The following is a 72089-nucleotide window of genomic DNA, read 5'->3' on the forward strand; positions in this document are numbered from 1 at the left end:
GACCTTGAACTAAGGGTCCGCGTTTAGGTTTCGAATTTTGCGTTTTGGTTTCCAGAGAGCGTTTTTCGGGGGCATATGTCATCTTAAGGTAAAAGCTCTTTTCTACTCTATGTAAGCAATCCTTGTAGTTTCACAAAATATAACAACAACATAACTTTCCAAATTATTCAATCGTTTCGCGTTTCAACGCTTTATAATTTTCAGTTTTTCAAATCCTCAAAAGATGCATATAATGGATATTTTAGAGCATGGTAAATGTTCAGTATTACTGTTTCCTCACAAATATCATAACTAAAACGAAAATTGCTAATCTGAAACAACCTATTTTAATTTTGTCAATTTACGAAAACGTGAAAAGGTTCCTTTAACATACAACTAATAGATACATTATTTAACGTTGACTACTAACACCGAAATATCAACACGCGTAGTTCCTTGAAACAAACCTATTTATTATCAGTAACAAATAAATGAGTGCATGTATATTACCATACATGGCTGAAATATGTAAAGTACGCGTTTCCAATTTGCAGTGCATCACGGTAGGCGAACAATTTTAGACGATACCTAATTGGAAGTCAATTCCATTTGCGATTTGTCTAAATTTCTCTTTAGACTTCTACCATTAATTTGTTTCTTAGATAGACATGCACTCGTTCATTCTCGAGACATACAATAGACAACTTTTAAAAAAGTAAGAAACGCAATGCATCCACACTTATAAAGTTAGTTTTCGAGGTTTTAGTAAACAGATCCATTAGGTTCAGCCGATGCCTTAATTGAAGCACAACTGATAAAGAAAATAATGTCTTCCGTCGAATATAGATAAATCTTCTGTTGCGAGGCTTAGACAACCTAAAGTACGAAGCTTGTTGAGGCGTTTTGAATGCTGGAGGTTATCGTGCAGATAAATAAAACATGTTTTGTTTATGTACCGGTGTCACTCCTTAAATTTTCACAATGACTGTATTTTTATTTCTAAAACAAACAAAATACAATATTTTATTTGTAAACAATAATTGTGTTGCTGTAGTTAAAGAGATATCTTACCTCAGATTAAAGCTCCTGATAGTCGTGTAAATTGTCAATGGGTTCTTTTTTGTAACCATGTATGCATGCATACTGTGGATTAATTGTTTTAAACACGTTTATACCACGTCTAACAGGACTTTGGTCCCTATAGCGTTCTTAAAAGAATTACTGCACTATTTGGTTTTATGACTATTTCGAACGTAATGTCATAGACTCAAAATATAGTAAACACTTTAAATTGAAACACGCAAAATGCATCTGCTGAATAAGGACATATATTTATCGAATCATGTATGGATTGTCATTTATCCTACAAGAAAACAATAACGCATGCTTAAAGATTTGCGTACAATAGTATGCACAAACGTGCATCGTAACAATAGGGTTTAAAGTTATAAACCACTTAAAGCATTAAAAGTCCAGCTTGGTTTGCTGGTAAAGCGTTAGCTTAAGCTTCGAGAAGCTCCGAGTTCGCGCCACATGAAGAACAATCTTCAATCACAAACCTGACCTTAGGAAAGAGTAACATTTAAAAAGAAAATATCTTCGTTTTATTCAAAGTGTGAGTTCCGAGATAAGAATACAAAAAATAGTAAATAACAGTAAACAAAGTTAGAAGATAGTTCTTATGAACAAATGGTTTCCCATTCATTTGAAAAGTGTCAGTAGCAAATTGTTTGTAAGATTGCTTTCAAATTGTCCACGGCATTATGAAGATGTATTCATTCGGGTGAGCTAGTGTTCCCATCATTTCATTGGCCTTAAGGTCAAAACCTTGGTTACCCAACTACGCTGCAAAGCCGTGTTACGTCTTGGATGTTAACTTAAGACCAGAGTTTGACAAACGTTTGTCCAGTGTAGTCTGTGTACCCTCGAACCTCGAAAGCATATGCCCAGCAGCTTTCTTTTGTACAGGTTACATTGTATTAACAACTGTCATTTGCTTACAAGGTAAAACCATGAAAATGACATAGTCTTTATATCTATTTCGCAAGGGGTTGAGTATCCCGATTCCGATGGTTGTTCAGTTCAAATATATTTATTTCAAACACAAGTAGATTGTTAGAGATAGAATTTCCCAAAACATGTGTAAGTATCTAAACATTCGGATGGAATTGGAACGAAACCAATGCCTTTAATAGGTCTTCTCCCTCAGTATACATTGAGGTGAATATTGTCCGACGAACACAATTCGTTTGTTTTTAATATTGAACAATGATACATGAACGGCAAAAGTAGAAACTCCGTCCTTTGAGTTTCATTGATAACGTAAATGATTTTAATGTCAAAGGTTAAGCAGATTTAAAAGAATGAAGAATATTTGAGGAAATAAAAAAGTTTTTAAAAGACTTGTGAGAGGCGTAGAAAAAAGTGTTGGTAAGTGGCTTTTTACGTATCATATCATTTACTATTTTACTATTCGAGTGTTGTCTCCATATAGGATAGTTGTAATGCAGGGAACATACTATATTAATTTTATGTTTATAACTTGTACATGAATATTTACAAATTTACTTCATTCGAGAAAGAAACGAGCCATGTTTTTATAAGTCCACAGAGAAATAACGAGTATGTAATGATGCTGCGTCTGAATTTACGATCATAGAAGGCGCAACATTTTGTTCTTAATTGCGTGTGAAACAATTAAGAGCGCTTCTCCGGATGAAAATAAAGGATTGTAGTCGGTCGATCAAATAATAGTATGTTAATAAGCCTTGCAAAATTGATGAATACTTTTGCATTTAGGACGTCATCGGTTAAGATTATTTAATCCATATTCACTAGATAGCAGTAATGATTTTGAATACATTAAAGTTAGGGCCTGAATTGTGTGGAGACAAATTTCTTAGAAAGTGATTGCTAGTTGACCGAACTGATTCAAGCACACACGATTTTTGGTAATTTAATTTGGTTTTCGTTTTGGTATACTTATAGATTTCCATCTTATCTCATATATTTCGTCTTCTAATGAAATTTAACGTGCGCATTCAGAGGTTATTCATTCGGCTTCTAATTTGATGTGTTTGTTCAAGAATATGTCTTATAAATACAAATTTATTTTCTCGGTAGCTTTATAACATATTTTTGTAATATTTTTGCTATATTTTACGAAATATGTTCATAAATAATAGATTAAAAATAAAAATATGAAATGGTTGCGTTACATTAAACAAGTCTTACTATTAATATATTTTTTTATAAATAATCATGTCAAATATAATGAACGACTTGTGGTTTAATTAATATTGAAACAAATGTATCGCTTTTATTTTTTATTCATAGAAATATACCCAAAAGAAATTTGTTTAATGTTATAATATATTATAAACGTTTATTAAATATCAACAATATTAACTAAACTAAACGTGTATGTCAACATTTGTTAAAAAAGTTCAATGTTCACACTAAAGTACGATAATCGTTATCCATGTGTTCAATATTATCATCAATATATCCTTAATTATTGTTAATTTCAAGTATCTTCCAATTCCAATTTGTATCATTTTTCGTGTGAAATACTTAAAACTTTATAAATTAACGATGTCAGACACACACAAATGTGTGTCTATGTGTTCGATTGTAGACAAATATTATACATTTCTTGTTTACCGATTACTTTTAAGAATGGAATTCTAGGAATACTTCAATACGGACGATTTTTAACATATGCTAATATTCACATTCCTTAAGATGAAAATTAGCATAACTCATTTGATGTTCGGGTTTTGAATCAATACATCAGTCAAAGATTGTAAAGCTTTTCACGTCGTTGGAATTTCATTTTGGCGTAGTAGTTCCTTGAAATTGTACGGTTCATAGCCCAGTGTGTCAAACATTAATCAAAAACCAAATTGAAAGTATCTAATGAGTATTGGAATATGGATAGGGAAATTGGATTTATATTACCATATGCTTTAATAACAATCTCAGATTTATTCTTTTCTATAAAGCAAGGCTATGATATCATTCTAAAAACATTTTCGGATAATCTTACATTTTCGGAATATATGTATTGTATGTATACGTTTCACCTTTAATTTTCACCATTTTATATGCACATATGGTGAATACAATTCCCACACGTTTAGTATTAAATATAAGCAAATGAAAAAAGGACAATATTGGGTATACTGATAACGTTTAGTGATTGTGCAAATATGTATTAGAAAACAATTCACTTTAGTAATATGATTTTAGAATTCGACACTCTTTAAGTTCGAATAAAGTACATTTAAATTTATTAATTAAGTTGCGCAATTAAAAAAAAACGGTCAAGCAATTCAAAGGACTATATACTCATCAAACTTATGTGAGAATATAAAATAAACTTTTTCTAAATTGGTTTTCCGTCTTAACAAAAAAAAGCATGCACACACGCAAATCAAACTTATAAATTATAATATTATTAGGTCACCCAATGCAAACTTTATTGCACGATGCATACCTTGAACTTAATTGCCTTTGAGCTGTTTCTGAATTTATCGTGAGCTTTGGTTCATGATTGTTATTCATAGATAGATATGACTTTTACGTTTTCGAGACAAAAAAGACAAGTTATGATCAAAGGACACGTAAAGCAATTGACACACAATTAGACTTTAAGAAATGTTTTTAACATGTACGTGGTATTTTCCCTTTCCTCTTTCCAAATGTCCTCATTTGGAAGACAAAACAATGCGAACACTAAAGTTAGCACAATAAACAAATGGAAATATATTATAAGATAGTGCAAGTCCCGTCGTAAGTATGTCCCTGTGTAATCTGCTTTTAATTAATTGTTTTACATTAATATACACCTATGAGTCACTTTTTCCTAATACAGTGTTGTATAAGTATATGATCACGTTTAACTCACAAACTTTATTATTTTGAATTTCTATGCTTCTAACTATAAATATCGTGTTTCCTTCGCCGACAATATATGAAGGACCTTACTGACACTGCAAAAGAAATTGTAAGATGTCGCAATAATTCCGTTACATTGTACTGAAACGTTTTTGTTTCGTATAAATCTGAATTGCGTATTAATAAACTTTAAACGTATTAACAATACAGAAAATTGTTGCAACTACGGAATGTAGCCTCAAATGTTGACGTACGATCAACAAACATGGGCATTTTACGTCATTGCTATTTCACGACGGCGTTCACGCTCCTTAAAAATGTATTGTCCATTGCACAGTGTGTAAATCTCAATAGAGAACGTATTGCAATTTTAATGAGTTTCGGAATATAGATGTAATAGTTATTATATTAGTACATTTTAGACAGCAATCTATGGACCCCATGCATATGTGGGTTTCCATTATGAAAACTGTTGGGATATTGTTGATGATGCGTTCGAATTGTTTTAATTTGTCTTTATACTCATAATACCACCTTGTCATTTTAAAGAGGGTTTATATGACTAAAGTGTACATTTAGATGCATACGCATAAAACTTGTTGTCTTATCAAAATGATTGATTATTATTTATCATTATTAAATGATCATTTTTTCTTATTAAAGCATCACTTCTCGTAAAGTGTTTCAGAACTGCCTGTGAATTTACCGCACCACCATAACACACTGAAAACTGAAAACAAATTTCATAGAGAGGCTTATTTGTTTATTTAAAGCGTTTATTAACAAAAATTATAAAGAAGATGTTTACTAAGATATTTACTATTTCTATGACGTGTCATAAACTATTTTTTGAGAGAAAAAGAGTAATGCTAGCAATGGATGCACACACTGGTAAGTTCACAATTTTCACACTCACTTCTTGTTTATGTCTATATAAATAGACATAAATAACATATTGAAAACAAAAGCAAACACGCATGTTTTATAAATTAAGTTAAGGATATTATACTTCATGAACTGGCTGAATGGGCAGAACAATTTAATGTACATTTTCAAAACAGTTATTCAATGTGTATAAATTAAACCACTTTCAGGTACACGCCGATTATTCAAATGACTGTCCACCTAACCAGTTGTAAAAATGTTAATATTAGTGAAATGAACCTTTTTCATTGACAACTTGTTAATATAGATACACGTGTAACAATACAGCTGTCTATAGCTGTTTTAAAACAAACACGATTTGTGCTACAGTTGTGTGTGTGTAAATAGGAAAAGAATAGCACACTTGGTTTAAAATCCGTAGCAAATGCTGACACCAGTGATCACTGTTAGGAATATGTGTTATTGTGTAAGTAGTTTATACCGCTATATAATTATTTTAAAATGGATTTTTCTTAATTTCAAATCAAACACAGTGGTACGGATTGGTAATATATATATGTACAAATGCGTATTACATTTTAGAAGATATGCATAACCTATATACAGTTTACAAATGGATTGAGTCGCCGTGATGTATTGGTTATGGTGTCCGCCTAGCGATTGGGAGGTCATGGGTTCGATCCCCATTGTGGGAGTGATCTTTAGATTTTACCAATAGACACCAAGTACTGGTTCTAGTCTGAGGAAACGGACTAGTGAGTGTTTTAAATAAGTCTTAGGCTTTCTAGGTAATTGAGCTAAAATAAATAGGTTTAAACTAAATAAAAAACTAAATAGAATAAAGAATTACCGATACTATTAATAAGTTTTAGAGCGTTTCCTTCTTCACATATTTTTTATTTCCACTATATAAAATAATATTAAGTTAGCAACATAATTTTTCCATTTAGACTTTGAAAGGGTTCACGACTTGAGGCAAAGAACGAAATTGTGTGAGCTTTGTCATTAGCAAGTATGATTATTGAGTCAGTCACAGGTCGACGGTTAATTTCTCCCACTTGTATATTGCAAATCAAGTGTGTGTACAATATACAAAAAGGGAAACTTCAGCCGCACCAGCAGGAGAAAAACATTTGTATACAATGAGGTTATTTATTTTGAGCAAGAAACCACTTGCCAAACAATTAGGCTTAAAACAAATGCCGTATACATGATACAATAGTAATCAACACTCACACATTAATTATATTGAGGTCAATATCTTACAACGGTCAATACAAATCGTTGGGGATTCAAACCGGCTCTATAAAGCACAAAACCGTCTCACGTTACGACCTAACTAATTAATAAAACATTTAACTGCAAATGACAATTGACCACATAGCATCCCGATGTCATTTAAATAGCAATACATATATATACTTCACTTGCATTACCTTTTAGCCAATTAATGTTTGGGTACAGACTTAATGACTTAATGTACAGACTGAATGAATCCGGAAAATGCATTACCTAATTTTTTTATTTTAAAAGACCATTTGAGACGTGAATATAAAAACAAATCAGATCATCGTCGTTCATTTAAGGAAAAAACTGCAGTAAGGTTGTAAGATGCACTTTGCACCATTTGACGTAATATTTTTTACTCAAATAATTGAAAGTTATTTTTTGAGATCTACTTGTAACTTTCCATGATTAAATACCTTCGCTGCACACAAAAAAGAAACCTTTTTATAAAGGCACCCTATTTACTTTTGATTCCATATAATTTAACGATTAAATAATTATCTCTTTAAAATTCACTTTAACATATCCTCATGCTCGAGAACATCATCAATTAATTTTTAACATCCACTTTAAGGACGCATTGTATGTGGAAATCATACTGCCATATTTAGTTTATGATAAATAAATGTATTTCAAGATAGATCATGGATCCATGGTTTAACAAATTTAAAGTCAGTGCAAGATTACCAAAATTTAAATTTTTAATTCAGGAAAAACCGCAAGTTTACCGCATAGATTGTCTGCAGAAAAAGTTAATAATTATTTAAAACATTAAATTGAAATAAATTATACTCGATACATATTTATATTTTAATTCCACGTCACGAATTTCCAGAAGAAATGTCAGCCTATAGCCTTTGTACAGTAACTGTATGACAGGACTCAATACCTGACTCAAATTACTAACTTAATTGATTGAATGTACGTCGCCTTTTTTATTTTGTACGAAACGCGAAAATAATTAATCCCTTGACCGGTTTGGCCGTTGGAGGGAAAAGAGAGACGACGATACAGAAATCCTTCCCCAGTCAGGTCTGTTGTGTGCTGCTGAGAGTAATTCATACATGGCAAGGAATGTCCACTATTTTAAATTGTCCATCCAGCTATTCTTCTGACGGCCTCGACGTCGAAATACCCATAGCGTGCCCTGGTGAACAGTCTTGCACAGAGAGTCGTGTCTAGTTACGTTTTCAAACCAAGCCACCTTACATAGTTTAACGGTTTTCAGTAGGGACTCTTGTGAACCAAATGTTTTGCAGTCATGTTCCGGACGTACTCGTTGGTCTTGTGCTCCGTATAGGAGCTACGGAGCAGTCTCCGGAGACATTTATTTTTTGTGCAAATGCCTGTATCCAGCGTTCAGTGTCCGCGTGAAGCGTCCAGGTCTCATAGCCATAGAGTAGAATGTAGACTAAGAGGGACTTATAAAGTCTGTACTTTATGTTGAAACTGATGTAACTGCTTGTTCACAAACTGCTCAGTCTGGCTATCGCTGCGGTCGCCAAGACAATTCTTATTCGGACCTCAGAGGTACTGGTACCATCCGTGGACAGAGTTTCGCCCAAGTACTTGAAGCTGACCACGTATTTTAGCTTCTTTTCGTTCTTGGTGATGTCTTCACTAGTGTTGGTCGTGCTGTTCACCATGATCTTCAACTTCTTGGTGCTGATATCTATACTGTATGCTCTTTCATAGAGTCCTTTGGTGAGATCTTGAAGTTAACTTCTGGTGCTAACCATGAGGTAAATGTCATCAGCGAATCTCTTATTGGAGTTGGGTCTTCCACCGATGGACATAGGGATGTGATGGTAATGGAAAGTGCCCTTGTTATCTTCTCAGGATGAAGGTTGAACAGGACGAGAGAGAGCAGACATCCTTGACGGACGCCCACTGGTGTCCTAAAGAGATCCCCCTGCTGTCCGTTGATAAGTACTGAACTGCTGGCGTTTCTGTAGAGTTCTTGAATGACTTTGATCAGCCTTTCGTGAATGTTGAATCATCTTATACTATAAATATATACCATAGGCCATCATGCCACACGCGGTTGTAAGCTTTCTTCAAGTTAATGAAGTTATGGAAGAGCTCTCGTTGCCTTGGCGGGTATTTCTCAATTATCATTGTACAGTTAAAAATCTGTTTCACTGTGCTACGCCCAGATCTTAAACCAGTCTGCTCTTCGGCCAGCAGTGCATCGGCCTTAAATTGATTAAGGGTGATGCGTAGCATGACTTTGCTGGGATTACATATTAAACCGATGGTGCGGTAATTATCGCACAACTTGAGGTTGCCCTTTTTCGGTAGGGGTATTACCTGAGACTGAGTCCATTTCTTGGGCAACTTCTTTTCCTCCTAGATCTTTTGGCATAGTTCACACGGGCGGACTTTCGTCGTCCGCTTCTGGTCTGGGATTGTTCTCAAGGAGACTGGAGTCCGGTTAAAGTGGATAATTGTCGTACTCACTGCAGTATTCATCCCATCTGTTTAGGACTGCGGCACACTCGGTAAGGAGATTCCCGTCAGCGTCTGATATAACACTGACATTGGGTTGACTTGAGGATCTGGAGGGCGCTGTTACCCCTCTTGCTGCTACCTGCGGTCATTTTTTGTTGATGATGATACATGGTTCCTCAATCCATTCCTCATTGGCCTCTTTCATCTTCTTCCGTACCTCCCTGTTCGCTTTCTGGTAATTCGCGATAGAGTCCACGCTGGTGTACTTGTCATGCCTCAGCCCTCTTCTTTTGTCACATATATATTGAAAAAATGAAGTAAATATTTCTGAGAACTGTTTTATACTTCTATTCAAATTTGAGTGCATCTATTTAAATAGTCGGTAAATACTTAGTATACCACCACAAACGAAGTTTAGGGGGGTATATAGGAGTGGACTTGTCTGTCGGTCGGTAGGTCTGTCGGTCGGTCTGTCGGTCGGTCCATTTCTGCTCTCTAATTCAAGTAGTTTTGATCCGATCTTCACCAAACTGTATCAGAAGTTGTATCTAGATGATGTCTAGGCCAAGTTTGAACATGGGGATTGCCGGGTCAAAAACTAGGTCAGGGGCCACTTAGTGCGTTTTAAACATTCAGCATGTTGTCCGCTCTCTAATTCAAGTAGTTTTCATCCAATATTCACCGTACTTGGTCAGAAGTTGTATCTAGATGATCTCTAAGCCAAGTTTGAACATGGGCCATGCCGGGCAAAAAACTAGGTCACGGGGTCACTTAGTGCGTTATTTAACATTCAGCATGGTGTCCGCTCTCTAATTTAAGTAGTTTTTATCAGATCTTCACAAAACTTGGTCAGAAGTTTTATCTAGATGATCTTAAAGCCAAGCTCGAACATGGGCCATGCCGGGTCAAAAACTAGGTCACGGGGTCACTTAGTGCGTTTTAAACATTGAGCGTGGTGTCCACTGTTTTTTGTGAAGACACCATGCTAAGTATTCTGTGTCAATGCGGCATGTGTCGGTATTTGTCACGTCTGTGACAAAGCTCTAGTTACATATTGAAGCGACCAAAAATCGAATGCAGATATTGAATTACATTATAGCGTGGAGCGCTATATTGTAAATGTGTTTTCAGGAAACGCCAGCTTCTCCAGAAACGCAGTAGGGAAAGTGCAGGCGCTATAGATAACAATGGAAAATGCAGACGATAAAAACAAAGTCGGAAAAAAGCTTTTTACTTTTTAATATAAATATTTATCAAATTGTTTATATATTATTTATCAACTTGTTTTTCAAATCCGCGGCTGAAAATGTCTATAATATTTAAATGCTTAATAATAGCAGTTGTGTATGGTGTGTTCAGCGTAGAGTTAGTACTTTGTCGCTAGGCAGCAGTTCCCTCGGGAAATCAGGAAAACCTGGTTCTCACCTAACACTGAACTCTAACTTCTGGTTTGGGACATTTTACCAAACCACACCTTGGTACACAATTCTGTTGGCGGGTAAAACGAAGTGAGGGGACTTGCACGTTTCGCACGACCAGTTGCAAATTCTTTGCGAGCAAACGGGTGCTGCAAAGATTGCTGAAAGCCTAACGAAAGAAAATGACCAGGACAAAATCACAGAAAATAAAGCCGGAACGTTCGGGCCTTGAATAACAAACCGTGCACTCCTCCGCCAGTCTCCAGAGTGGATGCGCCAAGTTAGCTACTGGAGCTAATTCATCGATCAAGTTGGCGACAAAAGTAACAACCATAGGAACATGAAACGTAAGAACACTCAATGGGATGTGGCAAGGTCCATGAACTGACGTACGAGCTGATGCGCTACTGCTGGAACATCATCGAGATTATGTGGCTAGGATTCGAAGAGACATCAACAGACGAAGGGCATAAGATATGGTTCAGCGGTGAGGATTCTATACATCGCCACGGGGTTGCTTTCATCGTTAGGAAGGAGGTAGCCAACAACGTAATCAGTTGAACCCCAATACCAAAAAGACTCATTTTTCCATCCATTTATCAGCGGAACCTCACAACATTACAATCATCTAGGTCAACGCAGTAACAGCTGACTATAAAGACAAGGAGATTGAACCGTTCTATGAAGAATAAGAGTGCATCATAGTCAAGTTCCCCAAGAAAGACATACTCATTGTCAAAGGAGACTTGGACGCCAAGGTTGGACCAGACGCATTCCAGGGTTGGTAAGAGACAGAACGTACATTTGGCTTGTAAGAGACCAACGACAGAGGATTGAGACTTCTTGGGTTTGCAAGAAGCCATCATCTCGACCTGGCAAACACGATACACCCACACAAACCAGGGCAGTGACTTGGCACGCTCTATTCGGGCAAGTACAAAACCAGATTATTTTCATACCTGCTTACCACAACCAAGCTGAAGGTAAAGAGCCGGCGCATTACAAAGAACCCTCACGTTCGATGTGACTTGGAAAATTGAAAGATCAGTAACAGCAGAGGTATTTCAACCACAAATAGGTGGCAAATTTGCAGCCCTGAAAATTTTTAACTATGACATCGACACCATTTGCAACAACATCAAGAAAGTGCTTCTATAATAGGCCGAAGAAGTGCTTGCGAGGGAGAGAATGAAGAATAAGCCATGGGTTACGACCGAAATCATGGAACGGGTACTATGAGGTTTAAAATCATAGGGAGAAATTACTAAATATGTTACTTCAATAATTGGTCGCTTACGTTTATTTACGATATTTAAAATACATGTAGGTCTATTGATTGAAATCTCTGCAAACATGGCTAAAATACTTTTTTAGTCAACACCAACGTACACAAAAATTTTGCAAACGTTCATTGAGTCGCAGAAAATACACTGGATCATTCTTGTTTAAGAAAACTAATATGGAATATTATTATACCCACGTGCTTTTATCAAAATACCGGCCTAAACATTGATATCCATAATTTGAATCGCTGCAATACAGGATAAAATACATTTCACTTTATTCGCTAATCAATTAATGACTATGCTGTTAATGTTTCAAGAAAGTGTTTGGTAAATTGAACAACGTTTCAAATTTCATTAAAAAATAACCTGATTGAAAATCTTAAAAGTGCATTGGAATACGGTTTGACGACATGATCTGTTTTGGGGCATGCTATAATAGCAATTTCTGATTCTTTGGCACGTGTGCTGATTTTTACGCAGCTTTGTGCTACATGTAGTTTTGTCCCTGCATAATATGGATTTCATTTGAATAAAGAAGATCTTCAAAATACTGCGATATATTTGTGATAATATTATACACATTTATATTAAAGTGGACCTCATTAAAACCTCACAATAGGCATTTAAGAGTATCGTTTTAGTAAATTGATACTTTATATGTAATGAGCATTTCTGCAAATATACTCTAACATTCATGAAATTTACATTTATTATTTATCTTTCAGAATTTATAAATGCGAATTTAGACCAAAAACAAATAACAATAAACGAAATCAAAATGTGAAAATAACACTCATTAGGTATTAGCATGATGCATGTTCTTCATCTTTAACTTCCATAATGAAAACATTACAAAATCTAATAGAGACTCATAAATCATGCCAAGAAGGACCTCTGAAAGGGACGTATTTGCAAGAAGCAATTCGTTATACTTGAATCTCACGTTTGACTTGATGAGGTACACTGAAGTATGTCAACAGTTTTGTAAAGTTTTTGAAACTGTCTTCCATGACATTTTGCTTCTTTCAGTTCGGATGAAGTCCGGCTGAGTTAATATTTGCATGTTTCGATTCCAAACAAACACGCCACAAGTACATATTAAATATGTTTAACACTATAGGCTTTGGCAATTCAGATCCACACATTATGCATAACGAATGTCTGAGTTATGAACAGTCTTTTGGTTACATTTTTTTGCAGAGAGCTTTCTTAAAGGAATGAAAACAGACTGATGTCGTGAGAAAAAATCTTACAACAAATTTTTAAATGATATTATAAAAAGATCTGATATAAACTCACTGATGTAATTGACGAATTTTACTGTTTTTATATAGAGTCCTTAATTGCTCAAAAACTTACAAAGCATACTACATGAGACGAAATAAGCACTCCTGGCGATAGACAAAAACGCTCACATTCACATATCAATATATTTATTTAAATTTATTTTCCCTGGTACTCTATGAAAGCATGATTCATATTCACATGGATACTGAATCTTTGTCAACAATTGCAAAAGGTGTAAATTCGTATCAAAAGTATTTGATAATAGGCTGTTTGCAAAGCATCAAAATAGTTCCTGGTATCAAGTACTTTAAATTTTAACCTCATTTTGGAAAACATATTTACAGGATAATAAGCCAACGCGGCTCATAAGTTTGTATATTACTTTTGCTATTGCTAACGTTAAACATTGTTAGCACAAACACTATGCAAATCTATTATATAAATCTGTTACGAGGCCTTTCAATGGATAACAAATCCAATTAATTACAGTTTATTTTGTAAATGTATTATTAGTTTTCAAGAATGCAAGTACAATACTTAGACTGAAATAACAACATCCAACACTTTATTTCATTTCTTTATATCTCCTATGAACAGAAGATTGTTGTTTTGCGGAACCTTTGGTGCGACAACCAGCAACATATAGGGGCATCCGTGTCATGTTGACGCATCTAGTGTTTTTTTTTTTGTGCAAACCATGCATCAAAATATAACAATAACAACGCTTAATGTCACATTTTACCGACATATACACTATGATGTTGCTCATATAAAGTTTTTAAAATAAAAGTGTAATTCTTAGTGCCTTTTCCTTTTTCTTGCTAAATGCACAACAATATCCTTCTTTTTTTTTTGAATAAATTACTAAAAAAATAAAAAATCCGGCTTAGATAAAAAAGTATTTGTTAGAATATCGTTGTTTTTAAATTGGTATAGGCATATGATGTTCATATCTTGATTTTAGCTTTAGCGTTGTCCACCTATACCACGTACGAAAAATGCCAAAAATGTACAGCACTCGCCGATGTTGATACCGCAAAGAGCTTTGTTAATTGTTTTTCACTTTTTGTCACTTTTTGTCACACAAACGTCAAGAAAGTTTATATAAAAAAGCTCTGTTGGTATAACGGAAGAAAGACACAAATGCTCGGTACTAAATGACGCTAAAAATAACAACAAACGTACAAACAAATGTAGGTAAATCCGATTTTTAAAAAATCCTTATCGGCTAGTTCGAACGCTTAATAGAAATCAACTAATCCATCGCCGATAATTATGATTAACTTTATAAATACAGTCCTTCATCAATAACAACACTTCTAAAACCAAACATGGATATTTATAAAACTATGCTTTTATTCCATTTCGCAATATCCTAGAAGATATTGTTCTCGTATATTTAAGCTCAACGAAATTAACCTGTTTATGCCCCCCCCCCCCCCGCAGGAGGACGGTTAAGTTGACCATCCGAATTCTTCGATTAGAAGCTAATTACTTCGACACTTGTTTCTGTTAATCTTGACGTCCGTCCTTCCGCCCGTCACACGTTTCCGCGACACTAAGTATCCAGATTAAATGAAACGTTATTTGCAGCAGTAATATGGTGTGTAAATGCGCATCGTTGACAGTTTGTTTCGATTAAAAAAAAATTCTTTAGTTGGTTGTTTTTAAATGTCTACGCAGTGAGTACTTGTACTTTGATTCATTTTTAATGGTTTTGCTTGTTTTGTTTTCGAGCGAGATTTCGGAAAATAAGCATCCAATTTCGACGAAATTTGGTATGAAACATAACTATGGGGTGGAAATTTGCATCTTGTAGTGCGTTTCGGTCCATTGATTCTTAAGTTAGTTTTTGCTCCTTGAGTTATTAAAGATCCGTAATCACTGCCCAGTACTGTCATGCTATATAAAAAATCCAACAATAAAAAAGAGCCATGCGAAGGTTAATTACGATTGGAAAATCCTAAAAAGTAACATTTGTGTAAAACTTAAAAAAAACAACATTCTGTAACGGTTTAGCATCTAACAATCGTTTAACGATGCCATCTTGTTTCGTTTTCGTGATGATCTCGAGTCAGGATCGAATTCATTCGGTTTGAATTTATTTGTATACTTTATGCAAGTAATCACATAAATCTGAAGCTGCCGACCTCAAATTCTGAAATTGAACTGTAACTTTATCAACGGTACTATAAGCATTATATTGCGAAGTTGTTTTAGAGTGAGGTACACGGATTGCACAAACACCATGTCAATTATGTATACAAAACAATGCAGTAAACGCTGTTTGAACTTAACAAAATATGAAAGATAGTTAAGTAATTGAAATCGAAAGAATGTCATTTGAAATGTAAACACGTTATAAATGAAAATAAGTAACTTACCTTTCGAACTCCATTATATAACAGGCAACTTCACAATCATGGGAAAACCCGATTCTTTCATTGACGCAGTCCAACTTATTGATGTTTTGCCTCACACACACTTTCATTTTGGCACGCTCTCTTTTCTTTTTTTTGTTGCTTAATCGCTAAGAGCAGGACGTAATCGCTTGAGCTCCGCAATTTTCATATTTATAACATGATTATTAATGAGAACTACGGCATGCTTCTAACGCTGCCCGAAGTCAGTCACGCGTTTGTCAGTGAATGTCCTGATATCGTCGCGGGAAATTCAAATGGAATATATTGTCCGACACAAATATAATAATGAGCATTTCAATCAATGTAACCGACTTAATTTAGCGTTGAAAATTTGCTTATACGTTAAGGAACACTGGTTTTTATATTAAAATGTTATTGTTTTCGTTTCCAAGAAACGAAATGTCAGACACTTATGACCCGAAATTTTTCATAATTGATATCAAGCTTTTATAGTCTTTGGATTCTATTACAAAAACAACAATCATTCTTTAAAGAGGCAAATTATACATTACCTGGAAAATCATTCTTAGGAAAAAAAACAATAAAAAATGTTTCAACTTACGTATGTTAACGGGGATCAATATGTTAGCAATTCATGCATTTGCTTCCTGTTCAGGGGTTTGACAGAATTTAAATACACCGTTAAGAACTTTATTTTTCAAATATCTTAAGTTATTGAAATACATTTGCAAAATATTTAAATGTATTAAAGACAGTTTTTCTTGCAGTTTATGCCGATAACTAATAGTAAAGGATATATCATTGAATGCGTTTGAAATGGATGAAAAATTTTCATGTTACGTGACGCAAAGCCGTGCAGTACACAAGGAATTTTTCAAAAAGAACAAAGTCTTTTTTCATAAAGTAATTCTGATATATTTCACATCTTAAGAAAAATAGTTTAAAAAAGTTGTTTGAAAAAAAGCATCACTGACCGGTGTGTTTACATCCATAAACGTTTAATTGGGAACCCCACAAAATCACAGTTATCCTGCACCCTGTATAATATGCTCCTTTTAGTTTGAAAGTTTAAATTATATGCATTATGAAGTATCGCATTGATAATAAAATAAACACACATGATAATAATTGGCTTTGAAAGAAATGAAAATGTATTTTCCCTTACAACAAAAATGTTATCTTAAAAAAAAATTGTAAGCAAATAGCACGTTCTTTTAAATCTTGCTTAAAACTTGTTTATTGGCAGAAGTTTTACTCGATACAGAGCAAATGTACGACGGTATGTGAATCATTAAGTTATCTGACCGAGCCAAAATGTTTAATATCTGGAGAAGTGGGCCGCGTAAACATTCAGTAGTAAATATCACGTGTCACAGAGATTCAACATTTTTATAACAGCATGTTTGCCAATGTTAAAATCCTGTAGAATGATTTTCAGGTCAAATAATTGTTTAAATATTAGCATACATACATGTTGATATGAAATATATAAATATTACACGAAATGTGTAATACGCTGCACCGGTAACATTGAATTGTTACATAATTTGCTACCCATTATTCAGGATCAACTGCATACTATTTTACAAGAAGCACGCTTCAAGAACTGAAATCGCGGTTTGATGAAGTATATGCAATTAATACGACAATACTTGAGATGTGAATTTTATTGCTAGCTGATTTCAAGTATTGAGTAGTATAGTCGAAGTGAAAGTGTGGATTCATTTTGCAGTCTATCAGAATTTGCAAAATCATGCCATGATGAAACACACAATTGGCATGAGTAATATATCATTGTATCCCCTGAATACAGGATCATTATAATCACATTTACGTAGACGGAATTTGTGTCTCTCCTTTTTGCACTCTATTAAACGTAGTATAGGTATAAGCTAGTTCCGACATGTGCTATTAATGGCCAAACATGTCACAGTTTAGTACCGTGATGTTTGTCCACGGCTTTATTTTGGAAATGATCGAATGCACCATATTATTATAATCGACACATACATGTTATCAAATATAATTAATTGGCGAAAACACTATAAATATTAGAAGTAATGTGGTTTAAATAGCCTGAAGCAACAGCATCTTACTTTTAATTTTAAGATTCTATTGGTTTGCCAATTCACAATATATCTCTCAAGAACATAACATTGTTGTATTTGGATATAGTGCATTCCATATTTAATAAAAAATAAATAAATAAACTATTTAAACACTAAAACAACCATTTGTGATGCCAGGTTTTGATATAAATAAGAAAGACATGTCATTAATAGCTGAAAATAAACTGTTACGCACCAAAATCTCATCGTCATTAAAACGCCCATCATATCTGCATGAGTGATCTTGTGAAAACGACATGTTGACGAAATACATGCAAACCTAAGAAGACATTGAGTGTGATTCATTATATTGGTAAAAAAGTTCGAGAGGCATATTGATAATTGTGGCAAGTATGTTTAAGTATTGAAATCCGTCTCTAGATTTGGAGACATATACCCTTTTGGAAAATCATAATACGAAAATGAGTTAGATTAATGTTAAAAAAAGTGAATAGCGTATTCACATTTACATAATTACTGACGAAGGTGATTATCACAGGAAATGCTACTAAGAACATGCATATTGAAACTTCATGGTTATACCCGAGATAGAGAAAGAACATGAATATTGAAACTTCATGGTTAAACCAGAGATAGAGAAAGAACATGAATATTGAAACTTCATAGTTAGACCCGAGATAGAGAAAGATTATCAGATTAAGCTTCAAAACGATAACAGGGCGAGTTCATAAGCACCACTTTATTCTCGTGTTTTTTTACCGGACACTGTACAAATGTCAATTACTATAACGGTTGTATGTCTATACCATTCAGCATATATCGTGCTAACCATTTAACACAAACATACTTTGTTGGCGGAGTATTGATAACATGAGCTTGACGCACTCGCTCGGCGCAAATATCTGCTATTAAGGTCAGTCTGGAAATATGTGAAATAATGCTCGAAAATGTCGTCAAAACCTACACATACAAATATTTTTCCGAGCAAAATATGAATGCGGTTTCCACAGTAATTGTGCCCATGTCAGAGCTTACTAGGCAAGGTAAGGTATGCACTAATCGATGTGTGTGTGTGTGTTATCAATGGTCTAAAACGGTTTACGCACAAGCACTGACGCGGTCTCGCTATTCTAGTCTCACACAAATATACATACTGTGCAAGAAGACGTCATTCGAATCGTATAGCAAGCCAAAGGTAATACTCGGGATGAAAAAATGTTTATGGTTTTGTAAACAGGTACACTTGCGTCCTTAAATTCACTTAAAATAGTTTTAACACACCCTTTCCAGGTGTAAATGTTGTTGAACGAAAATATACGCTTACTGGAAACTCATTGACTACATCGGTATTCCTAACTGTTAAATAGTTTAAATAACATCTTATAATCGAACGTTGTTAAATCATCAAATAATATTCAAAAGTACGTGTCTTTTATTTAGTTTTGACTTGCATTAAGAAGACAATAATTTACTAAAATTTACTTGGATGCGCACGCAAACAACGTTTATACCAAGAACACATAGTAATGAAAATGTTTCGAACACGTCATTGTGATGTATCAATGTGTAACACAAATGACAGCTGCTGTAATTGTGTTATAACATTGAGGTATCACATCTTTAAAAGTGTTTAATAACCGCTTGAGTATTTACAGAACATCGTAAACACGCAGAACGATAAGCAAATACATATCGTGAGACTGATGCAATATTTAAAGTGTTAAACAAACTGTCTATAATTGACGCTAACTTTGGCATTAACCGTTTCCATGACGTTATAACTTTAAAAGGCACTTTTGCAAAAATTGCAAAACTATTTTAGATAGCATATAGTCATGGTACTAATGAGGCGCATAGCGGTCAGGTCAAGAAGTTTCTTAATAGTTGGAACGAGTTCTAGACGAAACATAGAAGCATGCGGATCTCTGATTTAATTAAGTTGAGGTAAATAATATGTTATTTGATTGGTTGAATGACAAGAACATTAAAAAATCTGAGTTGAGTTGTTATTTCATACCTAATCAAAGTAAACGAATTCCTAAATGGTGTTAGTTAGTGGGCTTTTTCCGAGTTTATTGACACATTTTCTGAACGAGTTTAATAAATCATGGTTGGAAATGGCAAAGAGCGTCGGATCGTTTGTCTTGTTAGTAATGAAATGAAATTACTGTTTATGTAAACAAAATGATAAACCGGAAATGTGTTTACATTGCGTTGCAGCGTTATTTTCGCAAAAAAAACAAAACGTTGCAAGAGTTAACGTCAAAAAAGCTAAAGTACACACTTTTAAGAGCAATAATGTTCGTAATAATTATATAAATATACTATTTTAGATACACAAAATGTGTAGCATCTGATAAAATAGTGTCTATCTCGAAAAGATGTACTTAATTAATAGGATGTAAACCCATTTCAACGTACATTCATATTGGGTCCGTACTCAAATGATACTACGTTCAAAATCAGTTAAGATATTGTCTTATATTAATTAAATAAAAAATGCGTCCTTTATCAAAACGTTTCTCTGTTAGTGTTTGCCTACGGAATATGCGTTCTTATCTAATGATAACATAGCGAAATTGAATTGTAAACGAGTGTACGGTAAACCCGCTTTGACCAAAGCACAGGATGATACTCTGAAAGCCTGTGTGTTAAATAAAAGCGACATAGAACCAAAAGTTTACTATGCAAAAAGTATTGACATAATTGATACTTGTTTGGAAGTATTATGTTGTGAATGCGTCCTCTGAAGTATTTATCATACACCAAATGTATCTTTTAAAAAGTCGAATTTCATATAATAAAATAGTGTTGTGACTAAATTTAAATATGGCGATCGAAATGACCATAATCATAACCTGATTTACAGGTTATTGTGCGGAACAACGAAATATTTGAAGCGTTTAATAGAATACTATGTCTTAAGGACGAAACAGTAAACGTGTTTTATGACACTACTTTTTGTCTAGGCGATTTTTACGTGTCCGTTATATCTTTTCAGCATTTGATGTTACAAGAAAAACCAATTATACCAATAGAATGCATGATCCACAAAAGAAAATTTCAAAGTGCCACGACCAGTTTCTTGATTTAATTAAATCTAAAATTCAGAAGATGGCTTTTTCAAAATTTTGCGTTATTATGGACAGATAAATAGAAATTGTAAACGCTCTTAAGAATTGCCTTCCAAACAGTAATGTTTTGATTTGTTGGAATCACATCTTTAAAGATTTAAAGTTTTGGCTCATGAATCGTGGCGCTAAGGCGGATTACAAAATGATTTCTGATAAAGATATTAGATCTCTGTAATCTTGCGATTCCCTCGAACAATTCAATGTAAAGTATGAAGAGTTAAAAATTAAATGGAGTGAACCGATGGTAGTATACTTTGATAAAAACCTTAGCGACACAATAAGAGAACACGCGGATTCTCGAACAATATGACAATTACAATCCGTATTCCGGCATTACAAACAACGCTGCATAATCTATTAACGCGGAACTTACGCGACTTGTTTATTTTAAAGAGAGGGAAAATGATAGCATTGTTGTTTTTTAACTACTTGCAATTGAAGAAAGTAACCGAACTTATATGTGGTGTTTGCGGCGAAACTGAATGGTACTTACTAACGCGATTCCAATACACTTAAAAAGATCCCGACTCAGTAGTTATTCATGAAGCATGTTGTCAACCGGATAAGATCATAGATTTACTAAGAGCTAACATAACTTCTTTAAATCAGTTTGCTTCAGTTCCTTGTTCGTCAGAAGACAATGTCAATAATGCAGTTTTTACGGCAAAAGACGTCCATGATCAATTACAAACAAAACAAAAAAGTCGTTGGCCTTAAATACACTGAGTAATAACGGTATTGTTTTAGTACCAGAAATGGGCGCGCTCACGTTGAAAGATTCTAAAAATGATTTGTATTCTATGACACTCTTTCCAAACGAAAAATGTAATTGGCCATCAACTACGCGCTGTTATCACATTATCGCTGCTATGCTTGCCATCGGAATGCCAATACCTAATGAAAAAAGGAAATACAATCTTAGTGAACTTAGGCGAAATGCACGTTCAAAACATAAGAACAAATGTGGTACTAAAAAGGGTCGCATGTCGGAACGCGATATTGAAGACGAACTAATTCCAAATAGAAGCCCGATTTGCAGTGTGTGTAAAATGACCAAACCAGTAAAGACAAGACATGCTATAACATCTATCAAGCAAAAATAGTCTTGTCATGTGATGCGTGTTTCAATGAAATGTTAGGTGTAGTTTGTCCATTATGCTGATTCTCATTATTTGTCAATACATCTTTTTTGACTCGCAGATGTGAAGTTACATATTAATTTAATAATTGATATACAGAGAAGATGAGTGTATAATCTTCTATTCAGGATTTGATCTCCAATTTCCTGTTCATTTTAAATTACACATTGTGTGAATATAAATCTGATATTAAGTTAAATGATATTGCAAATATTTTACATTATACCCCTGCAAACCAAATTATATAGGAAGTATGTTGTTGTCACTCTGTCGGTCAGGTTATTTGTCAGCATACACATTTTAATGTTTTAAGTTTGTGAAGCATACTCCTTGCACAATTTAAGCGATTAAATTGAAACTTCACACGTATCATCACCATGAAATGTGCACCACCCTTTTTTCATCCCAGTGATCGGGATTGATTTGCCCTTGTACAATAATCAACACAACGATGTGGATGGTATACTTGATGTTTGTAACAAGATCTATTTCTACAGGTGGTACCTAGAACTGTATATATTAAAGTTTAGTTCTCTATCTAAAGTGGTTTCTTTTCATGTGAGATTCTGTTTTGTTTCCATGTGATCTATATGTTTGATATTCTGTTACTATCTATTCAATAGTATGTATGTTTACTTACTGTGCATTAAATGTTATTAGTGATATGTAATGGGTTTAAGACATGCTATATCAATTCGATAACTGAAATATTATCATTCAGGTATGATTTTTTTAATGACTATGTCCTTTCATTTATTTAATATTTTATATGTTATTAATATTAAAATAAACATCTCAAACATTGTGCTTTGTTAGGCTTTATTCAGGACTTGTAGTTTACTCTTTAACTAGATTACTTCGTATTAGATCCTTAAAAACTTAAATCATTGCTTTACATTCAATATATATCTCAAACGAGTTCACATTTCTAGCCTCAAAGAGAAACCATTTGTTTTCAGTAGAGTTTTACTGGTCCATGCAATTCTTTGTTCGACTAATTTTTTAATGGAAGATATACATTTTTTAGTTTTAACTTTCCCCATTTATGGATTGTTTCCCATTTATGAATTGACTGCCTTTTTAAAAAAATATAATGCATAACAAACTGTATTCTCTATTTACTAATGATATCAAAGAACACAAGTTTTCTCAAAATGCATTATATTTTAATATGCTTTTAGACAGGACAACTACATGTTTGAGAAAGTAACCAGTTATTAGCTATTCACAATTCGTTTGTATTTACTTTTAAAGAAATACTCATTTAACGTATGCTTTCTGCCCTGGATGTTAAAGAATTTCTTCATTTAAAAAATAAAAAGTTTTTTATTTCAATTTTATTTTTATTTTTTGATCAACTGGACAAAGTTTGCTGTTTTATTTTTATTTTGTATTACCCTCCAACCCCCGCCCGACTGTTTTTTCAAAGGCTTCCCCGGTAAAAAAAAAATGCAATAAAGAAGTGTATTGCCAGATTATAGGCCTATATTATCATTTGTGTGATAATGATATTGCGTCTTAATTGTGTCTTAATTGCAAATTGTTCAAGTTGTGCTATTAAAATGTCATTAAAAATCGCTATTTTGACATTTTATCTCTTGTTGGATTTATTTTATTTAATAATAATTATGTTTTCATGTTAAAGGCAGAACGTTGCGACCACATATTTCGATGGGTCATGATAATTCTCCCAAATTCTTGGTAGCACAGTTCTAGCCTGGTCAGTTGCACCCGTCTGAGCCTTTCTCTGCTTCTTAAAAAATCCCAGATATACTGCCTCTACATTCCGTCACTGCTTCACATCAACCCATAAAATTACTGTATTGGAAAGGTAACACTTTTTTCAACAAATTTATTATTGAGAGTAGGTGTTTCATGTTGTTGTTTTATCTTTGAATGTTATAGATCTAAATTCAAATAAATAGTCTTATACCAATTTATAGATCTTGATTGTTATCAATAAAGCAGTTTTGCAATTAATGTTTTATAATGTTTTTATAAAGGTTTCTTTATTTACTTTTCAGGTTGACTCCCAGTGTAAACAAAAATTTCCTGTTTGGTTAAAGATATCGAGACAGAACCATTTTTGTTCAATTTTGCTTCCAAACACTTAAATATTGAAAAGTTCATGTATTTTTAGGCATGGCAGGTATAGACAAAGAAAGCATCTTTATTAAGTAATTAGTTTTTCTTCTTGGTCGAGATTAATTTGTTGTGTATGATATTCAATTTTTTTTCCTTGCTATTTATAAGAATTACAAAAAAAGGAAAGCATTTGCATCTTTGAGGTATAAATTGCAATGAATGCTTTTTTTTTATCAAATCTGGAATGTTTATTTGTTTAAATTAAAAACGTGTTCAGTTTATAATAAAAAATTAATTGTTTTATTTGTATGTTTATTATTACTGTTTTATTTGTTGTCTTTTAAAGTGAGGCACACATTTTTATTTGTTGTATTTTCAAATAGATAAATGCTTATTTCATTTATATTTCCATTTTGTATATACTTTTTAAATGATAAGTTTGACTTTATACTTATTGCTGAATAATTTTCAGAATTAAATATGAATATTTAAGATTGTTTGCATTTTAACGCCGTAAGCGACAATCCGCGCCTACAAAAAAGTAGTTCTCAGTATGGGCGGGACTAAGCAAACATTGAAAATTGCATGCGATTATGATGAACTCGGAGTTTAAAAATGATATTGATGATTACAATGAAAACTAGCTAATTCAACAACGACATGATAGCTAATTATTTAAAATGAGTCTACAAATAACGCGAGTTATTTGATGTCTCGAAAAACGGACACCTTTAGGTCAACAAAGAGTAACCTTTAAACCGATGTCGTCAGATCCAAGCAGCTTTAACTTATGAGGAGAACATTCGGATAAGGCTTTGGATATTTTTTACCTTTATTTACCTTTATCAACAGTCAATAAAATGCTAGAGAAATTTTCCACCCGTATCTCTAAATGGATACCTGGAATTTTTGCATGAAACTTTCTGTTTTATCCTCAAAACATGTACAATTATTATGTGGATACCTGCTTGACAATCATTATTTTGGTTCTGCAACATACATTAATATATAAGTCATAAGTGTCGATATCTGCTTTGTGCTTTGAATGACTTAGTATTCAACTGTTGTGTAAATATTAAAACTTAATTAGGTTAATTATTGGTCTTCTAAGAAACGTATTAAACAAAATAGCAAATAGAAGGCTTTCATTTGCTTAATAAAATCCAGATAAAAAAAAACGGGAGCTACATTGACTATATGACGATGTAATTCGGATCAGAACTGTAAATGAAAACATTCACAACATAAGTGTAAACTGTTTGATCTCATTGATTTTAGTTTTTTGCCAACAAACCCCAATTAACATCAACGGCGTATATTTTGTTTTCAATATATTCCTTTTTCATGTTATTCAAGTACATAGATTTAAAGGGATCTTTTAATAGATTTTGGCATGTATTGAAGTTTGTCATAATATGCTTTATATTTATGAATGTAAACATCGGATCTAAAAAGCTCCAGTGAAAATACAAGAGAAAACGTATTGAAAAAAGTAATCCTTAAATGGGCTCGAACCACTGACCCCTTGAGTAAAAGTATTACGCATAGACCACTCGGTCAGCTGTGCTCATACAATTGATGAATATATATTTTATATAAGCAGTACTCGCAGTGTCACACAATATAACTACAACTATAAAACTCTCTAAATTATTCAATCGTTTAGCTTTGCAACGCTTAACCAAAAAAATTGTAAACGGATGCATATAATGGATATTTTAGTGCATGTTAAATGCTTAGTATTACTGTTTCCTCACAATTATTACAACTACATCGACAATTTTCAAATCTATAAAACATTTTGTTTAATTTTGTCAATTTGCCAAAACTTGAAACGCTCGCTTTAATGGAAAGGCCCATGCGTTATCACTAAAAATAGCTAATTTAGTATACATGGTAAAAATATCAGCTATGACACCACCTTAACAATACATATTTATCGACCTATGAGGTACAAAGGTAACCATTTTCCTAAATGGATACAGAGTTTTAAGTCCACTTTCAACGTAGAAATGTAATCACAATTAACAGTATGTTGTTGATGTCAACTCTTACACGAAGTATTGTACTTACAGTACGTTTATTAATTTCCTCAGACATTCATTACAAATATTTTTTAGTAATAAGAAACCCCTAGTATATCATCGTCTTCATCAAAGTATGATGGATACATTAAATATTTGACAAATAAGTCATGCAAGTACTATTCGTGGTGGACGAATTTAGTGCAAGGTGGTCACATAAAGCTGATGTACGCATTTGTTATGTCGAATACGCGCACAATTTCTGCAAGGCATCCGATGTGCACCAAACTTTATATCTTACAGTTCTTAGACGAGACTTTGTATGTTTCAGAGTTCATTAAAAGTACCTGATGATTACGTTCTTTGTCATTTCTGCGTGTCAGACAAAACATGGGAATTTAACAGAGTTGGAGATCTCCAATCCGTGTTAAGACGAAGCATTCAGCTCAAATGGAGAAAGCCCAAAGAGGCATATTTTTTCTAAAACCTTTTTCATTTTAATAAATCCCATTTAATACGCAAAGCTTTTCGAAGATTACAAGGAACTTTCGCCTGAGGTCCAGTATGCCAGGTAGCTCAATGCAAAATGGTAAACTGGTAGAACCCCATGCATCAAGGAGAGGACTTCTAAGTGGGTAGAAGCCCTTAACAAACCTCCACTTAAACAGTTAGCCACGGAATCTTTATTCCTCTTAGGTATTGTCATCACCTTAGACTCTATCAAGGCATTTTACGAATCTATATCTTGAGTATTCCAAGTCCGTCTTGCCTGAAACATCTTCACTGACCACCGGGAGATTGGTAATCAGAAGAGACGTGAATCTCTCGTAAAAGATGCGTTTAAATCAACCGGCCAGTGGTTAACATTACAGAACTTTACATCCGTATGAGAATTCGCCTCACTGCCTGTTATGAGATCGTCGTTCAGCCATTCCATCAAAAAAGGATAACATAATTTGTAATGCCTTCTGCATGGCTGATGATAAAGATGCAACATCTCTCCGTTCACCTTCTCCAATGTCTCTTCGGCCTGATGAAATCACCAACACGAAATTATTTTCTCATCTTTATCTACTTCTAAAAAGCCATCTACACCTCGACCGTCAACATCCGTGAAAGAACCTAAATGCTATAAAAGCCAGACCAGCTACTCCTGCTACAACATTATTTTGCGAAATTCCTGCACCTGTTTCCGCAACCCCGTTCCAAACTGACACTTCTACTCTTCAAGATACTTAACTATTGGCACCAAACTACGCTTCAACACCACCTCTTCAAGATGATCTCCGCACTACTGCTCTTCAATCCAACACTCTATAAGATCTTCACAGCGACACCCAACTAAGATCCTACTCCAATAGCGCAGGATGATTTTTACACAATTGCCACTCCCATTCCAGCTGTAACAAGCCAACTCAGTTTGTAAAACTTCTAGATCCCACCTTGTTGATGGTAACATGCATTTATTTTCTGCTGCCAAACGTGACTGTGCAACTGTCGAAGACGAGTCTGTAGTTCTTCGCCACAATCTTTTGTGGCCCCTAAAGAACTGACGAAGAGAAGACTCAGTCCAGACCAGCGTCTTCTAGCTGTTGAATTGGCCAGCTTGTACCTTACCCAGAACGAAAGACATTGTTCATGAAATATGGATATTTCATCAAGAGTGAACATTGCCTGTGAAAACATTCACACTTTGAAGTTACTGATGATTGAATAATAGGTCATGGACTTAAATGGCAAGATTTTAAACATGGACTTGTTATGTGTTTAACATTGAATTGTGTTTCATGGACTTGTGTTCCTATTTAATAAAACAGGGACTTTTTTAATGTGTAATATTGAATTGCAGTTAATGGACTTGTGTGCCTACAGTTTTACAAACGGATACAAACATGAACATAACAATGTTTCAAGACATTTTTTAAATGGACATTAACGTCGTAAAAAGTGCTTCTTTACCTGAACAATGTCGAAGAACAGCCGCATATTGAAATCTGAACTTAAGTATGAATGAAATTATTCTAATTATAATAAATGACATGTTTTGCAATGTTTATTGTGTGATGTATTTTCTGATTGTTGTAATTGTTCACACTTCAAGAGAAGTTTATCTCTTTAAGGTAGGGTAAATGTAAGGCCAAGGTGTATGCATTTACTTGTTTATTATCTGTTATTTCATAATGTAAACAAACTGTTATTGTTTAAAGTCAAATTCATTCAACCATTACACACATCCATACACAAGATTATGGTTGAAGTGTTTTAGTTTTATCTTATGATGATGAACAGAACTTTAATTCCAAAACTTACTGTCAATGACCAAACTTCAAGAATGCTAGCCCTACCGCCATCGCAATGATTCTATTGGTTATATTCATATCTTAGTGATTTAGCATTGTATAGTTATAATATTACGACTACAAGTTACTTTAAGACACTATTTCAGTGTCTTCAAGTGGTCACATATCCCGTTATATTTCTGTTTTGCCATAAGTACACTTTGTTTAGGTCAGAATGAATTATATTTGTTAATTGTTAGATGTTTATCTTTATATGCTTCTAAAAGGGACCGTCAACCGCGAATGACCAAAAAAGAAAAGTTATAAAATACCGCATTTTTACAATCATTAGTTTATATTGATTAAAATTTCACGACTGGTATATTAAATAACTTGAATAATTGTTAAAATTTCATATTTTCAGTATATTCGGTTTAACATTTTACTGGGTACAGGTACCAGGTAACTTTAATAACGCAAGTAGATTAATCATCATCGTCATGTGGTAAACCCAGAGATGCAAATTGTGCATGCGTATTGAATTGTTTATATTTTAAATATAAAATGATCAATCTATGTGCGTTATTTAAAGTGTGTATATCGCTATGTCACCTAATAAAATTTCGCGATGTGAAATCGAAAGTACATCGCGAAATTTTATTACCGAATATACTGAAAACATGAACTTATTTCAAGTATTGTAATATACCAGTCGTGATATTTTAATTAATATAAAGTAATAAATGTAAAAAAAAAAATACGGTATACTAGAACTTTTCTTTTTCGTCAATCGCGGTTGACGGTCCATTTAAAATGTTATTGTTAGTTGAAATATAATGTTATTGTTGAATGTTTGCCACCAGAAAACTATTTTTAGGATTTAGGAATCATTAATTCATTTGATTGCTTGTTTTAATCCTAAGTCAGTATCATTGCCTTTGCCTTATTTATAAGTCATTTTCATTGGTCAGTTAAACATATTTGTTGTACACACTGGTTTTTCATTGGTTGGTTCTAAGAATATTAACCCTAAGTGCTAATCGACAGGTATAAAAAGAGCCAAAATATCTTTTGGTATCTGTTAAGATCTGTCCAAACCGCTTATTGAAAGTTCTCGTAAAATCTGTTGATCTCTTTAGTTAAATAAGTAAACTTGAAACTTCGTATTACGTCATTAACCATTCCTAAGATGGTAAGCATTATTTTGTCTTAAAAATGAGCGTTTGGTTAGGAACTCGAGAGAGCTTTATGATGAAATTGTTCGGCATGATTACAATTTGAATACTGTTATGTTTTTGTATTTATACGAGAACTGGTTCATATTGAATTATTAAAATATCTTAATCGAAGATTTTGAAACACTGCAACTGCGTTCTCCATATTATTGAAAGTGACATCCTGACACGGGCACATAAGACCATGAACAAAATGTAACATTTCCCATGTCTCAGGGTGGGATATTCTGCAATATATAATTATAATTAACGGGAAAGTGGCAGTTTCAGCTTAATTTGAGATTTAAAGAAATTTTTAATTGCTAAACATATTGTCTTATAGTTTTACACATGCATACAGAATAATGATAGATATACGCATCACAATCGGTTACTTCATAGTACGTCATATGTATTCCTGAAGGCACAGTTTCAAGAAGCTTTATGATAAGCCCCGCGTATTATTTTTGAGCTTTCAAACTACTTTTAAAACAATGTTATATACTTACATTATAAAATGCTCAAGTTCTAAGTTAAAAAAAAGGAAAGGGAACCAAGATAAAACTCCGTCTGTACTTTACAATGTCTGATTAATATAGCCTATAAATACTCGATTAATTGTGTCCTTTTCCGATTGCCTTGCTGATAGATCGCTTCTGCATAAATGAATAATTCGAATACTATAAGATGTATAAGTGTCCAAGGAACATATTCTGACCAATTTGGAAAGAATTCCCCTAAGTGTCAATCTGTCAAATCATACGGGAAGTACTTCTAGCAAACAGTGTGAATGCGAAACCACAAATCAGTGTTTGCATCTACATGCATATGAATTTTAAGAAAACCTCATTTTACCATACAAACCTCAAATATTTGATTATGGTTTGTTTATATCGATATTTTGGGGTGACCTGGAGTCATATCTCGACACGCACATGTCGTGTCTATAAATTTAAGTACACAAGACAGTGTCTCGAAGTCAATTAAGACGTAATATTTGTTTAATCAGATGATCAACCGTCATTTAATTGAACAGACATTAGTGTATTGATATTAACAAACATTCAAAGTTGCAACTAGTTTGTAAAACACGTGTTAATGATGGCCAATGAGGCGATTGTCAAGAAACGAAATTCTTTCGTTCAAATATTTATCGTGGCACTATTGGAAAATAAATACAAGTACGTTACCGAGCGTCTGAGTACTTTAAAAAAGAATATCCCTAGTTGTATTTTGCCATTCAATTACTTCATTGAATCCCAGTTGTAAATTGTATACTTAACAGTCCTGCTTTGACGGACATTGCGGTTAACTGAACAATCTATTGAATCTTCTGTAAAAACAGGCATTACGCATCATAGCGAACTTGTCATTAATACTTGGTGATTAATTGAACGCTTTTTATTAAATGAAGATGTAAATATATAGCACTGAGCGTATATTGATTTGAGATGAATCGAGTATTTGACCCTTACTGTAGTAAATTCTATCTTATGCAAAAACTAATCATCCGATTTTATTGGTTTATACGTTATCTTGTTGCTTATTAATTTCTCTACAAAAAATATAACTTTTAGTATATTCCCGATGTTATGAATGGATTAATAGCGAGTCAAACACAAGAAATGAACATTTTTTATTTTACCAACGCGCGTTTAACCGTGTCGTAACTATCGATCTTTTAAAATAAGCGTACATCGAAGCGCCGAGGTTATACATTTTTACATTTTGATGTACCCACTCACGTCTTTGTTTTAATTATAGTTTCATTTCTCGACCGATTGTGACAAATAATATATCATTAGGAAGCCTGCGTTACGTAGTTGTCAGATATATAAATATATATTGTGTTTTTCTTCTGTTTTGGGCAGCCCGGCGAATATTTAAATGATTTACGCTGATGTAATTTTTGTCTATTTTAAAATTGCATTGTGTTGCTTCTATAATGTTACATAGAGGCCTAAATGTTCCATTGATTATGTTATACTCTTTAGGTCGATTATAATAGGAGCGGAGTATATCTGGTTTGAAAATAAAAGCTCTGAAAATAGATGGGTATAATATATAGAATGTGAACATTGCTGTGGTAAATATTTTAAACTCATAAACTTTTTATTAAAATGGGTCTATCTACCTACCCTTTTAAACAAACAAAATTTGTGGACTCATTATCATATACAAACACTTTTTATTGACAATTTATAGCATAATCGCATCACCGTCGATCCACCGAGATTCGCGCACGACTTGTTGATAAGACATGTTGATAAAATTATAACATAATTCAGAAATAATAAGGTTATTAAATATACGACGAAATCTCTAAAGTGCTTATACAGCATGTCAATGTGGTCTCCTCGATGACGTTATCGTGGTTTATGTATGAATGGTACAGGCTGACAGTGTTGTTTGTGGTGAATGCTATATCCTGGTGCACTTTATAAACTTCAAAGCATGTCAATACGTGCATTGACATGTTCGAACAAAATAACTCACTCTTCAACAGCTACTACTGAAGCATTTGGTTTTATCCACTCTCAAAACAAATTTTACTTTACTCTTACCCGCAGCATAATTGACAAACTAAACTTCATGTGTGATTATATTTCGTGAATCATTAAACAAGTTTTCGCATCAAAAACTTTTCAAGATGTGATATTTATTAATGTTATTGTCATTTTATTGTATGGATCGTATGAACAGATGGACAATTTTTTTATATAAAAATATATATTTATAACAACATATTAGTTCGACATTAATATACATATTGCAACATCTCGAGTGTCTTAATGCATCTACGTGTTTATTTGCTCAATTTACTTTCTAATGATGTCCTCTTTGACCGGTATGTTGTTATTATTAGTATACCGTGAATATTCGCTCGTTAATATAAATGCGTTTTAAGTATAGAATCGTATTCATTGGTTTGTGCGTATTTCTTATACAAAAACTGTTCACAATATAAATTGTGTAAATACTTGATATAAAATTTGGCTAAGCAATATTAAAGAAAATAACATTTGCAACATGGAAATCAATTAAAAAAACATCTTTTCATATAAAATCGCTTAAGATGTTACACAATCCGTTCTTTTTCCCCGAAAACTCTACATTTACATTGGTCAATACTGTAAAAAAGAATGTTTCATTAACGAGTCGGCGTGATGTTAACTCACTAAATAAACATTAACATTTTCGACAGACAATGACCTAGGGCTATGCGCTTTTAATTGATTAATCATTTCTGTTGTCAGTCGCAATACATCACAACACTTGACGCAACGCTAATGCTCGAACGGTTTAACAAAATACGCTGACATTACACCCAACAATATTGTTGGCTATCGGAGGTAACAACTTTTAATGAACATGTTCAAGCAACAAATGGACATTCTATGAATTATCGATTGCTAAGCCCCAACTGCTTCTATTATTACTACTACAATTTATACTACTTCAACAACTACTACTACTATGACCACTAATACAACCATTAATACTGCTACTTATACTACTACTACTAGTGGTAATACATATCATTACAAATTTTAAAAACAACATAATTCGATAGTTTGGTAAGGCCCTTCTACCTCTACTTCGTTATTCCTCCTCCTCTCCTCCTCCTCCTCCTCCTCCTCCTCCTCCTCCTCCTCCTCCTCCTCCTCCTCTCTCCTCCTCCTCCTCCTTTCTACTACTACTATACTGACTACTACTACTACTACTCCTACTACTACTAACTACTACGACACTACTAACTATACTACTACCTACTACGACTACTGGCCTTACTACTACTACTACTACTTTACTTACTTACTACTACCTACTACTAGCTAACTACTACTACTACTAAGCGTACTACTAGGCTACTACTACTACTACTACTACTACTACTACTACTACTACTACTACTACTACTACTACTACTACTACTACTACTACTACTACTACTACTACTACTACTACTACTACTACTACTACTACTACTACTACTACTACTACTACTACTACTACTACTACTACTACTACTACTACTACTACTACTACTACTACTACTACTACTACTACTACTACTACTACTACTACTACTACTACTACTACTACTACTACTACTACTACTACTACTACTACTACTACTACTACTACTACTACTACTACTACTACTACTACTACTACTACTACTACTCTACTACTACTACTACTACTACTACTACTACTACTACTACTACTACTACTACTACTACTACTACTACTACTACTACTACTACTACTACTAATACTACTACTACTGCTGCTGCTGCGGCTACTGCTGCTTCTACTACTACTACTACTACTACTACTACTACTTCTACTACTACTACTACTACTACTACTACTACTACTACCACTACAAAGTTGACTACTACCACTAGGAGTAATTTTTCGTCGATTTGTTTTATTCAAATTCTTGAGGGAACTGAAGTTTTTGTTTAATTCCGAGATGGTTTATCATACAGAAAGTGTAATGTTAATGATTGAAGGCTATTATTTATTAGCAATTATAATTATGTTAAGCTTATTAACTCTGATTCTTTGTTTAAGAAACTATGGCCCGTCGAGGAGCCATAACCCCAGTTTTCGTCGGCTACTTTATGGCAGTCGTCATATCGTCTGTGATCGCAACGAAGTACGTTTGCATTTAAAGAAACATGTTCACATTAGTTGTGCATTCTTGACGTATCTTATTTTAGATAAGAAAAATTTAGCAAATACCAAAACAAGCATGCACACAAATATTACCTGTACATACTTAACGTGTCAGATAAATCGCAATTATTAAAGAGAAAAAATCAGACATTTAAATATATCCAACGTCAGTGGAGATTTCCATTATAACTGGGTAACGCCATTATGTTTGGCACGTCAGTGAACGGGACATAACAACATAAGCGGACTCGCTGTTTGCAACTAACTACTATGCAGCCGTTTAGCTAAAAAATGAATGAATACTCGTCATATTCAAATAGTCAATGATTTACCTTTGCTAAGATCGTGAAATAAAAAACACGGAAACATCTCATATAATATTTTGCCTAACATGTTCACATAATGTTTATATACTTTATCTCAATGCAATTAGTTTGAAATAAGAAATAAAATATAACATCACTTCAGACATAAAATGACTGATGTTTCCAGTGTACATATGGTTTGTTATTTGTTTGAATATCGAACTTCATTAAACATTCCACTGCTAATAAAGCATTTGTGAATTCTATCATATGTTACATGAATACCAATCATATGTGCTGGAATAAAATACAGAGGTAAAGATTTCTTTGTTTCAGTTTCTATCTCTTCATTGCTCCTAAGACTATTCGACCTGGAAATAACCTCACGATTCAAGGGAAGCTACTTGTAGACACAGCTACCCCAGTAACGGTAACTGCGTATCTCGAGAAATCCACTGAAAAGGAGGGGGGATTCTGGGCACCACCGGACGAAACGACAACAACAACAGTTGCCCCTCAACAACCCGAGCCAATTTGCATGGTGCAGGCCACAATATCCGGGACAGAACCATAAACACTTGTACTAAAGGTTTGTGTTGTTCCCTGGTTGTACTTAAAATGTCAAGTGGATGGTCATAATGAAAATTGAATCGTAAATTATTGTCCAATTGTCATAAAAAATATTTAAATTGTAAATTATAATTCCTTTATGTCTCCCGATTTTGTCTTATATATGAACTCAGACCTCCATTTTTTTGTTCTTACCCCGTTAAAAAAGATCGCTACTAAGTATATACTTTGTATTACGACATTTCAGTTTATACGACGTTTATTTCAATGCTTACATTTGATATCATTTTTTATTTTACCACTTTTAAATCCCCTAATTTAAATTGCAATTACTACATTTCAGAATTTATATGTACTTATCATGTACAGCATTTTAGATTCCCTGATCTAGTTTTCATTTATCGCCATAAAGTGTGAGCCTATGCGTTCAGCTCTTACATGATTTTAGATCCCCGACACGCTGTCCGAAGACCGGTATCAGCTCCGTATAAAGGGTACGGGGGGTCTTCAGTTCTCAGCTCCCAGCATTCGTACCATGGCAAGAGTCAGTCCATATTCGTGCAGACGGACATGGCCATTTACAAACCTGGACAGACAAGTATGGTTCGTATCCAGTAACACTGGTATTAAATATGTCTTAAATAAACAATAATTATATTTCGATTTAAAATTGGCATAAAAATATGTGAATATAAATATCTTATTCTATATATTTTGTAAAAGTCTTTCATGCTTATATTGTGTAGGTCTCTAAAATTGAAATCGTATTCCAGTATTCGCTTATAATGTTTTTTATCGCCTGCATGTTTTCTCAACTTTTTTCATCTTCCTGTCTGTTTAAATTGTGTTCTATCTTGTGATGAACGGAAATAAATAAAGAAACAGAGAGAAACACACAGACCTGTTTTCTTTGATATTTCAGTTCACGTTAGAACATTCGGCATTACTTATAATCTAAAAGTGACGTTTGACCCGATGTCCGTGGATTTGCATTTACGTATTTGAAATATATAAGTGTTTTAAATCGCTGATTATAATTATGTTTGGGATTATTTCGCATATGGTTCTGCTTAAGAAAATTTTTATACAAAGTTCTTTAACTCAACATGACAATCAGTTTTTGCGTTATACATTTTATTTGTTAAAAATAAGATCATATTTTGAAGAGTCAAACAAGTACTCGTTGACAAAAAAAAATTAAGACTTTATATGTGACGTTACAGAGTGAACATCAACTTAATTGGGTTCTTAAAATTAATACAATACTTTGCAACAAAGGTTTTCGAACAAATTTAATTTTGCTATCGCAGTTCTCGGTGCCCATATTGTAAAAAGATACGTTATATTCACTCAATATCACATGTATTGAGAATTCATTTTAAAGCTTTTAAACAAGTTAAAGTCATTCAGCCATGTTCATTTCTCATACCCATATCCATGTGATAGGACCCGGGCGGAAACAAGATCAACCAATGGTCTGTGACGGATGCGGACCTACGGGCAGCAGGTGGCGTGTTTGAGTCTCAAATGGTCATGTCGGACGCGCCGATCCTGGAGGACTGGAAGCTCAAGGTTTAACAAGGGTTAAGTAGCCGTTCAGAGTTGTATCTATGAAGTCTTTAACACTTTTATGCCTAGTGGACTCTCCAATCCTTCTAAATTGGATAACTTTAATTACAAAATTAGGGATGTTTTGTATATTTATTTTTATATTTAGAATATTTGGGTTCGGGTATTTTGGGTAATTTTTGGGTACGAAAAAAAAATTGGTTACGAGCACAAATTTGGGTACGAAAACAAATTTGGTTACGAGCACAAATTTGGGTACGAAAAAAAATTGGGTACGAAAAAAATTGGGTACGAAAAATGTAGGGTACGAAAAAAAAATTGGGGGTACGGGGAAGTCGTACCCGTGGGGGAACTTGATCCTTTCAGCGAAACTGGGAGGCGGGTTACATTCTCGATCAAATATAACAAGAAATATCTTTAAAAAGGTATTCGACGTGTATTTTCTGTACCACTTATCTTAAAAAACTGTCTGTTACAGTAAAACGATTGTGGGTTAAAACATTACGTTTCAGCATATAAATTCAAAACTTTGCATGCTCTTTAATTACACCATGCTCTTTAATTTCACATGTATATCATACCAATTTTTATATTTCGTTGTTTCCTTTCCTAAGTTAATGATGCTATGTGTACGGACGTGATTTCACAATCCCATGTGCATGAACATATACTTTTTCTCTTTTTATTATTGTTCTTTTTCTCTAATTCAATGAGCTTAGGAATGTTTGTTCGTTAAGTACGGCAATAATTTCATGATGATTCCCGATCGGAAGTGGGTATGAGCACATAGTCGTAAGAGCACTTGAATACGTGAGTTCGCCCATGAACACATGGTAAGGTTAACTAAATCTCCGCGATATGACCTAATATGTGTTTAAAACAGCTAACAGTATCCAACAAACGAATGAATTGTCAAACATAGTATGTGCACTGATGTGGCTCTGTAATTTATGTTTGAAAAGTTTATTAAATATGCAAAATGAGAAAGCATGCAGAAGAGCGAGTATCACAGATATGATACGGCTATTATGCTGTTTATATACCATTGTCGCTACAACGTTTACAAATGGCAGGTTCGAAATAATTCGTTTTCTTTACACTTATGATCGCGATGAAAGTTAATTATACACGTTTTGATTCGCAATTTATTTACTGAATCACGACAAATGTCAATTACAATACAGAAAATGCATAGTTGTTTCATTGATCTATAAACATATAATGGATTGAATATAACTGATTTAAAATTACCGTTTTCAAACTATTATTAAATCTTTTCCCAGAATATGCTGTCCTATTTATAGCTGAGCTTCCTATACCTTTATCAATGATAATCAGAGAGGTATGCCGATTAGAAAAATCGAGCCATCTCAATCGGACTGGCTCGGTCTTTTACATAGGTTGCCATCGTGAAGAATTTTTTCATTATATGTTAACTTAGACGATGCTTCGCAGCATCGTCAAAAACGATGAAACCCTCACTTAATGTATTACATGCACACGATTCATTTCTCTAAGGCATTGAATCCAAGAATATTTTTTCTTATAAGTGTTTATTAAAACCAAGCTTAAAATTAGCATACGTTGTGCATAGTTTTTTATATATATATTAAATGAATAATTACAGTTTTTCTTTTGTAGTGACAGGCGAAGCAATGATTTCAGCCTTTGAGCCCATAATCATACCACGCCGGAGGAATGACTGGAGGTGGCCGAGGGAAAACGCAGATCAACTTCCGGTAATGAATTTCACCATACCCGCAAACGGCATTGTAGAGATTCCCTTCGTGATTCCTAGCGACGCCATGCTCTTGGGCATTGTGAGTTATATGATTTGTTACAAAATAAAGGCAAAATAATTGTGTTTTCATTGACCATTATTATAGCAATTATGTTGGCGGTGATGTTTACGAAGATAATGACGAGGGCATGGACGTTTATAATAATAGTAGACGATGACAATATACAAGACGACGATGGATGGGGTATGGGCTATATGGTGATCCAGAGACGTAGATAACATGTTATATACGTCTCTGGGTGATCCTAATGACGGTGATACTAATGATAATTATGTCCAGTGTAGTCGTGATGATATGGATGGTAAAGGATGTTGTTTGTTTTTTTTATAAATACGCTGATGATACAAATGTGTATATTATTATATTTACCCGGTATATATTAATATTATTTTTCTGTATGCGAACTAATACATAAGTGTATGGTGCTACATCGACCCGGTATATATTGGTATGACTTGTCTGTAGGCGAACTATGACTCCGAAGTCGCCTACTCGTCTGTCAAGAAGTCATACTCGCCAAGTGAAAGTTACATGCAGCTCAGTCTTGTCTCCGGCTATTATCAGTTATCAAGATTCTTTCCGAAATACCGTCGTTCCTCGGATTTTCCAATAATAATTTGGAAAATCAGAAAATGATTCTCATTTTGCAAGACCTCGCTTCCGGTAATAAAATTATGGCTAAAGTTAGAATTTACCGAATTATAAATGAATACTCAAATAATAAAAAATGCTTTATTATTGGTTGCATTTTCTGATAACGAAAGGATCATAAGATTTTTGCCGCGTCGTCAGGGGCGTAGCTGCTATTAGGCACAGCTGGCCCGGGCCTACAACTTTTTTTAGAAACAAAAAGCAAGAAAGAATTCTGTTCCTATTAAGTATGAAATGCATAACACATACATCCTGGTTAAATATGTTTGAAACAAAAAAAAATACACAATCCAAGCGGCACAATAGGGGGCGTTGTGGTTCACAAACGCAGCTCTTGTTTTAACTATTTTGGTATGCAGGCATTTAAAAACTGTTTGTAAACAGCTCATACATAAAAAACATTAATGTTTTCCTATATCAGTAGTTAATTAATATAACACCCAATAAACGATAAATTAAATAACATACATGTTTGTAAAAACATATTGGATTATTTACTTATTAATGCCATTACAACGTGTCAGAATTATTTTGGGATAGATGTCAAAACAAATTTTTTGATTTTTTTAAGATACCTCAACTTTAATAAAAAGTACAAATACTATTTAAAGCTGTACTGACAGTTTTTAAACGCACGGTACATCAACCACAAATTATATACTCGTTCTAATATCTAGAGTAATAACCCGTTCACAGCTAACGGTTAAAACAAGTGGTAGGCAGGGAATATGCATTTTTTTATGTGAGGTTGATTGCTTACGGTTGATAATATAATGGGTTATTTGTATTGATCCGTTGGGTGAATGCATTGTACGTCTGCTTATGAAAACACTTTGACAGCTGTTATGTTTTGCTTTTGTGTTGTTGAAATAGTCATATTTAAGTTGTGCAAACAATTTCTGTATTTTTATACTCTTCTTTATTGTGCGACTTTTTAGAAAATACAATATATTTGTATTGAAGTTTTTTGTGTTTTTTTATATTACCATTTATTATTATTGGGTGTACTAGGTTGCCACAATGTACTGGATTTTCTTTTTATAAATGAAATAAAATTATGAACACATGCGTATGGTACAAGTGTCAGTACAAACAATGTTAACATATAAATAACGAAAACATTATAAATTAAATAATAAATATATTATAAATTATAAATAAATAAAATATTAAATAAATTATATGTGTACTACATAAAGTTCGAACAATCGTTACATGAACAAATGTATTTAATTAGTATTTAATTGTTACTAATAAATACCTTAATTGTATCTTAAGCGAATGCACTACTCAGGCTTTATGAATACATGAAAACTGTATATATGCACAAATAGTTGTTGTTACGCCTTGTACGTGTTCTTACTTTAACTGCCGTGATTGTATACATGTGTACTGAATATATGTACACATTGTTGCTGTTACACCTTGTACGTGTTCTTACTTTAATTGCTGCGATTGTATACATGAGTACTGTATATGTGCACACATTGCTGTTGTTACGCCTTGTACGTATTATTACTTTGTAAGAACACATTTGTTTTGCGTTTGAAGATTATGTTTTATGTAGGTCTACAGTAGTCACGTCAAATTTAATAGTATACTGTGTAATGCAATGCTATTAGATATATAAGTTTTTCATGAGCTGACAATATGCTATTGGTCGTTTCATGCTATAATAAACACAGTCATACACAATTAAGAGCACACACACGCGCGCAGACACATACACGCTTTACACTGCTATTTTTGTTAAATACATACACACATCCACTGAAAATATTTTTGTTACATACATAGACACTTCATTAAAAAATGGCCATTACGGCTGTCTTAACTTTCGATTTTCGTGTTTTAGACTGCCATAGAGTGGCGTCTCTTAATACATACTAAACAGTTTAAAATTATATTCTACTTTTGCTTGGTAAACCGTAGCGGCAATTTAGCGTGCACTAGGTTGCCACAATGTACGGGAACTTTTTATGAATGAAATGAAATTATGAACACATGCATACACACACGAACTTATGTAGGTCTACAGTAGTCACGTCAAATTTAATAGTATACTGTGTAATGCAATGCTATTAGATATATAAGTTTTTCATTAGCTGACAATATGCTATTGGTCGTTTCATGCTATAATAAACACAGTCATACACAATTAAGAGCACACACACGCGCGCAGACACATACACGCTATACACTGCTTTTTTTTTAAATACATACACACATCCACTGAAAATATTATTGTTACATACATAGACACTTCATTAAAAAAAAGGCCATTACGGCTGTCTAAACTTTCGATTTTCGTGTTTTAGACTGCCATAGAGTGGCGTCTCTTAATACATACTAAACAGTTTAAAATTATATTATAGTTTTGCTTGGTAAACCGTAGCGGCAATTTAGCGTGCACTAGGTTGCCACAATGTACGGGAACTTTTTATGAATGAAATAAAATTATGAACACATGCACACACACACGAACATAATAAATACACTATGATTAATTCAATTATTAAAACTCCACATATGACTAAAAGGAAATAATTAAGTATTTTGTTTCTTTCAGTTGTTTGCATTAAATATTATCTTGAAATAGTGATTTATGATTATATTTACTGACTTGTATATGCTATTTTTATTTTTATTCAGTTCATTTTAGATGTCGAAAGGATACCCTAAAATGTTCACTTTAGTGACTATAGTCGTTTATTATTTTTCTCTTACTCTTGTGATTTTTTTTTTATTTCTTCATTTCTATGGAATATTCATCTTTTTGTTTCCATAATTTGTGTTTTCTTTTTTTCGTTGTTTGTATGTATGGATATCTTATCTCTTATAATAGAAAGCAACTATAAACTAAAGATCAACCGGACAAGCACACACACATTATCATTCACAACACCCTTCACCACTTTAAATGATTAAATTATGTACTTTAAATGTAAAAGGGCTAAACAATAAAGATAAACGCATAAAAATCTTCAAATGGTTAGACGAAAAAAAAAGTATATGCCTAATACAGGAAAGTCACTTGACACATACTTTAGCACAAACCTTAAAAGATGAATGGGACGGAGAAATCTATCTCAGTGGACAACATACTAATAAACAAGGCATTGCCTTTCTGATAAAAAGTAACATAGGGATCACAGTTGATAACCTTAACGAAATAATAATTGGCAGACTAGCAAGTATAGATATAAAAATACATGAAACACAACTAACATAAATCAACGTTTACGGTCCTAACATAGATGACTCCACATTTTACGAAACATTACAATCCATTATAATTAATAACCAAGATAAAAATATTATAATCGGTGGTGATTTCAATACTGTCCTGAACCCAGTATTAGATAAAAAGAATGGAAACCTTTATACTCATCCTAAAAATAGAAATATTTTAAATAACATAATTGAAAACTACAATATGATAGATATCTGGCGTACAGTACACCCAAACGAAAGCAAATTCACCTGGCACTCAAACACAAAACCAACAATATTTTGTAGACTAGACTATTTTTTACTATCTGAATCTCTTTGCAACATTATTGACACATGTAACATAAAACCAGGATTTATGACTGATCACTCTCTAGTTGAACTTAAACTGCATAATATACAACCTAAAAGAGGCCCAGGATACTTTAAAATTAACAACAGCATCTTATTGGATACACAATATCAAACACAAATAAAACAGGAAATATTAAATACAGTTCAAAATAATAAAGATGCAAACCCAAACACCTTATGGGAAGTAATTAAAGGAAATATACGTAACACAACAATTAGATACACATCATTTAAACAAAAAGAAACACACAAACTTGAAACTGAAACCATCAAAACCATTGAAACACTTAAAAAACAATTGCATCAAACAAACACAAATGATACCACCGACATTGAAAATGAAATAACATTTAAAAAACAAATATTAGATGGAATCTATCATACACGTCTCAATGGAATAATACTAAGAGCGCGTGCACAGCATGTTGAACACAATGAAAAAAATACAAAATACTTCGCAAACATTGAAAAACGTAGAAGTGAACAAAAAACTATACACAAATTAGTAGTCAATGGCAAAGATATAACAAACATGACTCAAATACTAGAAGAACAACGTTTATTTTTCGAAACCCTCTATAAATGAAAACATGTTGAAAATAACACCCTTTTTAAAAATACACATCATGCTTTAAACGAAGAGGAAAAACAACTGTGCGACGGATTGCTTAATGAATATGAATGTGGATTAGCCCTAAAAGATATGCAAAATAACAAAAGCCCAGGATCTGATGGCATCACAATCGAATTTTATAAAATATTCTGGAATGATATAAAAACACATCTAATTAATTCACTAAACTATTCATTTAACAACGAAAACTTAACTACGCTACAAAAACAAGGTATTATATCACTTATTCCAAAACCTGGAAAAAACTTAGAATCCTTATCAAACTGGCGCCCGATTAGTTTACTAAACAATGATTATAAAATTGCAACTAAAAGTATAGCAAACAGAATAAAAAAAGTATTACCAGCAATCATTTCAAGATCTCAATCTGGTTTCATAAAGGGACGTTACATTGGTGAAAACGTTCGTCTTATCCAAGAATGCATAAACTATTTCAACAATTCAAATAATCCTGGTCTAATATTCTTTGCAGACTTCGAAAAGGCATTCGATTCGCTTGATCATTCATTTATGTTCTCTTGCTTAGAAAATATGAACTTTGGTGAAAGTCTCATTCAATGGGTCAAACTATTCTATACCGATATTAACAGTTTAATCATTAACAATGGCTTCTTTTCAAACAGTTTTAACATCGAACGAGGGGTTCGACAAGGATGTCCACTCTCATCATCGCTTTTTATTATCTGCATCGAGTATCTATCACATCACATCCAATCAAATAAACACATAAAAGGCATATCACTAGAACCTGACGAAGAAATCAAACAGTCCCTATTTGCTGACGATGCAGCTTACTTTTTAAACGACAATTACGATTCTTTCCATAACCTAATAGAATCGCTAACCCTTTACGGAATGACATCGGGTCTGAAACTAAACAAAAGTAAATGTACTGTGCTACGAGCAGGTAAATTAAAACAAAGTAATGTCCTATATAAAAAAGAAATGAAATTTAATTGGACATCCGATGAAGCCACAACGTTAGGAATTACTTTCACAAATAATGAAAAAGATACAGTTCTTAAAAACATACTACCTAAATTACAGAATTTTAAAAACTGCTTAAAATCATGGCATCACCGTAAACTTACACTTATCGGAAAAAACACAGTATTGAAAACGTTTTCACTTCCTAAATTAATTTATGTATTAACAGTCCTCCCAAATCCACCAAATGATATTATTAACGATATAAAATCAGCAATATTTAATTTCATATGGGACAGTAAGCCTGATAAAATAAAACGAACTCAGTTAATTCAATCTGTAGAAAATGGAGGTATCCAATTAACGAACATTGACTCATTCTTGAATGCAATCAAATGCAGCTGGGTTAAAAGATACCTAGACAATGCCAATACAAGTAAATGGAAATTATTCTATCAGAAAATCCTAAAAAAATATGGTGACTCCTTACTCTTTGAATGTAACATCAGCAAATCTATCTTACATGAAATTGCAAACGAAAACATGTTTCTGTCTGATGTTCTATCAGCATGGTGTGATGTCACGCATAACCTAGAAACCCAAACAAGCAGTAAAACTATTATATGGAACAATAAAGACATAACTGCAAACAATAAGACGTTTTTCTATAAAGATTGGTTTGAACGAAGCATTAAATATGTCGACCAATTATATGACTACAGAATTAAGGATTTCTACTCTTTTAATGATATATGCTACATATACGGAATACCTTCAAATAATTTTCTGAAGTACTACACATTAATCAAAAGCATACCCATACATATTAAATCTGAAATCAATACAAATAATACACCATGTACTCAAACAACATTCGTAGAAAATATACTTGGAAGAAAAAAAAAACAAATAAAATATTTTACACACTACAAATTAAAAACCCTACAGAAAACTCAAAAACCCAAAATAAATGGCAAGTCCTTTTCGGAGTACATGAACTTAATTGGAAACACATATTTACCATGCCATATAAAGCAACTATTGAAAGCACTCTGAGAAATTTTCAATATAAATACATACATAGAATTATAGCTACAAATAAATACCTCTTTAAATGCAAATTATCTAACTCAAATCTGTGTGACTTCTGCAGTGAAAACATCGAAACTATAGAACACCTGTTTTGGGAGTGCAAACACATCCAGCCTATTTGGAATCATTTAACATCTTTTCTTGAACAACAGCAACTAAACGTTAAATTATCTTTCTTAAATGTAAGTTTCGGAATTTACTCATTGAAATCAAAAGATTGTAATAATATTGTGAATTTTATTCTTATAATGATGAAATTGTTCATCTTTAACATGAAGTTCAAAAAACAAGTACCAAATTTTAATTGTTTTATCCATAGTCTTAAACTTAAAGTCCAGATTGAGAAAGAAATAGCCCTCAGTAATGACACATTACAAAACTTTGAACAAAAATGGAATCGGATTAAATTATCATGATGCTTGTCCACTTATATACATTTCACTCTAATGTAAGTTATCTTTCTAAAATATTTTTGTATGTTTTTTTTTTCAATCTTATAAGATCATTTTGAATATACAACGAAACACACAAGTCCAGTATGCTTTCTTCCGACTTTATACAACTCATCATTTTTCATAACAATTCTTATATTATTTTTTTTCTTTTCTCTTTAAAAAAAATACATATTAGCATATCTTGTATAACATGTCTGAACTTTATTGCTTTGTACAATCACTATGTTGTATATATTCATGTATACATTGTATGTATTATATTGAAAAAAAATGAAACAAAATAAAATTCTTCAACTTCGAAAAACGCATTAAAATATTGACACAGGGGTTGAGGTGTTAGAAATCTGCATTGCATACTGACATAATCCTCAGACAATGGATTCTGATTGTGTTCAAAGGACATATCTTCCTATTATCAACTCTAATTCTTTCTATGTGCATAGATTCTAGCTCGCTTCTTTTCACGTGACTTGCTGTTACAAGTTTACATTAATCTACATGTAGATCTTCTTGTCTCCATTTCAACACTACAGTAAGTTGTAATCGATTATCGTTGGATTTTTAAGAAACATTCCGAATGATGTTTATGACCGCGAAAATTTAAAATGGAGCACTTGCCCTCGTTTCACGATCCATTGACTAAATCCGGGTAGGTTCGGTCCCTTGATGCACAACATAAATAAAATTTAGTTCTCTGACATTTAGATAAAACAGTAAAAAATCATAGAAAAACTGACCAAAGTCTTATATATTTTCTTATCTTATTATTTGTCTTGATATGCTTTTAATCTTAACACAGCCGTTATAGGATTTAAAAATTTTCTGCCGGAGAACCCCCGTACTTATCTATCAAATCCGGAAATACAGTTAAAAAAATGCTCTCTATGCCCCTGGTCGCCACAGCGAAAAACACTCGTCATCACTATATGAGTACATTCCGCAAAGGGAATCAAGACAACCATGTGCGATTTGGTGCCCGTATTATTAACTAATTCGTACGTAAGCAGGGCATAAGCAAACGTCATTGTGAAATTATCGCGAACTGTAAACATCAGCACGGGAGTTACAATACAGTTACGTAACATTAATTAAAAACACAAACACAAGTATTTAATTTAATGTTTAACTTGCTCTAAATGTAATAAATAAAGTGAAGCTCTCTGAAGTACATTATTTGATTAAGAAAAATTAAGTTTAATTATTTGTAAGTGGCATTTATGAATATTTATATTAAATAGTTTATTACTATAATAATACTAAAATATTGTTAAAATGTATTACTTTTGTCTTTAATAATCATTTTTCTTTTTTGGATCGGAAATGATCAATCAGGACCGGCAAAGGCTGCATAATTATATGACCTCCTGGCCGGCAATACCTTTTAATTTTAGGAAGGACTGATAAATGTATTCAAGAAGACCCGGCGACGAATGTGAAATCAATCAACGTGTAGACAAAATTTAATTATTCCGATTTTGGTTACGTCTTACGGCATATTTTTATTCTTTTAATGCTGCAGACATTATAACAAAGTCTCTTTTTCTACGCTTATGTAACGATACCTTTGTTGCAAATAAAAACCAGTATAATAGTGATATAGTTCACGGTACTACTCGGAAAGTGCTTTCCTATTTAAAGATGTAATAACTTATTTACAAATACTATTTACTATTTAGTAATCTATTTCCTTTCATATATATTACTTTGTATAAGTTTTCTAACTGTACTATTCTGCACATTGATGTTGTTTAGTAGTGGGGTTAATAAAAAGAGTATACATGGTTGGTGCCGAAATGGAGATCTCCGTCAGTGGATCACGTGACCGTGGTCTACCGTCTGTACGTTCTCCTACGGTGTGATTAAAATGTACCAGTATTTGATCTTTGAAATTTATTGAGACGCATCATGAATGTCACAACAAACGCTCTGACGTGTGTTATCGTTTATACATATCATCCACGTTTGATTCTTCTTTAAAATGTATTACCGAATCAAATTCCGTATGTTTATTTTCATTCACTCGATTGCGCAAATAGTTATTATTCGGAACTATCCAGTCTGAGTTTTTCCGATATCTGAGCAAGCGCGGTAGGTACAAATAAAAGCTGGCGCGCATATTTTAAACGAGAATGAATCAATAATTTCTTTTATCGTCGAGTAGTAAACACCACTTTTCTGCTCAAACGTTCGTTATAATTTATAAAAAATACCATGAATTTATCATTTTTCTTTAGATGATCAAATCTCGATCGTGTTTAATTTGTTAGAATACTGTGTAACACGATAATGCTGCAGATACATGTAAACAGCTTCGGTCACGTAACTATGTTATTGCATATAATGTGCGTAGTCCTGGGCATACAGTTTTAATGGAAGTTTGTCAACGAAACTATTAAGACATTAACTATATCGTATATATAATATATTATTTATATATATTTAAAATCATGCAGACAAAAACCTTACTATCCTTAGTCCATCTGTATTAGTAGAACTAATATATCGTTCCATATCAGTTGAATAATTATATGTCAATTGATATGCTTTATTGTAATGTTGTTGTTTTTTAAATCTAATCTGAAAAAAAAGAAAATTATTCGCTAAAGGCTTAGACATTAAGATTTGTAGGCACACCACTAACTAGCTTTACCATACATTACTTGTTTTTGCTATATCCATAAAGCAGGCAGAAAAAAAACAAGAAAATGAATAATGTTTTCCAGCAGAAATGTTCAATATGTCAACCCGTTTGTATATGTACCTTCATTACCATACATCTGATAAAGTCTGTTTTGTTTCATGTCTTTTAAGGATGTTAGCTACTGGACCCATTCGTATAGGCTGTGACACATCTGAACGGCGTATTAAGACTATTCCTCTATTAAACGTCCGACATACATGCACATCTGTTCAGTGTTAGAGTTGTTATGTGTAATTATTAATAATAACGATAATATCAAAGTACTTGAATTTTTACATTCCCTAAAAGAAACTCTACTGTCGTGTAAATACGTATAATCCATTACTTGATGGGAAGCAAATCGGATATTTACGTAACTGGTCATTGCTGTATTATTGAAAATATCTGTACCTCCCACGCGCGCTCAGAAATCGGAAAACCCCACAGCGCGCGAGCTCCGAATTAAATGACGTATCTCGTGTGACGTCATTTATGCGACGAAACATTTTGGAGACAATATATAAAGAAAACATGGTTGGTGCCGAGATGAAAGTTTATCCGGTGAGGGCTAGAAAAAGAAAATAGTGCGAGCTTTAACCCGAGACGGTTAAGTTCGGTGTCGCTTAAGCCCAAGTCTCACTATAGCAGGTTGAGCCTCGGTCCATCCCAGTTTGCGAACGCCGGTCGACCGGCGAGAACCGGGATGATTTTTATGATTTTTTTTAACGCGGTCACACTATTTCCCGGTGCCGCCCTTGTTGAAGCCAGTCAACAACCCGGCAGAGTCCCGGTCAACCCCGGACTAGCTACGGTTTATCCCGGTGAAACCCCGACAGAGCCCCGGTTGTCGCCGGTAATGCCCAAGTGGAGCCCCGGTGAAAGCCGGCAGCGTCCCGGCAGAGCTCCGCTATACCGTAACTCCACCGGCACTCACCGGTGCTATACCGACATCAGACCCCGGCAGAGCGCCGGTTAACCGATGTACCGTAGCTATACTGAGACTCTGCCGGCATTCAACGGGGCTTCACCGGAGCAACAGCTGCGACAACCGGGGCGTTGCTGTAGCTCTGTCGGGGTCTGTATGGGCCCCGGTGGAGCTACGGTGCCGTCCCGGTTGTTCCCGGTGCCGTCCCGGTTGTTGCCGGTGCCGCGCCTGTTGTTGCCGGTCCTTCCCGGTGACTAACGGTTCATCCCGGTGGAGCCCCGGTTCATCCCGGTAGATCCCGGATCACGCACCGGGGCTCCACCGGCATCATAGTGAGACTGGGTCTTTAGTTTGCATATCGTTTCGTTTTCAATTTTTTTCATTGCATAAATGTGCAATTAGATCAAAAAGCCCTATCTCTATTAGCGCACGTGTGAGTCGATCCGCCATCGTAAGACTACTGTACCGAGGATATCCGAATGAACCGAACATAACGTAATGACGACCGAACATGATGGTAACTTAACCGATTATGATGTAATAATAACCCAACATATTGTAAACTGAACCTAATGTAATATCAACTAACCCAACATGTCCACTTTACCGAACATAATGCCAACTTAATCGAATCTAATGCCAACATAACCCAGCATAATGTCAACTTAACCGAACATAATGCCAACTTAACCCAAAATAATGGCAACTTAACCGAACGTCATAACAACTTAACCCAACATAATGTCACCGTAACTCAACATAATGCCAACTTAACACAACATAATGTCAACTTAACCAAACATAATGCCAACTTAACCCATCATAATGCCAACTTAACCAAGCATAATGTCAACTTAACACAGCATAATGCCACCTTTAACCAACATAATGTCAAATTAACCAAACACAATTTTACCTTAACCTAACATAATCTCAAATGAACCCAACATAATGCCAACTTAACCCAACATAATGTCACCTTAAGCGAGCTTAATGTCAAATGAATCCAACAGTATGTAAACTTAACCCAACATAATGTCAACTTTACCCAACATATCAGTCTTGTTCATCAAAAGACAGCTTTGGCGTTTTATAGCAATCGATTCTATTCGTTGATGTGTTGCTCAAAGTTATTTATATCCGTTGACTTAGACTGAATGTGCACGCCATTTGGTCAATTGAATGTTCAAATAAAATTGAGTTATTGTTCTGCGGTCGCATGTCTTTTTTTTCTAACAATAAACATTACACATTCTAAATCAGTTTTAGTGTTTGATTATGTCTTACCAGTAAATATTCATAAAACCTTTACTGATACTTCCTTTGACTATGATTTAAAGTAAGATGTCATTATTAAGCTAGTCTATACTCACTCAACAGGGAAACATATTGGGAATTATTTCCGGAATAATTTTTAATATTTCAGCATTACAAATTAAGTAACTAGAATCTAGTATACATGTTAACGTTAAATGGTCAGTACTGTAGGATTGTTTTCATTTCTCAAAATCAGCATACACTGTTTTAAAATATTTGTTATAACATGACCTACGCTCCCAGGAGTGAAATAACGTAATATTTAATATAGTTTATTATACGGGTGTTATTACACTAGTTATATAACTGTGAAATGACGTCATTTTTGTGACGAAATGACTTCATTATTCCAGCGAAATTCTTCAGTTAAATTCTTTTTCAATATAAATAAACGGTGAAAAGAGCATAAAAGAAAAAGAAAATGTGTTGGTCATGTTGTAAATAGAATTTAAGATTCGTGGTCATTTTGTATTGAATTTATTAAACTCGTCATCTTAATAAAGATAAAAACTCGGCAAGCCTCGTATTTATCTTCCTTTAGATGACTCGTTTAATAAATTCAATACAAAACGACCACTCATGCAAGATCCTATATTAATAAACACTTTACCCGCAGTGATGCGTAATCCATGAATAAATAAACGCCTGTGTTATTTTGGAACATTTTCAAGCAACTGAGATATGTCTATTCAAGACATTCCGTTTTAAAAGAAAAAATGGGTATGTAAACACAAGTTTATATTTGTATATCACGTACCCTTTCTAAGGTTATGTCCAACGGCAACATCGTTGCTATGAAGACAGTACAGCTGACCAATGACTCCTGGGTGCTACCTATCACAGCAGCAATGGCCCCTAAAGCTGTTCTACGTCAGACCGGATGTAGAGGTGGTTGCAGACGGCCTGACCTTCAACGTGGATGGAATCTTCGAAAATGAGGTACGTCAATAATCTTATTGTTGCAGTTTAAATAATCGCCGCCTTTACAAATTGCAAATTTTAGGAGTGTATGGCTGATATAAATGAAAACACTTTTGTCCTCGTCTTAAACAAAGACATTGATATGTGCCAGAGAGTTTAATAAATAATATAATTTGAAATGATTACATATTTATTTGAACCATAAATCAAGTATCGTTAACTTCGAAAATCGGGACGGACATGTTAACGTGTATTTTTTAAGGACGTAAAATGTGTGTCTCTGTGTCGTATAACCCGATCTGCCCACATAGTTTGGATTTCCCAGCTAGATGAATTTCCCAGTTAAGCGACTGTGGACGATATTTCTTTTTTCCAAATTACAAGGTGCAGGATCAACTGGGTTTTCATGGGTTTACACACGGGTTAGATAAAATGTTAACACTCCCCTAAGAACTTTATTTTTGCAAATATCTCAAGTAATTGAAATACATTTGAAAAACTATTTAGTGCATAAAATACAGTTCTCTTGCAGTGTGTACAGATATCTTAAGATTTAAGAATAAATCCTTTAATACGTCTGAAATCGGTGCCAAAATTGCACGTTTCGTGCTGCATAACCGAGTAGGTGAATGTTGCACACATAGAATTTTTGGCCTAAAAAGGCTTATTAAATAAAGTTTTTCTGATGTATTTCACATTGCCATAACCAGCATAGACATCTGTCTCTTATGCACGAACTGAAATTCTTCATAAAAATTGTGTTAGAAAGTTTAAAAAAAAAACACCATTTAACGGTGTGTTTTCATCCATTGACGTTCAATTGTGAACCCCTCAAAGTCACATGATCCTGCATACTCAAATTATATATGTAAGCGATAAAAATAATTCAATAAACCGTTGCAGAAAGTCAATGAACAGGCAAATGTTTGTTTTCTTGAAGTTGATGTTCGTTTTGTATTTGTCTGGTGAATTAACTATCCGACACGAATATTATTGTCCAGCCAGTCAATATAATTCAAATTTCGTATAGTCGATTTTAAACTTTTATTTTATACATCACTATGAAAGTACACCATACATTAATAAAAGAGTACTGTTTTTGTTCTATGTTATTCAATAATGTTACTGTTAAATATTGTGTTAGGTGTATATGTTAGTGTGTATGTTTTGCAGGTCACCATAGCTTTCGATCAACAAAAGGTGGAACCGGGTGCTCCCATCAAACTGACCGTGACCGCTGACCCTGGGTCAAAGGTCAACGTACTGGCGGTGGACAAGAGCGCCCTGCTGCTGAAGTCTGGAAACGACATCTCGCACGATCAGGTAGACGGAAACGTAAAATGCCCAAGTAATAGCGTCACCAATATGCCAGTTAAGCCAGTAGTGCTTCATTGTTTCACATTCAGTAAAAATATAAAAAATACCTAAAAACATTTGAAACTCTTAAGTTTATGTAGACATCAACACACGCTGTCATTGAGTATCAATGTGTTCTATCTTTTGTCTTAAATGTGTTATATATGTTGTCAGTAACGTCATTAAAAAGTCTTTAATACTGACATTTTTCCTAATTGTGTTCATTGTTTGTCAATATTTTAAGCACTGGAAAGCATACTGTTGTAGTTTAATTTCTGACAGATATATTGGCTTATTTCAGATATTAGCTTGAAACGAATTATAAACATAAGCATTATTGCGCAAATTGCAGTCACTTCTCTTTCTGTACACTCTTAAAACATCGGCAGAAATTGTCGTTCTAGATAACCATGTACAGACCGATCTTAGTCCGCGCGGGCATTTTTAAAGTTAATGTAACATTTTGTGCATGTCTCAGGTTAGGTTCGAGCTCCAGTCCTATGACACAAGCTACCAGTACGGCGGCTGTGGCTGGTTCTGCTGGCGATGGCCAACGGCAGCGAGCGGCGACGACGCCAAGGGCGTCTTTGACGTAAGTTCAATATATCATGAGCGTTATGGGTCTAGTCTTAGTTCAAGACAACTGCGCGCTGTGGGTAAAATTCCAATGTTGCATATACTTTTTTGTTCTTTTACTTTTAAAGTACTCACATGTTAATGACACATTTTTTTCTTCAGAATGCGGGTTTGGTGTACATTACTGACGCTCTGATATATGAGTCCCTTAAACGTAAGTTACATCGAATAACATGAAATTATCAAGCAAACGTAACGTTTACTGCTTGAACATGAACGCGTTGAGGTTTCTTCTTAAATAACCTGCCTAAACGTCAAATGACGTTTGAAGCACATGTCCATCAGGCATCGATAGCTAAATTGTATTAAAAGTAAACCGCCGTAAGCATTAACTTAACGAAATACTATTTTAGATACCACTAAATGAAATAATAGTTTGATGTAATTCCCTTGAACGATGTGTATGTATCACTTTGCAGTCACTGATAGTATTTTAATAATTATTTTAAATACCAAAGTAAATAAAACGTAATAGTTTTCCTTACTGCCTTTAAAATTATTGTGTTTCTCCTGTTCAAATCGTTATTGTGCTCTATTCTTATTTTGTTTATAAATTTCAGTGAATTTAGTTCTGAAATTTCATTTAACCTGCTATCATATATACATAGTTATATTTATTTGTTTACCTACTCTAGTATACTGACCGTGGCATTACTATATTTATAATTATATGCATTTGAGACGATGTACTTTTGTATAAGTCTTAATAAACTGTCTGTTCTGTTATGTTCATAAGAAAATGCGCATTTCAACTTGATTGTATTAGTGTGTAGTTTCGTTACTTTAAAGTTATGGTAGCGTCAACTGACTTTGTGATTAAAACAAAATGTAACAAATGTTCACCCCTACTTTCATAATTTCATATATTGTTTTTTCGTCATCTCTTTTCGTTTATATTAGTTGATAAACACTATGTCAATTTCTATTTCGTTCGTTTGTATAAAGACACTGTTTGTGCTGACGAAATATTAATTGTTATCATGCGTATAGTAACTACGAACAATACTTCATAAACGGTTTTCCGGTTTTTGATGTCTTATCACGACTGTTAAAATATGCCTTGGCGTAACTTAGTATAACTGTGAGATTAATTCATAATTTGTTTGAAAACATTATAGCATTAAGATTATCTTAATTTTGTTATGAAGTTATGCATAAGCCTGATTTTCTCATATCGTAGGCAAAATTGGATAAGTATGTGTGACTGTTTATAAATTTCATAGGGTTGTGTGTAAAACCTTGTTTGACAAGTCAAAAGCATTATCAACTATACAATAATAGCATTTTGAAAAAAAATTATTATCTGTTAACAACTTAAAGCATTACAATGATCCTTTTCTCTAGTAATATTAAAACATGTATAATTTGTCGCGAAATGTCAGTGTATATATATACAAATCTTTTTAATTAATTGAATCCGGTATGTATTTTAACGTTTTGTCCGCACGTTCCTTGCACCCGAGAGCAACGGACTGAACCACACCGAATAACTATTTGCGTGCAAAAACAGTTGGCACGCGCTTTCATAAAACGCAATGAAAAACTATAACAAAATAACACAATAACGCTGGTCAAAGTTGACAATAAGCGAGATATGTTCAAGCTCCAATGCGTACTAACAATCGATGAGTTTCCGTATCATGCGCGTTGTGTTAATTGTGTGACGTAACAAGTTAAATAATATTATAAATATTAGTATACAAAATATTATGCGCATTAGAAAATTGTAAATAACAAACATTCAATTGGCCTAAATTCCTACTATAAGCAATATCTTACATACAAAGAGACCAGCTAATTAATGAATTAGCGTATACATGCTACAAAACGATATCAGATGACCAACACAGATGGTAATTATAAATAACGTCAAAACCGACCAGAATAACACACCAAATCAATTAATCATTGCTTATCACGTTAATTAAACATGTATGCGGTATGCAACTTGCAGATGTATGATTTCATAATAATATCGGACTACCTTCCGTATTTGTCTTTTGCATATCATGTTACTTCGCTACATTTGGGCATGTAGTTGTGAACAAGATCCCGTCGGAAATCGACACGTCAGCATTGGGTGTTCCAATCTATATGAATACACTGTTCGTCAGTAGAGAAAAGTTAGTTAGAAGCAAGGGACGGCCGGTCAGTTCGGTCACACAAGTTATATTTTCATGGGGCCAAAAGGCCATTACATTGAACTTACAGTTTAGATTATTTTGCGAACATTGGAAAACTTGTGTTGTGTTAATAAGCAGAAATAAACGCAATTAAATCAGAAATGGACTGTGTCTACGTTTATGTATGTGTTATGGTACAATTGACGTCACCACCAAAAAAGGTGGCGAAAATACCCAAGCGGCCTACGGCAAACAAAATCGTTTTTTTAAGTATCAAATTTTTGTTTGCCATTTTTTCTTGATGATTCCGATCGTTTTATAATATATTTATTTATATAAAAAAAAAACAATTTTTGTAGTCTTGAAAACGGCATGTCTCCTATAATAGTGTCTGTGTTCATACTAATTACTACCCTTATTATTTATAACAGCAAGTCGTAAAGTGTTATTTCGATCTGCCACAACACTCTCGACACGCAAGAGGTTCATCTGCACAAGTTGCAGAGTTTAAAGCACCTGAGCGAATCACTTTTCCCTAAAACCTGGCTCTGGATCAATGAAGCGATGTATAAATTCTTTCATTTGGTTTTCATTGCTAGGACAAATGCTCTCAAAGAGCTTTTTTCGAATTCTTTACATTCCCTCTTAAATAGTAAATAATATTATTAGCGTTGCTTGATAATTGTAATTGCATACTTTGGTCGCAAAATACGCAATATTGCTTCCTGAAAATAGAAACCAAATTCATAATCAAAATATAAAGTCATTAATACAAAATGACAATTTATTTTGTTTCTTTAGTCTAAAATAATATCTTAAAAAGCGATTGGTAATTTAAACAATAATAATGGAGTGGTAACAAATCGTTCATAGTGAACATGTTCTAATATGGAACGCCATTACTGACTTTATATGACTGTTGTCGTTGTTTGCAGTACATTAATCATTATTTTCAGTGGAATATACATTATGCTTTGTGCAATTTTCTTTACGTTCGGTACATTCGTCATTATTGGCCGTAGTTAAAGCATTACGCGAAGTAGTAACAACATTATGTTCTGTCCCAACTTCTTGACGTTCTGTACATTCAACATTATGTGTAGTAGTTTTATTATTATGCGCAGTGCAAACGTCTTTACGTTCGGTACATTTGTCATTACGTGCAGCAGTTACATCATTATGTGCAGTAGTAACAACATTACGTGCTGTGTAAACTTCTTTCCGATCGGTACATTCGTCATTATGTGTAGTAGTTTTATCATTATGCGCTGTGCAAACGTCTTTACGTTCGGTACATTCGTCATTACGTGCAGCAGTTACATCATTATGTGCAGTAGTAACAACATAACGTGCTGTGCAAACTTCTTTCCGTTCGGTACATTCGACATTATGTGTAATAGTTTTATCATTATGCTCTGTGCAAACGTCTTTACGTTCGTCGTTCGTCATTACGTGCAGCAGTTACATCATTATGTGCAGTAGTAACAGCATTACGTGCTGTGCAAACTTCTTCACGTTCAGTACATTCAACATTATGTGTAGTAGTTTTATCATTATGCGCTGTGCAAACGTCTTTACGTTCGGTACAATCGTCATTTCGTGCAGCAGTTTCATCATTATGTGCAGTAGTAACAATATTACGTGCTGTGCAAACTTCTTTCCGTTCGGTACATTCGTCATTATGTGCAATTGTTACATCAATTCGTGCTGTTATAAAAACATAACGAGCTGTGTAACTCTCTTTTATGGAACGCTATGGAACGCCATTACTGACTGCATATGACTGTTGTCGTTGTTTGCAGTACATTAATCATTATTTTCAGTGGAATATTCATTATGCTTTGTGCAATTTTCTTTACGTTCGGTACAGTCGTCATTGTATGCAGTAGTTAAAGCATTTCGCGAAGTAGTAACAGCATTATGTTCTGTCCAAACTTCTTGACGTTCTGAACCACAGCCACTTTTTTCTTGTGTGCATTTTTGGTGCGGGATGCGGCGCTATATGATATGCCCGGAAAATGTTCTGACGGTTTAATAAGGGGGGTGGGGTTTTAAAAAAGACCCCCCGCTAATTTTGCCGGGCGTTTTATTTTTCTGACAATAAGGCATTTGATCGCTACATGGATGGACATAAAATTTACATTACAATTTTTTGTATAAATAGCAGATGAATGCTTTACTGAGTCTAAAAACGTTCGTTCGCAAACATGTCGTTGTATCAGAGACTTCAATCGTTTAAAAACTGGCCTTCCCATTTCGGCGTGTCAAAGGAAGACCTGGCTAGCCAAGGGTTCATCTACGACACTTGTGTAATCTCCGAAAATATTGAGTGCGTTCGATGCGTGTTTTGCCATGTGCACATTTCCATTTGGAACATGGATAAAGAAGATGTAAAACTTAGGCATCGACAGCTGTGCCCCGTTTGCCCTTTTGTGTTCGATTGGGTCATGAACACAGAAGAAGAAGTGAAACTTAGTCAGCGACGGTTTAGCCGTGCTTGTCCTTTTGACAATGAATCATTCGGTCGGTACTTACAAAATGAGTTTTCCAAGCTATATCAAAAAGCAAACAATGGAATTGCGAAAACAGAAAGCAATAACCAACGATGTTCAACGAAATCGGTTGATATCCTTCAAACCAAAGATAACCAAAATGATGACGAATACGATAATTACAGTGATTTCGATGACCTGCTTACGGCGAAAATTGAAAAGACTTGTACTCGTACCCGCCCCAATTCCTATAAAAAACAAACTGAAAAGCAACGTAAAAAGGCTGAACAAAGGCGTTTGCAAAGGCAACTTTCAAAACGAAGAACAAAAATACGCAATGCAAATCGAGATCAAAAACAAACATATTGCCAGGAAAAAAACGACGATGATAATTACACAACTCAAACAGTTTCCAATGATCGAGATGTAAAAATACATGATCGAAAAATGTGTTGGGTTTGCAGAAGCAGAGATATCGATGATATGATAGAAGATAGTTTTTTGGAATCTTACGAACGTTTTTTGGAGGAAAAATATAAAGAAGAATTCGACAATTGTTTTGCGGACGAAATCGGTGGCGTCGATGATGAAGAACAAAATAAAATTGAACATCTACCTTATGTTCAATCGCCATATGACTATTTGATTGACAAAAAGCTGGATGAAGAGGCCCACCATATTTATTTTTCTGATTACGAGGCATTCGCGCAATACATCGAAACGCGGGACGAAGAGGCCGACCATATTTATTTTTCTGACGATGATGCATCCGATGCGGCATTCGAGTGATACATGATATTAACACATAGATGTGTGACTCAATAATTAACATTTTATGCATGTTTGTTTTGTTGTGTTCGATTGTATATGTTAATAAAAAACCTTGAAACAATTGTGCGTGTTGTTTGTTATTTGAGTATGTTCTGAACAAATCACGAAAACACAAGCTATGATACAATACGTTTTATTGAATATTCTTCATGGACATTTTATTGGAATATCTTGTCATCGCATTCGCGCTAAACATTTCAAAAACGTGCTCTGTTTCAAGAATATCTTTGGCAATATCTTTTGACTTTTCAGCACCTCGAAAATCAATTGCACCACATATCCAGTTTTCGGCATGAATGAAACCATACAATAAATCGAATCTACACAGATTCGCTTTCGTAGCAAGAACGTTCAATGTTTCTTTTGTCACATCTTTGATCAGAAACGACCAAACTGAAAAGGTTTTCCTTGAAGTACAAGAGTCCATCAGCGCATGTTGAATCTTGATTTTGCATGTTTGTTTTGCTGCAAACGAATTCAACAATTTCATCAAATAGACACATTATCAACTTCGTTGGTTGTAGAGAAGCTTTGAGTCTTGCGTACGTTTCGAATCGATGTGCAAAATGTTCTCTTGTATTTATTTCTACATGCTGGAAATCTGTCCACAGACACATAGGAATGCTATTTGTGGTGTAATCCATGTGAATGACTGGAAGACAAATAACTTCAATTTGTTTGTAGAAAATACTTATATAGGAACTTTCCAAAATGACAATGCATCAAAAACTCGTCATGTATATGTTTGTGCATATAGTTGCCCTGTTTTTTCCCTTAGTTTTACAAACAAATGCGTTAGGACGTTCTAAACCAAATTTTTATGAACCGTCTTGTTTCAAGCATGTACAGAATACACCGATTGACGTTACGAATGGTTTATTTTATGTGTTGATAAACGTAACCTATGAGTATTTGTCATTATACGACGATGTCAAAGAAAATTTACAATTTTTCAACAAATGGATGCAAAACCCAGAGTTTAGTTTAGAAGGTCATGAGCAACAATGCAAATCCATAGGTCTATCTAGATGTCCGAACAAGAAAAAAGCGTTTTCAAAACCGGTATACAGTGTAGTTGATGGTTTTGTAGCGGGATCAATGTTTATCACTTACGACTTACCAAGTCTTTTAGTTAGATTGCAAATTGAGCCGAAAACGTACTCTATCAGTGAGTTTGTAGAATCTGTGTTTACTGAGATTTACACACACGCTTGGATACCTTTGTTTCCGTACAATTTTTCATTGACCTATGATGGAAGTGAAATTTGTGCAAATGGGATGCACGGTCATGCCTTCATCAGATTTAATACTGAACTGTGTACAACGTTCGGAACATGGTGCGATGTGAATTTAGAAGGTGCTAGTCCCGAGAAACAGGATCATGCGTTAACACGAATCAAAAATGCGTTATTGAAGAGAAAAATGAATGATTTGTCAGTCGCCAAGTATATCAAAGAATATGATCTAGGTTTGGAAATAATCCCTTCTAAGTCCAAAGAATTGCGAGACACAATTACACAAATAGAGCAAGAAATGAGTGAGATCCGCTTAAAAATCGATGATAAGTTCGACTTTGACTATGATCAATCTGACGAGGATTACTCTGACGAGGATAACTTTGATGAGGATTACTCTGACGATAATTTGGATGAAAAGCAAAGCGCTGAAAATGTTCCAATTATCGATTTTTCTGACTTTTTTTTCAAAAACACTAAAGTTCTGTCAGTAACAAACAAACCTATCGTTGAACCTATCGTAAGCCAAAAAGTTCACGATATTCAAAATGCCAATACTTTCGTTAGCCAAAAATTTTACGATATTCAAACTTCTACCAACAAGCCAAAAAACAAGATAAGTCCAACCGTTAAAAAAAATACTGTTGTTAACCAAACTTCTCACAAAATTCAAAATGCTCTTAACAAGCCAAAACTCAACGTTAGTCTGCCAGTTAAAAACGATAACATCCTTAACCAAAAATTTCAAAATATGCAAGATGCTATCAACAAGCATAAAATGGGAATTAAGCACAACAAGCAGACCGTTGCAGAAGTATCTACGTATGGATTGCAAAATTGTTACTGCCTAACATGTAATCGTTCTACTACAATCGGCAAAGTACATAACAATCGTTGCTATTTCATCAACTTGGATTCATCATTCAAGATTTCCTCTAATAAGCATTTTTCTCCGTTTCGTGAATACACACTCTTGATTATCAACGAACGTAATCATGCTTTACGTGCGATGCTAAGTCAAATAGTGAAACAAGTGAGTAACGAAGTTATTCTCGCGAAAAAGGCTTCATCATATCGACTTACTGTCTTCAGCACCAAAGATGGCACAGCTGTTGATAGGATTTGTATGTCGTTATTCAGAAATACGTATCAAATTGAGAATTGTACCGAGAGCACGAATGCTGTGCTTATAGCGAGAAATGGTCATTTTATTCGTGTACCACAAATACAATTGGCTAATTTCACATACTGCGATATTGGTGCTGTGAAAGCGGAAAATGGCAAATGTTTTCGGATTGATGCAAATTGTTCGCACTCAAGTATTGCGAGTGTTTACGATTTGGATAATACGGTTGTTTCATATATGGTTAGCATTACTCAGAACACGGCACACAATATGAGTGAGGCAAAGTTTCAAATAAAAAATATAGATGACAGTTCTGTCACAAGCGAACACTTCATTGTGTACAACAAAAGGACGAACAGTGGACAAGAATGCACGTATGTCGATATGCGATCAAAGACCATTTCAATCGAAAAATGCAAACACAGTCCCACGATTTGCGAGGTTTTGTTGGGTAAAAGTACATTGAATGACGAACCGGGACTAAGAAAATTAACGTTTTGGGAAACTGTCGCTGTTTGTGTTGGTGGATTCATTGTGCTTGTGATAGCTGCTATTTGCTTCATAATTGTACTACACAGCATAGCTCGGCATAACGATACTGTTGTAAACAGTTAACATATATCAAAGCGTTTGTATCCGCTATTGTCATAACTCACAATGACTTTGTATGACAACATGTATACCATTGAACGCGAGAGCATTGGTAACACTCAAGAATTTTCCATCCACGTTTTTAAATGCATCAGCGTTTTGATCAATGAACAAGAACTGCTCGAAAGCATTTTTGAAACCATACTAGACGATATTGGAGACGAAAACGTGTTCATATTCGACTTGACAATCGAGTTTTGTTTCACAAAAGTTAGTAAAACTCTACATATCAGTCAGCTAAATTCGCAAAACTGTTCGTGTTTTGACATTACTTGTGCTATGCAGGAACACGGAATCAATTTCACGGTACCAGCTGATCTTCACGTCTCAGTAACAAAAAGCGTATAAACACATTTTTATTCACAATCTCGAAATATCGAAATTTGTATGGATTACAAAGTTAAACCATGTAACGGTATGCGTTGCACTTTATGTTCTCAAATAAAGAGTGGAAATAGTTTTCAGTTCAATTGTGGTTTTGTATACATTGTTGAAGATGGAGAGAACTTGACTTGTAAATCAAAAGATGTTATATATGTTCTGAAGTGCAACACTTGCGGCGGTGAGTATATTGGCGAGACCGTTAATTTGAGAAAACGCATTCACACACACAACTCTCATATTCGAACAGAACAGCACTATTGTCGAGCTACTGATCATTTGATAGAATGTGGGAAACACTTGTGCGATGTAAAAGAACGTTACACTGTATTCGTTTTGGAGACAGAGCGAGACAAGCATGTGCGTAAAGCAAAAGAGGCGTACTACATTCGTTTATTCCAGCCAATGATGAACAAGTAAGGCGTGCATTATTTTTCAAGCGTATATATATAGCTGCAGTTAACAAAATAAGCACACTCGCAATCACTTTCTACGATGGCACAAGCAATGTTGACCTCGAGCTATGCTATAAAAACGAACAACCGAGAACGAATACAGCAGTTTGCGAACACTGTACTCAATCACGGCGTGAAAAGGAATTTGGTTTCTGAAGTCGAGTCAGGTGTCTTCTTGTCGCCTAACGATTATTTGAAGATAAAAGAACTTTCAGAAAAACTAAAACAGATTGATGCCAAACTAGCGCAGTACAAAAGCCTCAAAGTAAGAACGCAGAATCTGATAAAGGGCATCAAGAAAACAAAAAACCTGCAGGACGATGTTGTGAAGACTGTGAGCTCTAACGTTTTCGATCGAATTCCAATTGATGTGATTAACAAAATACTCGGTTCTGGGGAAGACGAAAACATGTTTGCGCTAATAGAGCGAATAAAATCTTCCAATGTTGAGGAAAAACGCAAATATGCCGATATCGACATCTCCGATACAGAAATCTCAGATACGCTAAACGATGATGAAAAGGAAATTATGAACGGTCTGGCTGTTAAAAGAATGCGCAAATCTGGTGAAACGAAAGCTGCAAAGAAACCGAAAAAGGAAAAGACTATACTCAGTGATCTAGAATTGAGCGATGATGACGAATGACTACGTTGTTGCAATATTGTATGATTATGTTGACTTGTGTGTGTTACATTTTTTGTATATGTTGTAAATAAATTGTATCAATGAACTGTAAACATTTGTTGCCTTATCAATGGATATTGACGAGGTTTTGATTGTTGACGAAGACGAACAGTTAGCACAAAACACCTACTTGCTTTCACCCATGTACTCTAGACATCACCACAAATGCTCGCTATGCATTTTTCAATACATAACAGAATATGAAGAACCAATACGAATATTCGAAAGCAAGCTAGTAGAAATGAACTCAAAACTCGGGTGTGGAATTCAAACGTGTGTCACAATGGTTCTCAATGAGTTCAAAGACGATGAACGCATGTCGTTGTTCAAAAAATTGACAACTAGCGAAATTACAAGCCATTTTGATTCAGTATTTGGCGATCCTATTTGTGGATACAACCGACTTAAAGCTTACAATTTTTTCTCTCTGTTTGACGAAAGTACGGTTAACAATTCCACATACATAAAGTTTATTTACGATACATACAAAACTTCGAGAAACACTTCACTCTGTCCTTATTCGCTTTTAGGAGTTTATGTTTTTCTTGTTATGATTAACACTATAGGATGTGATTCCCAGCTCAAGAAAAAACATGACTTTTTGTGGATGTTCAACTGTCTATACAATCACAAATTACGGTTTGGAAAACTGCGATAAAAATCTATTTAAGGTTAGTTTTTCTATAAAAAAAACACTCAACCCACACACAACCATGTCAACCATGTCAACCATAAACGTTAAAGATATTAAACGGGTCACTGACACCGAAGCCACGAATCGCTTGTTCACTAAACTGAAGTACGATATTGGTATTGAAATCTCTTCAAAGCTCATTCAGGCGCTTAAACAAAGCAAAGACAGGGTTGTATTTTATGTGGGCAAAGAACAAAGATCATACCCAGCAGCAATTGTGAAAATGTTCACTAACGTTAAGACAAATCATGTCAAGATTCAGCCGAAGTACAGTGTTCAAGAATTGATGAACGTGTTTGAAATTCTCATGAACCTGTCTGAGTACCAATGTAACGGTCTCACGCTAGATTACTCGGATTGGCAGTCAATCTCTAGCCTGGTAAACATGATCGAACTCGCTGAGCACCTAGGCATGACAGAAGTGGTGATGTTTCTTAAACGCATTCCACAACTTCTTACATTTCACAACAAAACCGCGTATGATAACGAATTGCTCAGAAGAGAAAACGAGTCAAAGGAAAACCTTCAACCGAAGTCAGTCAACGAACTTAGTGAAAACGATGATAAACGTTCAAGGCCTAGGAAGAGAAGCTTTACAAAGGTGTTCAGTCGTAGTCTGAGTCGAAAGCGCAGAGAAGAAAATGTGATGACATAAGTGTTGTACATTTTTGTTGTATGTTGTTAATAAAGAACAATAACAGTAAACTTGTGTGTTTGTTTTGTTCATGCAATAAGACAACCAAAAGCGTATTTTTCTGTTTTCTACTTTTTATTCACATAAAATGCATTTCAACGGTTTATTTATCGATAATAAAAACACTCAAAGTCATAACTTCTAATCGGTCCAATAAATCGGCGTCCAACCCCACATCTCAGTTCTACACACAGCGCATTTGTTCCCGTTCATATGCATGCGCCAGCAACAGTTTACGCAAAACAAGTGCCAGCATGCAGTTACCACACAGGTTTTCTCTTCAATGCGGCAAACAATACAAGTTCGAGAGTATTTCACAGCTTGCTCTTTCTCCAGTTGAAGTCGCGCAATTAGTTTGGTGCAGTCTTTGCGACCACAGCAACAATCTGTTCGAAAGTCCATACGAATTTGTTCCATTATCTGTATGCATTCCATTCGTATTTTTCTAACAGACAACCACCATCGCAGTTCTTGAATACAAAACGCCGCAAGAAATGTAACACAAATCATGTCTTCTTCTTGTCGTTGTCAGGTTTGGTCTGTTTGCGAGTCCAAATATCGGGGTTTCGTTCTTCGATAATGAATAGTGTTAGCAATATGCCGAGAAAGAGTGTCACAAACATCAATTAATGCAGTTTACGTTTTGCGCAGCGCTTATATATGCACATTTTGTAACGATCTGTATCGCAAACCATTTAAGTGTCTGTTGGGAAATTGTTACATTTCAAAACATGTATTTTCACCGCAGAAAATGGTCATCGTATGCTCGTCCGCAAATTTCGAAGTATGATCGCATCAAGTCACAAGCTGATGCAAAACAGTTGTGGGAAATAGTATCGAAGCATTTGAGCATCACATCAACTGAAAAGCCCAAAGTTAAGAGGTTCTATAAGTTTAAATCTGACACGTTTCAACCGGGTTGGTCAAATTCTTGTTTCGAGCCAAGACCTGAGTTCAAGTATGAAATTAAACTAACGTGCTTTGGAATCACAGTTCACCTTAGCGTGTACTTATATCTTGTTGAAGATGTTGTTGGAAACGTCGACGACGATAATTATGGCGATGTCGATCTAATAGTAAGGGATACACTAGATGAAACGAAACTGCTTTTCAGTATTGCTGATCGAGATGGCGAGACTGAAAAGAAATATGATTTACTGAAATCCAACGGCTGTGCTATGTGTAAGGAAATCATCGATATGATTGGTATCAAAGACATTTTCGATAAAAACGATTTGTTTGTAGAGTTGGAATCAAATTTATTGTTTAGTTTACAGAGCGACCGTGAATGTGATGATTGTATATATGAAATATATGAATAAAACAACCAAAAACGTATTTTTCTGTTTTCTACTTTTTATTCAACAAACATGCTTACAATAATCAACAAATGCATTCCATTTACCAGGTTGTTTTTCAACCCAGTCATTTAGTCTATACTTTCGAAAAACGTCTTGAATCTTGACCAGGTGGTAGAAGCCTTCAAGGTTGTATTTCGATCGTTCATGCACGACGGCAACAAACAAAACAAATGCAGTCACAAACACATCCCAGCTCAAACCACTGTTCAGCTTTTGTTCAAGCAATTCGGCGAAATAGTCTTTATCGACACAAGAGTTTATCAAGTCATATTTCGTAAGAACATGCATCGTGACCGTTCTATTTACAAGCAAAACCACACATTCAACAATGTCACAAAGAGTGTCATTTGAGTCCTCAAACTGCTTGCATTCCAAGTAATTTGCTACCATCGCAGCCACAAACTCACAGCTGAACATTTTTTTACGTTATGACAACTACTGACTTTGCGTGAATGGTTTTATACTCGAGTTAGGCGCTTGTTATTTGAACTGTTGTAGTAGTTTGTAAACGTCTAGATTGAAATCCTTGCAACACATACGCAATAACTATAACTATAACCAAAGAAACAACCACAAATGTTAGTGCAATAAATAAGACCCAAAAGCTGTTTATTTTGGAATCATCGTCACTCGGTGAATCCAGTCCCATACCAGGAATTCTAATCTGACACAGAGTTCGTTTTGTTGTACAATCTTCATACGAAATAGATTTTTCATTCACGTCGATATACAAGCACGTATTGTTCTCATCATATGACACTCGCGAATAGACTATCGCGTAATCGTTTAATTCGAGCGTTTCGTTCAGACTGTCAATTTTGAACATCAAATTTTGAGATATTGCATTCACCTTCGGGTCGTGCGTTCTGTTAATCAGATAGTCAAAAGCGTTTTGAAACTCTTCTTCTGTTTGCAGCACTGCTGGTAAGCACTGGCCATCTTCATTCACCACGAAACAAGTTTTAGGAGATGTGATCGACGCTGCTGCGTTTTCGTCAAATGAACATGTCTTGTACGCACGCGGATTGAAAGGTGACACAGTCACAAACTCTCCTCGATCCGCTTTTAACAGCGCTACGTTAGCCGTTTCGCATGAAATGCCCAAATATTTTCGTTTGAACAAATGAACGCATTGAGCAGGCCTATCTTTGTTGTTGAACAGCGCTATCTTGATAGAACCTTGAATGTTGTTCAAAATAAATTCGTTGCTTACTTGAGTGAAAACCGTTTTTAGATGAATGTTTTTTTGTCCAAAAATGACCACATCGTATGCATTATAGTCGGTACTGTTTACAGTTTTACGTACATTGACGTGCGTTGAAAACTGGTTTCCAACTTTGAACTGTTGCTCAATACTGATAAAGTAGCAAGATCCATCATATATTTTACCAATACTTTTAGTCGGATCACACACATTGCAATAACAGTTTTGTAAACCGTAAGAAGAAACGCTATGAACTGTTGTGTCTGCGCGGACAACAATGAAAAAACACAAAATGATAAACGCCCGCATGCTTGGCTCAGAACATCAAGAATGACAAGATCCGTTTGTTTAAGTGTGTTTTATATTTATTTTAGTTCTTATGATCTTTTTATTACGTACGACATAAATCCTATTATTCCAAAAACGATTGCAAACACGACTAGAATGCAAAACACAACGTCGACAGATCCTTTTTCGCCATGTTCGTTAGCCTTTGTGGTTGTTGAGCCATTGGTGGTGATATTACCACTCGTTATGTTATCGATTTCACTGTAGTTCTGTTGTGTGCTAGTTTTGTTTGCAACTCTCGATGTGGTTGTTGAAGAAACACTTTGAACTGTTGTGTCTGCGCGGACAACAATGAAAAAACACAAAATGATAAACGACCGCATGGTTGGCTTAGAACATCAAGAATGACAAGATCCGTTTGTATAAGTGTGTTTTATATTTATTTTAGTTCCTGTGTTTTTTTTATAACGTTATACACAAATCCTATAAGTCCAAGAACGATTGCAAACACGGCTAGAATGCAAAACACAACTTCGATTATAACAAGGACAGATCCTGTTTCGCTATTTTCGTTAGCCTTTGTGGTTGTTGAGCCATTATTTGTGATATTACCACTCGTTATGTTATGGATTTTACTGTAGTTTTGTTGTGTGCTAGTTTCGTTTGCAACTATCGATGTGCCAAGATCGCTATTTTCTTCAACCTTTGTGGTTGTTGAACCATCGCTAAGGGCATTGACAACTGATGTGTTATGTTTTTTACTTAATGTTTTAGTGGTATTTTCGTGTGCAACTCTCAGTGTTGCTTGCGTGCTTTTTTTGTTAACCTTTGTGGTTGTCGAACCATTGTTGGGGATATAAGCAAGCGTTGTGTTTTCCATTTCGCTGTTTGTGTGTGTGTCAATTTCGTTTGAAACTGTCGATGTAACAAAATCATTATCGCTACTGCGTTTTTCGATGTCTGCAACATGATTAGATGTATTGTCTGGTACCAAGAATCGCCATAGAGAATCAGTAGCTAGCATCCTACCTATATTCGGGGTCAAAATCAAAAAGAGTTTGCCTTTGATTTGGAAACAAAACCTGTCCCTGTGATTTTCAATGGTCAAATAATTGTCTTTCACGCCCAAATTTTGATTTATGACTTTTCGTATGGCCTCGAGAATATCATATTGCGTTGTGTACATTCTCTCAGGAATATATACAATTTTGCGTAACTTGTCTAGCGCATCATCATAGGAAACGATCGAGAATGCACCATTGTATATACCCAGATCGCGCTCTGGCGATTTCTTGAAGCAGTTATCGTTACAGCTACATAGAGACACAAACAAGACAAATAGTATGAAGCGCAACATAGCTGGTTTTTATTTCATTCATCTAACAAAACACATGAAATAGCTATATAACAAAAAATTTGCACACAACAGACTACAACACAAAATCTGCAGGAATGTACAAAACGAGGCCGTTTGTCAGCAATTCCTTCGACACACAAAATGCGACAAAGTTCGGTGGGATGTGAATGTTGGGAATGCATGTTCTAACCGCTTGAGAGAGCATATCTTCGTGTTCTTCGTTTTGACACTGATTGATGAAGTAAACTTTACATGGGTCTTCTTCAGGTAACATTTCGCTAACGGGCATTGGGGCTTCTTGTACCTCTTGTTCTGGGATAAACGTTTCCGCAATTTCTTCTTTCACGATTGACAAATCGACCGGCATACTGATTATCTCATTTTGCTCCGAACATGCCTTCACATCAGAACAAGGCATTTCATTTGTTTTGCAAATTTTGCAAAGCATCTTTTTGGGGAGACTGGACTGATCCTTTGAATGTTCAGCAAATTTGCGTTTGCGATTAGGAATAGCATTGACTAATCTACCTTTTCCCCCATCGATCAGCTCCGTTTCAATGTGAAGACTGTTGATGTGCTTGCGGTACAAAGGATGCATCACAAACAAAACCTCTAACGCCTGACACAAATTTGTATTTGGATATCCATATTTTGGTTGCAGTGAGTATACGTTAGCATTCATCTCTCTCATTTCGATGCCAGTTTGCAACGCTTCGTATATTTCACCACAGCTTCTCACAATTTTCAGACCTATTGTGAGCTCTTTCTGTGTACTGACGAGCTGAAAGTTTTTACTCGGTAGCACTCCTTTTTTCACCAATATTTCCACGATATCATTTTCCGAACAATCGAGTAATGTCATGACTGCTCGAAAGTAGGTGTTCAGCTTCAATCGTATCTGAGTCCTTTCCAAAGATAGGCAAGTGGATTTCACCGAATAGACTTTGCTAAACTCCTCGATTCCGTGCAACTCCAACACTGGTATTATGCATATCGGCAGTCTGTAGTTTAACGTGGGATTCGACTGCATGTATCTACCCTTCTTTATGCGCTCGGTTAGAGTTGCGAAATGTTCTGGTACTAATGTTTTCAATATTTTGAAGTAGCACATATCAATCTTTTCATCGGCAACAGAAAACATCAAGTCAACATATCGTTCAAACGCAGCTAGTGTCGGTTCATCGAGAAACACATGGTCCAGCGTTGGCTTGTAGTTCAAGTAGTCATACGGACTGTTAGTTATCGACGTAAAACGCAGTCCCTCGACATCTGTGAAAGGACATGTAACGCTGAACATGTACTTCTTCTGGTGACCATTCGCATTGAAATTTCTTTTCTCGCGAATGAATTTTTCGCACAATGTTTGGACCGACATGTTGTCGCTTCTGTTGTCAGATTGTAAATGAGACACATTCAGTTTTTGTTGCAGTATTTATACAAGTCGTCGTATTACAAATTCCATGATAAAAACCTAAATTGTTGAATTTGAATAACAGAAATGGCTCGTTGCAGCGAAAGGAAAGGCGAAAGCAAATTGAATACACTCATCAAAGCAAACCAACCCGAGTTGCTAGCTACACACATTAATCAAAACTTTGGTTTCGATTCATCGTGTTACATTGTTATCAAAGAAAAACATGTTTTGCCTGTTGATTTCACACAAACAGACCTAGAACAAGTTGTCATTCATATATCTAAACCTGAATACATACAGTTTGTGAAGCTCAGGTTTAGTGGTTCTCAAAGCAATGGGTCTGATTTTCTGCTTTGCGAACAAACCGATTACGAAGATAACTACGGCAATGAGGTTCATCAGTGTCACCTTTATTTTTCAAGAACATGTACCAAAGATATGGCAGCTACGAGCTATTACTTGACACAAGCCTTAAGTATGATTGGAGTACTAACATTTTCAAAGAATACGCATGACAAACTGGCTTCGTGTCTAATCAAACGTTATGGTCAAACACTCGTACCCAAATGCACTACTGATTTTTGGAACAAACAACTTGACTCATTTCGCATGAGAAGCATTCTTGAGGTCTCGCAGCAAGATGACTCAGCGACACTTCGTGAGGAAATTGAGCGTTTGATGCAATCAAAGTACAACTTCGTTTCTTGTGAATACAATACGGCCAACAAAAACCTAAATATTCTGTATACTGAAACAAGTAACAACAGCTTTGGGTTAGTGGTTGTCAAAGAGTCGCTGCAAATAAAAGGCGCTACATGACTGGTAGATCAAATCATTCTTGATCTAACCTTCAAAGCGATAACATGTCTGTGCCAGCAACTACATTCCGGGTTCCAAAAACTGAGGACTGGGATATGGAGATTAGGCTGTCTGAGATAAAAAGTATGTTGTTAAGAATTTCATATGTTAGTGTTGGAGGTTTGATTGTAAACGTTGAATGCTGTAACTAACTTTTGCTTGTTCTGTTTCAGAAACCGTCACTCCAAAAACTGAGGACTGGGATGCCGAAATTGCGGTGGCGAAACGTCCTCCATTCTTTCTCAGCGTGGGCAAAATAACACAGCGACGTATAAACCGAATGCACCGATGCTGGACCTGTCACTG

The sequence above is a fragment of the Dreissena polymorpha genome, chromosome 4 (genome assembly GCF_020536995.1).
Source record: "Dreissena polymorpha isolate Duluth1 chromosome 4, UMN_Dpol_1.0, whole genome shotgun sequence".
In the NCBI taxonomy this organism is placed as follows: Eukaryota; Metazoa; Mollusca; class Bivalvia; order Myida; family Dreissenidae; genus Dreissena; species Dreissena polymorpha.